This window comes from Caretta caretta, chromosome 14, assembly GCF_965140235.1.
Source record: "Caretta caretta isolate rCarCar2 chromosome 14, rCarCar1.hap1, whole genome shotgun sequence".
Taxonomy (NCBI): domain Eukaryota; kingdom Metazoa; phylum Chordata; order Testudines; family Cheloniidae; genus Caretta; species Caretta caretta.
The window spans coordinates 31,442,173-31,513,716 of NC_134219.1; the positions used below are offsets into that span (position 1 = coordinate 31,442,173).

At 48.1% G+C, this 71,544-nt stretch overlaps 1 protein-coding gene and 1 pseudogene across 3 annotated transcripts; both read right to left on the reverse strand.

Annotated features, from left to right (window-relative positions):
* Positions 1-12,950: 12,950 nt before the first annotated feature.
* LOC125629150 (uncharacterized) lies at positions 12,951-25,829 on the reverse strand. Of its 3 annotated transcripts, none has more exons than XM_048834453.2 (4): positions 25,546-25,829; positions 21,635-21,761; positions 18,632-18,745; positions 12,951-18,302 (listed from the first exon to the last, which is right to left on the reverse strand). In XM_048834453.2, exons 2-4 carry the CDS (start codon positions 21,759-21,761, stop codon positions 16,588-16,590), a joined length of 1,956 nt encoding a protein of 651 aa, XP_048690410.1. In that variant the 5' UTR covers positions 25,546-25,829; the 3' UTR covers positions 12,951-16,587. The 3 variants fall into 3 exon arrangements, with proteins under 3 accessions (XP_048690410.1, XP_048690409.1, XP_048690408.1); XM_048834452.2 differs by lacking the exon at positions 25,546-25,829 and adding an exon at positions 22,710-23,724 and having other exon boundaries at positions 12,951-18,299; XM_048834451.2 differs by lacking the exon at positions 25,546-25,829 and adding an exon at positions 22,710-23,724.
* A 28,290-nt stretch (positions 25,830-54,119) lies between these two features.
* On the reverse strand, positions 54,120-59,073 carry LOC125629163 (uncharacterized; annotated as a pseudogene).
* Between the last annotated feature and the right edge of the window lie 12,471 nt (positions 59,074-71,544).

Sequence of the window (71,544 nt, forward strand, 5' to 3'; positions counted from 1 at the left end):
AGTAATGACAACACCAACTCTTTAACTTGATGTTCTCCAGCCTGAAGGCAACAGTCTCACATAGACAGGCCTACAAGTACTGTGTTTTAAACCTCACTAATCATTTAACAGCATCTGTTTCATAGATTGTTCCCTTAATTCACCAGAGGGAACTGGGTTTGAAAAGGATTCAGCTTCTCAGGTAAAAGTTTCCCAAATTAGAAATCTCTCAAGTCTTCATTGTTTGTGTTTCCTGCCACCCAGCCATCTAATTTACTGCAATGAAGGCCTTACAGAGCTGAATGATGCAGTCACCCCTATGACAGGCAACTTGCACCTATCATAAAAATCCAAAGCTGTTACTCATTGAACTTGACAGCAATTCCCTACCTTGTACTCCTGGGCAACCTCCTCTATGGGAGCCACAGTGTGAGCTCAGTGAGTCCGGGACATGTTGCAAACCACACAGATGGGGGGTCAGTCCTCTTCAGAAGACAGTGTCAGAGCCTCCTGGTGTTCCATACACACCTTCTCCCCTCCTGATCCCTTTGCTGCCTGGAAACTCAGCCATTTGATTATTTCTAGGACATTCGCCAGCTGCCTGTTTGGCCTGAGGTTTCTCTGTTGCACAGCTTGTCTGCACTGAGGGCAGGTGATGCCTGTGTCTGATTCTCCCCAGCACTGGGTGGTGCAGGCTCTGCAGAAATTGTGCCCACGCTCCAGAGTGACAGGTTCTGTGAAATACTCCAGACAGATGGGACAAGTAGCTTCATCCTGGAGACTTTCCACAGAGCTCCCTGCAGCCATGGCTCCCTCTGGACAGTGTAACAGGGTACGGTTCACTTTCCCGAGCTCAGAAACAAGCCCCACCTGTAGCAGCACTGGGCGTTTCCCTTCCTGGAACTGACCTGTGCTGTTTGCTGAGCTGGAACGAGCCCCCTGGTAACATTACAGCCCTGGAGGCTCTTGTGAAAACAATAGCACTAGGCTGGGTTCTGGTCCTGCAACCAGCTCCCTCCCCCCGGCAGCCAGGCCCAGGCAGGGATCAGAGGGGGTGGGCTGCTGCCTCCCCAGCGGGGCTCTCTACATAAAGGCAGCGACCCAGAGTGGCCACCCTCACCTGTGAAAGGCTTCTCTGTCTTGTCCACTCCACTCCACATTTGGGCCCGGCTGCTAGGAAGAGAGGCTAAGCAAGCCAGGAACATGCCAGGGGTAGGCACAGCAGGAGAAGGACAGCCCCCCCCTGCAGGTAACTTTGTCAAGGAGAGCACAGCAGCCCTGGGCTGGGTGCAGGGTAGCCGGGGAAGGTGCCCGGAGAAGGTTCCCTCTGCTCAGCCTGAGTTAGGGTCATTGCCAAACACTGTAGCTTTTAATTTCACAAAGGGGAACTACACAAAAATGAGGAGGTTAGTTAAACAGAAATTAAAAGGTACGGTGCAAAAAGTGAAATCCCTGCAAGCTGCATGGAAACTTTTTAAAGACACCATAATAGAGGCTCAACTTAAATTTATACCCCAAATTAAAAAAAACATAGTAAGAGGACCAAAAAAGTGCCACCGTGGCTAAGTAGTAAGTAAAGTAAAAGAAGCAGTGAGAGGCAAAAGGCATCCTTTAAAAAGTAGAAGTTAAAGTCTAGTGAGGAAAATAGAAAGGAGTATAAACTCTGGCAAATGAAGTGTAAAAATATAATTAGGAAGGCCAAAAAAGAATTTGAAGAACAGCTAGCTGAAGACTCAACAAGTGATAGCAAATTTTTTTTTAAGTACATCAGAAGCAGAAAGCCTGCTAAATAACCAGTGGGGCCACTGGACGATCGAGATGCTAAAGGAGCACTCAAGGACCATAAGGCCATTGCAGAGAAACTAAATGCATTCTTTGCATCTGTCTTCACGGCTGAGGATGTGAGGGAGATTCCCAAACCTGAGCCATTCTTTTTAGGTGACAAATCTGAGGAATTGTCCCAAATTGAGGTGTCATTAGAGGATGTCTTGGAACAAATTGATAAACTAAACAGTAATAAGTCACCAGGATCAGATGGTATTCACACAAGAGTTATAAAGGAACTCAAATGTGAAATTTGCAGAACTACTAACAGTAGTCTGTTACCTATCATTTAAATCAGCTTCTGTACCAAATGACTGGAGGATAGCTAATGTGATGCCAATTTTTAAAAAGAGCTCCAGAGGTGATCCTGGCAATTACAGGCTGGTAAGCCTGACTTCAATACCAGGCAAATTGGTTGAAACTATAGTAAAGAACAAAATTGTCAGACACATAGGATGAACATAAATTGTTGAGGAAGAGTCAACATGTTTTTTGTAAAGGGAAATTATGCCTCACCAATCTACTATAATTCTTTTAGGGGGTCAACAAGTATGTAGACAAGGGGGATCCAGTGAATATAATGTACTTAGATTTTCAGAAAGCCTTTGACAGGTCCCTCACCAAAGGCTCTTAAGCAAAGTAAGCTGTCATGGGATAAGAGGGAAGGTCCTCTCATGGATTGGTAACTGGTTAAAAGATAGGAAACAAAGGGTAGGAATAAATGGTCAGTTTTCAGAATGGAGAGAGGTAAATAGTGGTGTTCCCCAGGAGTCAGTACTGGGACCGGTCCTATTCAACATATTCATAAATGATCTGGAAAAAGGGGTAAACAGTGAGGTGGCAAAATTTGCAGATGATACAAAACTACTAAAGATAGTTGAAACCCAGGCAGACTGTGAAGAGCTACAAAAGGGTCTCTCAAAACTGGGTGACTGGGCAACAAAATGGCAGATGAAATTCAATGTTGCTAAATGCAAAGTAATGCAGAGTGGAAAACATAATACCAACTATACATATAAAATGATGGGGTCTAAATTAGCTGTTACCACTGAAGTAAGAGATCTTGGAGTCACTGTGGATAGTTCTCTGAAACCATACACTCAATGTGCAGCGGAAGTCAAAAAAGCAAATGGAATGTTGAGAATCATTAAGAAAGGGATAGATAAGACAGAAAATATCATATTGCCTCTATACAAATCCATGGTACGCCCACATCTTGAATACTTTATGCAGATGTGTTCACCCCATCTCAAAAAAGATATATTAGAATTGGAAAAGGTTCAGAAAAGAGCAACAAAAATGACTAGGGGTATGGAACAGCTTCTTTATGAGGAGAGATTAATAAGACTGAGACTTTTCATCTTGGAAAAGAGATTATTAAAATGGGATATGATTGAGGTCTATAAAATAATACTGGTATGGAGAAAGTAAATAAGGAAGTGTTATTTACTCTTTCTCATAACACAAGAACTAGGGGGTCACCAAATGAAATTAATAAGCAGCAGGTTTAAAACAAACAAAAGCAAGTATTTCTTCACAAAACACACAATCAATCTGTGGAACTCTTTGCCAGAGGATGTTGTGAAGGCCAAGACTATAACAGGATTCAGAAAAGAACTAGATAAATTTATGGAGGATCATCGAATCATAGAATATCAGGGTTGGAAGGGACCTCAGGAGGTCATCTAGTCCAACCCCCTGCTCAAAGCAGGACAAATCCTCAACTAAATCATCCCAGCCAGCGCTTTGTCAAGCCTGACCTTAAAAATTTCTAAGGAAGGAGATTCTACCACCTCCCTAGGTAATGCATTCCAGTGTTTCACAACCCTCCTAGTGAAAAAGTTTTTCCTAATATCCAACCTAAACCCCACTGCAACTTGAGACCATTACTCCTCGCTCTGTCATCTGCTACCACTGAGAACAGTCTAGATCCATCCTCTTTGGAACCCCCTTTCAGGTAGTTGAAAGCAGCTATCAAATCCCCCCTCATTCTTCTCTTCCGTAGACTAAACAATCCCAGTTCCCTCAGCCTCTCCTCATAAGTCATGTGTTCCAGTCCACTAATCATTTTTGTTGCCCTCCGCTGGACGTTTTCCAATTTTTCCATATCCTTCTTCTAGTGTGGGGCCCAAAACTGGACACAGTACTCCAGACAAGGCCTCACCAATGTCAAATAGAGGGGAACGATCTCGTCCCTCGATCTGCTGGTATCAAGGTTCCTCCCCCACTCTGAACTCTAGGGTACAGATGTGGGGACCTGCATGAAAAAACCTCCTAAGCTTATCTTTACCAGCTTAGGTCAAAACTTCCCCAAGGTACAAAATATTCCCCCCGTTGTCCTTGGACTGGCCGCTACCACCACCAAACTAATACTGGTTACTGGGGAAGAGCTGTTTGGATGCGTCTTTCCCCCCAAAATACTTCCCAAAACCCTGCACCCCACTTCCTGGACAAGGTTTGGTAAAAAGCCTCACCAATTTGCCTAGGTGACTACAGACCCAGACCCTTGGATCTTAAGAACAATGAACAATCCTCCCAACACTTGCACCCCCCCTTTCCTGGGAAATGTTGGATAAAAAGCCTCACCAATTTGCATAGGTGACCACAGACCCAAACCCTTGGATCTGAGAACAATGAAAAAGCATTCAGTTTTTTACAAGAAGACTTTTAATAAAAAATAGAAGTAAATAGAAATAAAGAAATCCCCCCTGTAAAATCAGGATGGTAGATATCTTACAGGGTAATTAGATTCAAAAACATAGAGAACCCCTCTAGGCAAAACCTTAAGTTACAAAAAAGATACACAGACAGAAATAGTTATTCTATTCAGCACAATGCTTTTCTCAGCCATTTAAAGAAATCATAATCTAACACATACCTAGCTAGATTACTTACTAAAAGTTCTAAGACTCCATTCCTGGTCTATCCCCGGCCAAGACAACTACAGACAGACACAGACCCTTTGTTTCTCTCCCTCCTCCCAGCTTTTCAAAGTATCTTGTCTCCTCATTGGTCATTTTGGTCAGGTGCCAACGAGGTTACCTTTAGCTTCTTAACCCTTTACAGGTGAGAGGAGCTTTCCCCTGGCCAGGAGGGATTTCAAAGGGGTTTACCCTTCCCTTTATATTTATGATAGCTGGCAATGCCCCTACTTTTATATCCCATAATGCCATTGGCCTTCTTGGCAACAAGAGCACACTGTTGACTCGTATCCAGCTTCTCTTCCACTGTAACCCCTAGGTCCTTTTCTGCAGAACTGCGGCCTAGCCATTTGGTTCTCTAGTCTGTAGCAGTGCATGGGATTCTTCTGTCCTAAGTGCAGGATTCTGCACTTGTCCTTGTTGAACCTCATCAGATTTTTTTTGGCCCAATCCTCTAATTTGTCTAGGTCCCTCTGTATCCTATCCCTACCCTCCAGCATGTCTACCTCTCCTCCCAGTTTAGTGTCACCTGCAAACTTGCTGAGGGTGCAATCCACACCATCCTCCAGATCATTAATGAAGATATTGAACAAAACCGGCCCGAGGACCGACCCTTGGGGCACTCCACTTGATACCGGCTGCAGACTAGACATGGAGCCATTGATCACTACCTGTTGAGCCCAACAATTTAGCCAGCTTTCTATCCACCTTATAGTCCATTCATCCAGCCCATACTTCTTTAACTTATTGATCCATCAATGGGTATTAGCCAGGATGGGCAGGGATGGTGTTCCTAGCCTGTTTGGCAGAAGCTGAGAATGGGAGACAGGGCATAGATCACTTGATGATTACCTGTTGTGTTCATTCACCTGGCATTGGCCACTGTTGGAAGACAGGATACTAGGCCAGATGGACTTTGTTGGTTGAGTTCAGGATCCTGACGCAGGGAAGAAAGGTAAGCAGCAGGATACGAAACCTGGACTTCAGGAAAGCAGACTTCGACTCCCTCAGGGAACGGATGGCCAGGATCCCCTGGGGGACTAACTTGAAGGGGAAAGGAGTCCAGGAGAGCTGGCTGTATTTCAAGGAATCCCTGTTGAGGTTACAGGGACAAACCATCCCAATGAGTCGAAAGAATAGTAAATATGGCAGGCTTAATGGTGAAATCCTAGCGGATCTTAAACATAAAAAAGAGGCTTAAAAGAAGTGGAAGGTTGGACATATGACCAGGGAAGAGTATAAAAATATTGCTCGGGCATGTAGGAATGATATCAGGAGGGCCAAATCGCACCTAGAGCTGCAGCTAGCCAGAGATGTCAAGAGTAACAAGAAGGGTTTCTTCAGGTATGTTGGCAACAAGAAGAAAGCCAAGGAAAGTGTGGGCCCCTTACTGAATGAGGGAGGCAACCTAGTGACAGAGGATGTGGAAAAAGCTAATGTACTCAATGCTTTTTTTGCCTCTGTTTTCACTAACAAGGTCAGCTCCCAGACTGCTGCGCTGGGCATCACAAAATGGGGAAGAGATGGCCAGCCCTCTGTGGAGATAGAGGTGGTTAGGGACTATTTAGAAAAGCTGGACGTGCACAAGTCCATGGGGCCGGACGAGTTGCATCCGAGAGTGCTGAAGGAATTGGCGGCTGTGATTGCAGAGCCATTGGCCATTATCTTTGAAAACTCGTGGCGAACCGGGGAAGTCCCGGATGACTGAAAAAAGGCTAATGTAGTGCCAATCTTTAAAAAAGGGAAGAAGGAGGATCCTGGGAACTACAGGCCAGTCAGCCTCACCTCAGTCCCTGGAAAAATCATGGAGCAGGTCCTCAAAGAATCAATCCTGAAGCACTTGCATGAGAGGAAAGTGATCAGGAACAGCCAGCATGGATTCACCAAGGGAAGGTCATGCCTGACTAATCTAATCGCCTTTTATGATGAGATTACTGGTTCTGTGGATGAAGGGAAAGCAATGGATGTATTGTTTCTTGACTTTAGCAAAGCTTTTGACACGGTCTCCCACAGTATTCTTGTCAGCAAGTTAAGGAAGTATGGGCTGGATGAATGCACTATAAGGTGGGTAGAAAGCTGGCTAGATTGTCGGGCTCAACAGGTAGTGATCAATGGCTCCATATCTAGTTGGCAGCCGGTATCAAGTGGAGTGCCCCAAGGGTCGGTCCTGGGGCCGGTTTTGTTCAATATCTTCATAAATGATCTGGAGGATGGTGTGGATTGCACTCTCAGCAAATTTGAGGATGATACTAAACTGGGAGGAGTGGTAGATACGCTGGAGGGGAGGGATAGGATACAGAAGGACCTAGACAAATTAGAGGATTGGGCCAAAAGAAATCTGATGAGGTTCAACAAGGACAAGTGCAGGGTCCTGCACTTAGGACAGAAGAACCCAATGCACAGCTACAGACCAGGGACCGAATGGCTAGGCAGCAGTTCTGCAGAAAAGGACCTAGGGGTGACAGTGGACGAGAAGCTGGATATGAGTCAGCAGTGTGCCCTTGTTGCCAAGAAGGCCAATGGCATTTTGGGATGTATAAGTAGGGGCATAGCGAGCAGATCGAGGGACGTGATCGTTCCCCTCTATTCGACATTGGTGAGGCCTCATCTGGAGTACTGTGTCCAGTTTTGGGCCCCACACTTCAAGAAGGATGTGGATAAATTGGAGAGAGTCCAGCGAAGGGCAACAAAAATGATTAGGGGTCTGGAACACATGAATTATGAGGAGAGGCTGAGGGAGCTGGGATTGTTTAGCCTGCAGAAGAGAAGAATGAGGGGGGATTTGATAGCTGCTTTCAACTACCTGAAAGGGGGTTCCAAAGAGGATGGCTCTAGACTGTTCTCAATGGTAGCAGATGACAGAACGAGGAGTAATGGTCTCAAGTTGCAGTGTGGGAGGTTTAGATTGGATATTAGGAAAAACTTTTTCACTAAGAGGGTGGTGAAACACTGGAATGCATTACCTAGGGAGGTGGTAGAATCTCCTTCCTTAGAGGTTTTTAAGGTCAGGCTTGACAAAGCCCTGGCTGGGATGATTTAACTGGGAATTGGTCCTGCTTCGAGCAGGGGGTTGGACTAGATGACCTTCTGGGGTCCCTTCCAACCCTTATATTCTATGATTCTATGACCTTTGGTCTGACCCAGTACGGCCATTCTTATGTTCTTATAAAACAAGTTTATTAACTACAGAAAGATTTTAAGTGATTATAAGTGATAGCAAACAGATCAAAGCAGATTACCTAGCAAATAAACAAAACTGCAAACTAAGCCGAAATTACCAGATAGATAGGATTTGAATTAGCAATATCTCACCCTGACTGATGATACAAGCAGGCTTGCAGATTCTTAAGGCACAAGCTGCATCTGCCTTGCAGCTTGGGTTCCCCTTCCCCGATCCCAGTCCTTTGTCTTCCAGAGCTTCTTTCAGGTGTTGAGTTGTGGGGGAGTGAAGACAAATCATGATGTCACTCCCCACTTTATATAGTCTCTCCATATGGAGGGAACCCTTTGTTTCAAGCTAAGTTCCAGGCCCTGTTCGTGGAAAAATGCAGGTACCAAAATGGAACTTAGTGTCATGTAGTCTGCTCACATGCCCTTGCATGTCTTGCTGAGTCATAGCAGCCATTACTCATAGGCTGGTTAAAATGTTCCCCGGTGAGGGCAAACCTTTTCCATGGTCCATTGTCTTTGCTGATGAGCTATTAGCACTGTCTAGCTTTTTCACTGTTGTACCCGAAAGGCTAGTTGTGGGTGTTATCCAGAGTAAGCACATTTGAAATACAGACACTGATCAACATCCTCTACAGCAAACAGGGAAAGATTAAGAATGAGCTCTCAAAAATGGATACTCTCATAAAAAACCAACCTTCCACACAAACTTCCTCGTGGCTGGATTTTACTAAAACTAGACAAGCCATTTACAACGCACACTTTGCTTCTCTACAAAAGAAAAAGGACACTAAACTTCCTAAACTACTACATGCTACAAGGGGCCACAGCAATGGTTCCCTCAACCCACCTAGCAATATTGTTAACCTATCCAACTATACTCTCAGCCCAGCAGAAGCAGCTGTTCTATCTCGGGGCCTCTCCTTCTGCCCCTCCACCCCCACGAACATGATACAGTTCTGTGGTGACCTAGAATCCTATTTTCGACGTCTCCGACTCAAGGAATATTTCCAAAATACCTCTGAACAGCATACTAATCCACAGAGGTCTCCCTACCAACACCACAGAAAGAGGGATTCTAGGTGGACTCCTCCTGAAGGTCGAAACAGCAGACTGGACTTCTACATAGAGTGCTTCCGCCGACGTGCATGGGCTGAAATTGTGGAAAAGCAGCATCACTTGCCCCATAACCTCAGCCATGCAGAACGCAATGCCATCCACAGCCTCAGAAACAACTCTGACATCATAATCAAAAAGGCTGACAAAGGAGGTGCTGTTGTCATCATGAATAGGTCGGAATATGAACAAGAGGCTGCTCGGCAGCTCTCCAACACGAGTTTCTATAAGCCATTACCCTATGATCCCACTGAGAGTTACCAAAAGCAACTACAGCATTTGCTCAAGAAGCTTCCTGAAAAAGCACAAGATCAAATCCGCACAGACACACCCCTGGAACCCCGACCTGGGATATTCTATCTACTACCCAAGATCCATAAACCTGGAAATCCTGGGTGCCCCATCATCTCAGGCATTGGCACCCTGACAGCAGGATTGTCTGGCTATGTAGACTCCCTCCTCAGGCCCTACGCTACCAGCACTCCCAGCTACCTTCGAGACACCACTGACTTCCTGAGGAAACTTCAATCCATCGGTGATCTTCCTGATAACATCATCCTGGCCACTATGGATGTAGAAGCCCTCTACACCAACATTCCACACAAAGATGGACTACAAGCCGTCAAGAACACTATCCCCGATAATGTCACGGCTAACCTGGTGGCTGAACTTTGTGACTTTGTCCTTACCCATAACTATTTCACATTTGGGGACAATGTATACCTTCAGATCAGCGGCACTGCTATGGGTACCCGCATGGCCCCACAGTATGCCAACATTTTTATGGCTGATTTAGAACAACGCTTCCTCAGCTCTCGTCCCCTAAAGCCCCTACTCTACTTGCGCTATATTGATGACATCTTCATCATCTGGACCCATGGAAAAGAAGCCCTTGAGGAATTCCACCATGATTTCAACAATTTCCATCCCACCACCAACCTCAGCCTGGTCCAGTCCACACAAGAGATCCACTTCCTGGACACTACAGTGCTAATAAACAATGGTCACATAAACACCACCCTATACCGGAAACCTACTGACCGCTATTCCTACCTGCATGCCTCCAGCTTTCACCCTGACCACACCACACGATCCATCGTCTACAGCCAAGCTCTGCGATACAACCGCATTTGCTCCAACCCCTCAGACAGAGACAAACACCTACAAGATCTCTCTCAAGCTTTCTTACAACTACAATACCCACCTGCAGAAGTAAAGAAACAGATTGATAGAGCCAGAAGAGTTCCCAGAAGTCACCTACTACAGGACAGGCCTAACAAAGAAAATAACAGAACGCCACTAGCCATCACCTTCAGCCCCCAACTAAAACCCCTCCAACGCATTATTAAGGATCTACAACCTATCCTAAAGGATGACCCAACACTCTCACAAATCTTGGGAGACAGGCCAGTCCTTGCCTACAGACAGCCCCGCAACCTGAAGCAAATACTCACCAACAACCACATACCACACAACAGAACCACTAACCCAGGAACTTATCCTTGCAACAAAGCCCGTTGCCAATTGTGCCCACATATCTATTCAGGGGACACCATCACAGGGCCTAATAACATCAGCCACACTATCAGAGGCTCGTTCACCTGCACATCCACCAATGTGATATATGCCATCATGTGCCAGCAATGCCCCTCTGCCATGTACATTGGTCAAACTGGACAGTCTCTACGTAAAAGAATAAATGGACACAAATCAGATGTCAAGAATTATAACATTCATAAACCAGTCGGAGAACACTTCAATCTCTCTGGTCACGCAATCACAGACATGAAGGTCGCTATCTTAAAACAAAAAAACTTCAAATCCAGACTCCAGCGAGAAACTGCTGAATTGGAATTCATTTGCAAATTGGATACTATTAATTTAGGCTTAAATAGAGACTGGGAGTGGCTAAGTCATTATGCAAGGTAGCCTGTTTCCTCTTGTTTTTTCCTACCCCCCCCCCCAGATGTTCTGGTTTAACTTGGATTTAAACTTGGAGAGTGGTCAGTTTGGATGAGCTATTACCAGCAGGAGAGTGAGTTTGTGTGTGTATGTGGGTGGGGGGCATGTGAGAAAACCTGGATTTGTGCAGGAAATAGCCCAACTTCATTATCATGCACATTGAGTAAAGAGTTGTCACTTTGGATGGGCTATCACCAGCAGGAGAGTGAATTTGTGTGGGGGGGTGGAGGGTGAGAAAACCTGGATTTGTGCTGGAAATGGCCCACCTGATGATCACTTTCGATAAGCTATTACCAGCAGGACAGTGGGGTGGGAGGAGGTATTATTTCATATTCTCTGTGTATATATAAAGTCTGCTGCAGTTTCCACGGTATGCATCCGATGAAGTGAGCTGTAGCTCACGAAAGCTCATGCTCAAATAAATTGGTTAGTCTCTAAGGTGCCACAAGTACTCCTTTTCTTTTTGCGAATACAGACTAACACGGCTGTTACTCTGAAACCAGACACATAGTTAATATTAATAACTTCAGATACAAAATAGTAAGTGCAGACAAACAGAATAATTGTATTCAGCAAATCATAACGTTTCCATAGACACCTCACGACACATTTTGTACAAGATGCATCATGTCATAATCATATCCTAATGATACCACTATGATGAATATGGGGTACTGTGTCACACCTGTATCCCATGCCTCCCCTGCTGAGGCGACCATGAGTGCTGAAGAGCTTCAGGGAGAAACTGTGTTGTTGTGAGCCCCCGCCAGCATGGAGGCAAGTGCTTCCCAGCCCACAGGAGCCAGCTGGCTTGGATGCCCTGGCCCAGGGAGGTGGGGTTGGAACATTCCTCCCGGAGGCAATACGTGGGGTGGTCACGTGCCCTCCCACTTTACATTGTGCCCCCATGCCCCAGATTCAGCAGGTTTGTTGTCTCTGCAGGAGACTGTGTAAATGTGATTCCTCCAGGGTCATAGAGATGAACCAAGAGACTGTATAGAGAGGAGTCCTCCAAGCTCTCTCATACACAGATAACTGAAGCTAGGGAAGCCCATTTTCCTCATTCCCAGTGGCTAAGTGTAAGTGCTATAATTTGGGTGAAGAAAAATCTTTTTTTCACATATATCGGAAACCTGCTTTAAATGCATGGCCTTAATCATGGAGTTGCTCCTGACAGCTACAGAATCATTACTTTGTCTGTTTTGTATATTTAGATTTGAAGCTCTTTCCCTTAGGAGCTGTCTCTCATGATGTGTATGTAGAATACAATATCAAGCACAATAGGGCCTTACTCTTGGGTGTAGCCTCTAGCTGCTACTGTATTAAAAATAATCTTGGTATCAATAGGTCCAATTACTGTGTAGTCAGACAAGAATGAAATGGGGAAAGTTGTGGTATGAGAAATAGGCCAAGTATCAGCAGAGAGAAACTCCCCAGCCTAGGGATCTAAATTACCAATCCTGCAACATTTTACACGTATTTCACAGTACTACTGCCAAAGGCCCCATTGATTTCAATGGGCTTGAGCTAGAATGAGGCAGAGGGTAAGGTTATGACAACAGGGATCTTGAGCTGAAATCCGTTCCAGAGATCAGACTCTCTCTCTCTCTGTATATTTCCTGCTAACACGCTTAGAGGCCAGTGGTCTGACTCTCCTCTCATAACAACTTCACACTGTTGTAGACAGTTTAAGGGGTTCCAATGGGATTACTTCTGGTTTACACCAGAATGAGGGAGAGAATGACCCTGTGAATCCAGTCATACTACTACTGATTTGTGCTGGGGTCAGGGAGAGGGGGACAAGATTTCAGCTAGTTTTAGCTCAAAGGGAAGTTTGACTAGCCTATGACAGGGCAGGGATGAGGTTGTATGAGTGACCTCACTGTGCATTTCTATCCCACACCATGTTTGTATTGTTTTTAACTTTAACCTAACTCTGGAGTTGGTAGCCATTTAATGCAAAACAAAGGACACTGAGAGTGGGAGAAATAAAATTCTACTTTATTATTTCAAAGGAGGAACAAAGACAGACTCCCTTCCCCACCCGCAGCCCAGCTCAGCACATTTCAGTCCCAGCCCAGCACACTGCTGCACCCAACTCCCTCATGCACCAGCAACAGCAACATTTACAAACTGGTAGAAAAGTGCAAAGAAGCCATGAGAGATGCGGGGACCCAGTCACAAAAGCAAACAATCCAAAAGCAGGAAACCCAAAAAGCTGAGGTTGGAGGGATGCAGGGTGGGGTGAGTGGGGCAGAGACAGCCTCTCTTGTCCCGACACAGGACACTGCAGTAGATTCAGTGGGGAGGGATGATGTTAGGGACTTATTCCTTCACCCACTCACTTCCCTGGTCCTGCTCACATGAACAGAGAGCAACAATACCCGAAGTCCAAAGGTGCAAACAATTTGATGTTTATTGGGGTGACCTTCCAGCAAGCAATGATTCCAATTTCCGTCCTTAGTGTCCCCCTTCCCAGCTCTGACACCACAGAACCTTGCCTGTGTCCCTGTTCCCATTCTCCCCCTTAGCAAAACATTATTCCAATTTCCCCACCCCCATTTTGTTCCCATTCCCCCCCCCCCTTACTTCCTGATTGACTGCAGACTATATAGTAAAACTTGAGTTCTGCTTCGCTATACCTTAACCAATCATTTTACTGAAATTTAACTAACCAATCCTAACATACTGTAACATGATTATTTAACCAATTATATCCTACCACCTTAATTAGTTTACACCCAGCAAAATTAATTATACAGCAGACAGAAACAATTACAGAAGCAGACAGAGACCATGCAAATAAACAATAGCAAAGTGGGAACTATAATGACAAAACAATACAGAAGTGAGGATTTCACAACTACATCTATAAAGACATAAGGGTTTCCCAGCTGTGTCTATTGTGAAGTGAGTTCTTAACTAACAGAAAACTATCAAACTGAACTTCCTTTTACATCCTCTAGGCTCTTCCTTTTCTCTGGAGGTGATAGATCAGATCACCTTTCTAATAGCCCCAGATTGCCTTATTTCAGTGTGACTAATCTGGAATGTGAGGAGGTGACCGTTCGCTTCCTAGCTTATGGCTGCCTCTGCTGCTTAGCCAAAGGCCTTAGCCTAAGAACAGGGCCTCAGACTGTCACTGTGAGAGAAGGCCCTCACACCAGGAGACAGTGATTTTGATTCTTTCTTTTATACCTCTGTAACTAGCTAAGTGATAAGAATACACCTAAATTCTTAGAGTATAGGCCTTTACAGACAGGCCTGAATATCGACATCCTAACAGATGACCAGCCAGGTTTAGGGCTCCTCATATCCCTCTGGCCTCAATGATTGGGGTCAGCCTGGCTTCAAGGCTGGCCAGGTCTGTTGACATCTCCAGCTCACTTCTTGCCTGCACCCAACTTCATCATTTCAGCAATCGAGAGAGACTGTCCCCCTGCCCCCATCATTCTTTGTGCGGTGTCATTCATGACCCTTTAGAGTTCAGGGGCAGCTTCACACGACACTCATAGACCTATTCTTGTCTCTCTCTGGCTCTGATGCAGGGAGTTCACAGTTCTCAGCCTCAGTTGTCTGGCTCTGAAGAGCAAACCCAGCAGCTTCCTAGCTCTGATCCCCCCACCTTCTCCCCCTCCTGACTGTTTCTCACATCACTGCAGGGATAAGGCAAATAACTTCTTTCCCTGTTTCAGTCTGTGAATCTTGCTCTCACCTTCAGTGTTTGTGCTGAGAGATATTGATCATTGTCATTGTTCCAACACACAAAAGATCTCATGACAAAGGGTTAGACAGGTTAAAATAATATTTTTTTTAAAAAGGCTTTTTTGGCAATGATAATTTGTCTCATGAAGTCTTCAACAAATCTGAGCTACATCATGTCAAATTAAACTAATATTTAAGTATGTGACCAAACGGCCTTCACAAAGAAAGAAAAATCCACAATACATGTTGGGCTATAAAACACTTTCACATTCATAAACTGAAATCTCAGAGAATCTTTTAAGACTCAAAATCAGGAAAATAAATGTACCCATGTTCTTCTGAAGTGGCTAAACCTGCTTTACTTCTTGCCTCATTATTTGGGTGTATTAGTTACAAAAGTTATAGCATCATTATGCTAAAAGAAAGACAAAAAAAAAACCCACCCAAACTTCCCATCTACAAATGATCTGGATTAGCCTAGAAAAAGCCCAGAAGCAATTTTATCAATAGATGGAAACAGGGCTATAAGACTGGACAGGTCAAACTGTGCTTTGAGGGTCACTGGGATTTCCCTGCCCACTCCCAGGTCTGTGACACTTTCTTCTCCAGCCTTCAGGAGTCTGATTTAGGATCATAGAAATCAAACTGTGATTCCTAAGCATGGAGAGCCAAGGCCACTGTGGTAAGTGACCCTTTGGGAGATGGAGGGGTAGAATGGGGAGAGGATAAAACTCTCTATTGCTTGGACAGAGTTACTGTGCCAAAGGTGGAGTGTGATAGTGATGAGGGAAGGAGGGAATCCCTGCAACTCACCCCATCACCCTCGAATAGCACAGAAGCTAGAACAACATTTACTGTCACTGCTCCAATTTTTTAACATCTAGTTAATTCTGGTCCATAAGGTAGAAAATGTACAAACAATAAATGGTTTTCACCTCGGCCTGAACTAATGTGAGAATTTCCCAGAATGAGACAATCTGGCCCAAAAGGGGAACTCAGGGACTGGCCATCACTCTGCTAACAGGGGGATAAGATGCTCAGGGTCAATTTATACTAGGAATCTGATGGAGGGTCACAGAGATGCGCTGGCTAATCCCGACCACATTTCCTACCATAAAGAGAACCTCAGAGGCTGATGCTATGGAGGCAGAGGTGGGATCTCTGGGCCTCCTACAAAAAGCCCTGTGGAAATCCATCCCCTGTGCTCTCCCTCTCTCCTTAACCCATGATCCTCAAACATTCAATAGCCCCAGCACCCAGCTTGCTCTGCTTCCTAGTTCCAGAAGCTTCAAACATTTAATCCCCAGTTCCTTGCACAAAACGATCCTCCTGGTCCCTCAATATCCCACAGATCCCAGTGCCTTGGGGGATTTGGGGAGGGAAGGAGTTACCAGCCTTTCTGGACACCCCCGTTCCAGGGAACAGCTCAAGGTAATTGGAGTAGCCCAGCCCAGGGGCTGGTGGAAGATGCGGGGGTGGGAAAGGTGTCTAGACAGAAGGTAGGGCCAAGCCCAAGTGTCCTTCTCTTAATCTCCATGGAAGGGGGATCCCATCTGGAAAGGATGGGAGAGGGGGAAACTTCAGCCAGGCCGAGGGAGCAGCTGGGGAAGTTTTTCTCTCTTCCTTCCCCCACCTGTGGCCCATTCGCTCAGCAACCAAGACTGCAGCAGGGAGATGGGACTGATTGGGGCTTCCCATCCTCTGCCTTGGGTTTGCTTAGACCAGTCTAATATGGTGTTATCTACACGTGGAGCATTTTCCACCCTGGGAACGTCTCAGAGGTTTCTTCCCTGTGTGGATTTGCTGATGCCTGATACTATGGGAGCAACCAATAGAAGCTTCCCCCACTTTCAAGGTCTCTCTGTTGTGTGGTTCACTGATGCATGAACTCAGATTGAATCTTTTCCCACAGTCAAGCTATTTCTAGGGTCTCATGCTTGTGGATTCTCTGATGTTTAGTAAGCTCTGAGCTCATATTGAAGCTTTTCCCGCAGTCAAGGCATTTATGAAGGTTATAGCCTGTGTGGATTCTTTGATGTATAATAAGGTTTGATCGCTGATTGAAACTTTTCCCACACTCCAAGCATTTATGGGGGCTCTCTCCTGTGTGGATTGCCTGATGTCTAATAAGGTTTGTTCTCTCAGTGAAACGTTTCCCACAGTGGAGGCATTTATCAGGTTTATCTCCAGTATGAATTTTCTGGTGTCTAATAAGATGTGAGCTCTGAATGAAGCTTTTCCCACACTCAAGGCATTTATAGGGTCTCTCCTCTGTGTGGGTCCTCCAATGTCTAGTGAGGTATGAGCTGTGGCTAAAGTTTTTCCCACAGACCAAGCACTTATGGGGTCTCTCTCCAGTGTGGGTTGTCTGATGTATAACAAGGCTTGATTTCTGAATGAAACATTTCCCACAGTCCAGGCATTTATATGGCCTTTCTCCCATGTGGATTCTCTGATGTTTAGTAAGATTTGATTTGTGACTGAAACTTTTTCCACAGTCCAAACATTTATAGGGCTTCTCTGCTGTGTGGATTCTCTGATGCACAATAAGACCTGAATTGTAAGCAAAACTTTTCCCACAATCCAAGCATTTATGTGGTTTCTCTCCTGTGTGTATTGTCTGATGTGAAATAAGGTTTGTTCTCTGAATGAAACTTTTCCCACAGTCCAAACACTTATGAGGTCTCTCTCCTGTGTGGATTGCTTGATGTGTAACAAGAGCTGATCTCTGTGTGAAACTTTTCCCACACTCCAAGCACCTATGGGGGCTCTCTCCTGTGTGGATTACCTGATGTCTAATAAGGTTTGGTCTCTCAATGAAACTTTTCCTACAGTGGAGGCATTGATGAAGTTTATCTCCAGTATGAATTCTCTGATGTCTACTAAGGTGCGAGCTCCGAATGAAACTTTTCCCACACTCGAGACATTTATAGGGTCTCTCTCCCAGGTGGGTCCCCCAATGTCTAATGAGGTATGAGCTGTGGCTAAAGCTTTTCCCACAGTCTAAGCACCTATGGGGTCTTTCTCCAGTGTGGGTTGTCTGATGTGTAACAAGGCTTGACTTCTGAACGAAACATTTCCCACAGTCTGGGCATTTATATGGTCTTTCTCCTGTGTGGATTCTCCGATGTTTAGTGAGGTTTGAGCTGTTACTGAAACTTTTCCCACAGTCCAAGCATATATAGGGTCTCTCTCCAGTGTGGGTCCTCCAATGTGCAGTGAGGTATGAGCTGTGGCTAAAGCTCTTCCCACACTCAAAGCATTTATGGGGTTTCCCTCCCATATGGATTGTCTGATGTGTAAGAAGGTGTGATCTCAGAATGAATTGTTTCCCACATTTGAGGCACTGATTGGATCTCTCTTTCTTGTGATTTGTCTGCTGGGCTGTGGTTTCCTCAGGATCCTTGCATCCTCCCACGTATTTAATAGATTCAGCCACTTTCTTGGTAGGCTGTTTTCTGAATAGCCTCTCTGACCAGTTCTGATTTCCAGAGGCTTTTCTTTGTTCCAAGCACTGCGAGAAATTCCCTTCAGCTCTTCTCCCAAAGGTCCCCTGTGGTTCCACTTTCCCAGGAAATTCCTGATGTTGAGTCTCCTCCTCTTTCTCACTCTCTTGCTCATCACCTGCTGGGAGAAAGAGAGACAATCTGGGCAGGAGTCATTGTCTATGGTGGGGAGAAAGAGGTATAGCAGAAAGGGAAAATCCAACACAATAAATTTTCAAAGACTGAACAATTGGATTCTGCCTCCACATCCCATCCAAACACTCACAGGGAAGGAAATGCCTGCCGCTAGCAGGACGGGTGGAAAGCCATGAATGATATATATTGAGTACAGCCCTGACCTGGATGAGATGAGGCAGAACTGATGTGTTCGCTGACACCACATTTTTGGGATTCTCAATGTTTTTCCTCAATCGCCAGATGGTTTCTGTGTCAGTTTCACCAACTCCTTACCTATGTGGGTATCTCTCAGAATCTCCCTTTCCTGGCAGGTCTGGAGATCGGGTACCCACGGCTCTTCCCATCGTTCCAGCCGGGTGATCAGGTCAGGTTTGGGAATGGGAAATCCTGCTCAGGGGGTGAAAAGAGACAAGATCAGGGTGCATGGAGAATAGGGAGAGTATTTATCACGAAGGACATTCCTGGAGTTGAACCTGTGCCTGTGCTGCGCTGGGGGAACATGGAATCCAAGAGGACAGGAACATCGTCATTGAACCCCCTTGGGAGAGGCAAATGTCTGGGGAGGTGAGAGGAATTGTTACACCCACAATAGGAGTTTGCAGGATCTGTGCACTCTGCGGGCCTTGCTGACACACACACAGGTCTAGAGTTAACCCCCTGTCTATTTCTAAACCTGCAGCGCCCAGACCCCTCCTCATGGCTGGAGCTAGTCCCAAGAAAGGAGGTGAAAAGGGTGTGACACTGCACCGCATATTCTTCATAGTGATATTATTATGATATAATTATAGCGTAATTAATATTCTTTTTTTGCAGGATGGGTCATGTAAGATGTCATTGGAAAAGTTATGATTTGCTGAGTATGAATATCCAATTTGTATGCATGTATCATTTTTGTATCTGAAGTATTGATTATTGACTAGGAATCTGTAATTCAAATGGGCTTGCTCTGGAAAACACCCACAGCCAGCCTTTCAGGTACAACAATGAAAAAGCCATGCGAGGCTGATGGTCCATCAGCAAAGACAATGGACCATGGAATAGCTTAACCTTCCTGTGGGCATTTTGGCCAGCCAGTAAGCAATGGCTGCTATAACTCTACAAGGACATGTGACCAGACCACATGTCTCTGTACTCCATCTTGGGATGTCAGTATTTGTCCACAAACCAGTCTGGGAACCAAGTTTTGAAACAAAGGGTTTCCACCGTATGCTAAAGCTATATAAGGCAGGGAGTGAATTCATCTGTTCTGCACTCCCCATACAAGAAGTCTCCTGGAAACACCTGAGGAACAAAGATTGAACTGGGGGAAGTGCTGGATCCAGGCTAAAGGGATTTCTAGCTTGTGTATGAAGACCTGAGAAACACAAGCTGTACAGCTAATGCAGCTTGTGCCTTAAGAATCTACAAGTCTGCCTGTACCATCATTTAGGGTGAGAATCTGCTAATTCATATCCATAGGTAACGAGTTATATGGGCTCGCTGTGCCCATGCTCCATCAATATTCGTGATGGTGGGCCCGGCTCCACCAATGTTTGGGCCCCAGGCCTTGTCCTTTGGGGGTCCCCTCACCATGGGTCAGCAACACGGGGCACTCTCACCTCACTTTCCCCTGCCTCCCCACAAGCAGCTCCCCCCGTCCCCTGTGCGGAGAGTCTCAGCAGAGGCAGGGCAGCTCCACATGCTGCCTCCGTCCCTCCTCCTCCCTCAGCGCTGACCCGGCCAACAGGAGCTGCTGGGGGCGGCGCCAGAGCTGCCTGGCCGCACCTCCACAGCAGGGAGGGGGAGGGAGCCACAGACAGTGGCTCTTAGCCCCGGGCAGAGAGAGAGCAGCAGGAGTCTGTCACTGTCAGACAGACACAGCTGGGGGGTTGTGGGGAGAGACAGATAGAGCTGGGGGCGGGGGAAAGGAGCAGCAATGGGCACCCCGGAGCTGGCATAAAATACAGAGTACAGAGGGGGTTTCCTGGCAGGGCTATAGCAACCCCACCCCTGCAGAGCAGACACAGGCTGCAGTGGCTCCGTCCATCACTCCTCCCCACCCCACAGAGACCCACACAACCCTTTGCTCCCCCTAAAGACCCATGCCCCCGTCACCCCTCTCCAGAGAGCCCCCCCTTTGTGCCAGACAGCTCCCCTCCCCCACTGCCTCCCCTGCTCCCTACAACCTCCTCCTTTGCCTTCCTCCTCCCCCGCAACGGCCAATGGGAGCTGCACCTGAGGCAGGGTGCCTGCTTGCAGATGCAGACCTGCCTGGCCGTGCTCGTTGCTGCTGGTGCCAGGCTCCCCGCTAGCTCCCCAGGCTGCCCTGGACCCTGCGTCCCCCCGAAGTACGGGGCCTCCCAAAGCACAGGACGCGGGGCAATTGCCCCGGTCCGTCCTGTGGACGGGACGGCTCTGCTTGGGCACCACCAAAAATTATACAAACCTGGCACCCATGTTCATATCCAACATATTTAGTATATTAAGCTTAGTTTGTGTTTTGTTTATTTGCTAGGTAATCTGCTTTGATCTGTTTGCTATCACGTATAATCCCTTAAAATCTATCTTTTGTAGTTAATAAACTTGTTTTACGTTTTAATCTAAATCCAGTGTGCCTTTAAGTGAAGTGTCTTGGGAAAAAAATCTCAGCTTGATTTAACACAAGTTTGTTGCATTTCCTCCCCACACTGAGGGGGGAGGCGAACTCTGTGACCTTATGTTGTACAATTCCCTGTGCAGCACAATATGGTATAATTTTGGGTTCATAGTCCAGAGGGGTGCATGTCTGGGGAGCTGGGAGTTATCCTGGTTGTAGCATTTCTGTTGTTGGTTCATGCAGGGGTTGGACAGAGAGCCTGCATGTAACTGCAGCGGGGTGTGTCCCTGCCTGCGTGGATGCTGGTGGAAGTGTGGGACCAGGAGTGGGTCTACAACTTCTCACAGTAGCACAGTGTGAGAGGGAGCCCAGGCCTTGTGGGTCAGAGGGCTCAGTGGTACCCCAGTTCCAGGTAGCACCCCAGGAGGAACCAGTCACACAGGGATTCTGTGTGTGTCTGAGAAATAATACAGACAAAACAATATATGACTTCTGCCCCCTTGAAAGCTGGAGGGGTAGGGATGAGATAGAATGTCCATTAGGTTTTGACATCCCTATCTCATTGAAAGTCTCTCTCACATAGCAGCTGTGGATTATAGGGTTCGTTCACCTCCAGTCTATCTCACCAAAGATGTACCTGACAGATTTGGAAATGCAAGACCCCATGGCTTCTAATAACAGAGAGGCCAGGAAAGCCTTACCCAGTGAGGTCACATTCTCGTAATTCTCCTCCATGACTTCCCTGTACAGGGCTCTCTGACTGGGGTCCAGCAGGGCCCCCTGCCCCTTGGTGAAATACACAGCCACATCCTCGAAAGTCACCGGCATCTGAAACAACAAATGTTCCCTACTCAGCATCTGCTGCCACAGTCACAATCCCACTATTCATGGGAAGGAAGGAAGAAAGCAAGCTAGCTCACTGGGGGGGAGGAGGAACAGATTGAGCAGGATGGGGGTGAGATTCTGCTAAAGCAGCCAGAAAGCTTCAGGGGTTGGCAAGAAAGTGAGAGCTCCGTGTCCCTCCCAGCAGACAGAGGAGGGCAGAGTCTTCTAATTTACCACAAACCTATGAGGCACAGGCTGATGTGGGAAGCAGAGCTTTGGGTAGGGGACAGGGACAGGAATCCCAGCACCTTTCCTTTGTATTCCCCCGCAGTCTCTGCCTAGACTCTTGGTGGGGAACTCTAGTCTGTTTTCCCAGCCCTGTCTGGTGGGAGGGAGGGATGTTCCTGTTTTAGAAATGGGGGAATGTTCACCTCCCAATGGGCCTGTTCATAAATCAGGCCTTAGCCTGAGCAAGTCCCAGTGGGTTTTTCAGACCTTTCCTCCTCTCTACCTGACCCTATATTTGGCCTTTTTTGGCCTTCCTAATTATATTTTTACACTTCATTTGCCAGAATTCATACTCCTTTCTATTTTCCTCAATAGGATTTAACTTCCACTTTTTAAAGGATGTCTTTTTGCCTCTCACTTCTTCTTTTACTTTGTTGTTTAGCCATTGTGGCACTTTTTATTGTGTCTTTTAAATTTGGGGTGCATTTAAGTTGAGCCTCTATTATGGTGTTTTTTAAAGGGTTTCAATGCAGCTTTCAGAGATTTGACTTGTGGCACGTATCTTTTATTTCTGTTTAACTAACTTCCTCATTTTTTGTATAGTTCCCCTTTTTGAAATTAAATGCTATCATGTTGGGCTGCTTGTGGTGTTTTCCCCCGCACAGAGATGTTAAATTTAATTATATTATGGTCACTATTACTAAGAGGTCCAGCTATATTCACCTCTTGGACCTGCTCCACTGACGACTGCATCAAGAATTGCCTCTCCTCTTGTGGGTTCCAGGACTAGCTGCTCCAAGAATTAGTTATTTAAGGTGTCAAGAAACTTTATCTCTGAATCCCGTCCTGAGGTGACATGTACCCAGTCAATATGGGGATAGTTGAAATCCCCCATTATTATTGCATCCGATGAAGTGAGCTGTAGCTCACGAAAGCTTATGCTCAAATAAATTTGTTCGTCTCTAAGTCTCAAGTACTCCTTTTCTTTTTGCGAATACACACTAACACGGCTGCTACTCTGAAACCTGTCATTATTATTGAGTTTTTTATGTTTATAACCTCTCTTATCTCCCTGAGCATTTCACAGTCACTATCGCCATCCTGGTCAGGTGGTCCCTACTGCTGTATTCTTGTTGTTCAAGCATGGAATTACTCGATTCTATGGTATAGTTTGGTTCATTTAAGATTTTTACTTCATTTGATTCTACACTTTCTTTCACATATAATGCCACTGCCCCACTAGCACAACCTGTTCTGATATTCTGATATATTTTGTACCCTGGTATTACTGTGTCCCATTGATTATCCTCATTCCACCAAGTTTCTGTGATACCTACTGTATCAATATCCTCATTTAATACCAGACACTCAAGTTCACCCATCTTATTATTGAGACTTCTAGCGTTTGCATATAAACAAAATAATTGTCACTTTCTAGCTGTCTGCCATGATGTGGTGTAATTGAATGGGACTTTTTTTTCATTTGACTGTTTCTCATCTGATCCTTCCCATATTGTATCATCTTCCATCCTCTCCTCCTTACTAGGACATAGGGAATTTCCATTTATAGATCCTCCCCTAAGTGATGTCTCTGTCTGAACCACATGCTCCTCTGCACCTGACAGCTTTCCCCTAGCTCTTGGTTTAAAAACTGCTCTATGACCTTTTTAATTGTAAGTGCCAGCAATCTGGTTCCATTTTGGTTTAGGTGGAGCCCATCCTTCCTGTATAGGTTCCCCCTTTCCCAAAAGGTCCCCCACTTCCTAATAAATCTAAACCCCTCCTCCCTACACCATTGTCTCATCCACGTATTGAGACCCTGCAGTTCTACCTGTCTAACTGGCCCTGTGCATGGAACTGGAAGCATTTCAGAGAACACTACTATGGAAGTCCTGGACTTCAATCTCTTACCTAGCAGCCTGAATTTGGCATCCAGGACCTTTTTCCTATCCTTCCCTATGTAATTGGTACCTACATGTACCACCACCACCGGCTCCTCCCCAGAACTACACATAAGTCTGTCTAGATGTCTTGAGAGAGACAAGGTGGGCAAGGTAATATATTTACTGGACCAACTTCTGCTGGGGAAAGAGATACTCATTTGAGCTACACAGAGCTCTTCTTCAGGTCTGGGAAATGTACTCAGAGTGTCATAGCTAAATACAAAATGGAACAGATTGTTTAGCATTAGTAGATAACACATATTTCAAGAGACCATTCAAGGTGAAATTGGTCCAATAAAAGATATTATCTGACCCACCTTGTATCTGGGACTTGTATCCTGGGACTGACACAGCTTCAGTAACACTGTATTAAATATGAAATGGCAGAACTACTAACTGTGGTATGTAATAGTTTGCTAAAATCAGCATCTGTACCAGAAGACTGGACGATACCTAAGGTAATCTCCAGAGGCAATCCTGGCAATTACAGGCCAGTAAGACTAAATTCAGTTGAATTGGTTGAATCTATAGTAAAGAACAGAAATATCAGAAACATAAATAAACATTATATGCTGGAGAACAGTCAACATAGCTTCTTCAGGCCAGAGAGAGGCAGACACTAGCCTCTCCTCCCCCTGGTGGCAGCAGCTGAAGACTGAGTACCCCACTCTCCTCCAGCAGTCCCAGGCTGATCTCATTAGCTCACGCGGATCTACCCCTGCTGTTCTGGCGGTGACTCTGAGCCATAAATCCTGCTCAGAAATCCAAGAGGGGCCCTGGTCCATCCTGCCACCCCAGACGGTCCCAGTCAGGAGCCAGAGACCAGAAATCGTGAGTTTGGCTTAAGAAAATAGTGAAAGAGTGTGTCTGTTGGGGGCCAGTTCTGTGGGGCTATTTGCCTTGTAACTTTGGAGCCCTTAGGGGTTAGTCCCCTGCTCCCCCGCCAGCGTGACCATTTCCTCTGAAAACAAAATCCCCAGCTGGCTGATGGGTAGGGCAGCCCCCCCGCAAGATGCGGTGAGGGAGCTGCCATTGTATCTCTCACGATCGCTCTCCTTTATCACTAGCCTCTCTCCCCATTCCCCAGCCAGTCTCCGCTTGCACCGCCATTCTCCCTCCAGCCCCCCAAGTCTCACCCCCCCACACTTTCTCCCCTTCTCACTGCCCCCATCCGCACCATTTTCCTTCTATCCCACCCCTGTTCCCACCCGCTCCAGGATCCTCCTCCCGCCCCCTGACTCTCCGGCATTGCCTCATCCTCCCTGCAACGCAACCACTGCCCCCTACTCCCATCCCGCCCCCTGCATCCCTGTTCAGCCCCCTCCTACCCCTCACACATCCCATTTCATGCCTCAATCCCCCCCTGCCCCACTTCAGCCCCCTTCCGGCTCCCACCCCCCTTTATCCTCCCACGTGTCGCTGTCCCAGCCCTCCCCACGGCGCGCGCTGGCTTCACCCGCCCCGCAAACACCGGGAGCTGGCGGCAGCTTTCCCGGGCCCAGGGCAGGGAATCGCAGCCAGCCTCGCTGGGAGCAGCCTGGGGCCAAACCCTCCCCTGCAGCCAGGATGGCACCGGGGGGCACCTCTCCCTGGGGGGATGGGCAGGTCTCTCTTACCTTCCCTCCAAGCGGTGCCCTCCCCGGGAGCAGGGGCTGGGGCCCGGGAAGGGGGGTCCTGGCCAGGCTGGGGTCTCTGCACCGGGGGAGGCTCCTGGGGAGCAGCGGGAACGTTACTGCTGGAAATTCCCCTCTCCCGGCTGCAGCCGGGGCTCCGGGGTCCTCAGCAGCAGCTGCCGGGGCTCGGGGATCTTGCAATGAGCGCGGGCTCCTCACAACGCCCCAGAGTCACTGCAGCGAGAGCGATTCACTTCCTGCTGCCCAGACTGAGTGACCCTAGCGATCGCTCCCAGAGCCACATCCCAGCTGCTCCTGGGTCCTAGCGATCAAGGGATTGCACTGCAGCCCCCTGCCCCAGACACTGCCTCTGGGGGCCCCAGTTCCCCTGGGCACAGGCAGCTTCTCTCAGCATTAAGGGGGGATCAGGTACAGAAGCCACTGTATCAATGGGCAGAAAGGAGACGTGCAGATCCCAGGATGGGGGGAGAAGGGGCATTTCTATGAAGACTGGGCGTTGTTCCACAGAGTCCCCAGTATTAACAGGGATACACATGGGTCCTGGTCCTTGACAGGCTGCCCAGAACCGGGATCAGCAGGAGACACGTTTCTCGGTGACACTGACTCTGTGTGTGAGTCACTCTGATCACAGACTGGCACAAGGAGCAGTTTGTCAGAGACGGTCTCTTGTCTCCATACCAGGCTCACTGGCTACTAGCCCTGGGCCGGAGCTACAAGCTCTGCTCCCCTAACTCGGGCCATGTAGCTGTCAGTGCTTTGCAGGTTCCTCTGGTTATTCGCAGGGCTGGATTAACCCGTCACTGGGCACTAGGCAACACCCGGCCATTTCTGCCCCCTGCCAGTCCCCCTCTGCCCCTCTCCTGGCTGGCTTCCCCTGTGGGCACTGACAGCAGCTCCCCATGCTTCACCTGGATGCTGGTGGTGAAGCAGCAGCTGGTCTGGTTCCAGGGCTGCTGCTCTACGCACTCTGGATAGGCCCGAATGTCCCACATTGGTTGCAAGAGAGGGAGGCAGGGGAGCATCTGGGGTCAAAATTGAGCCACTGGCATTGTGTCATGGAGTTAAAACACCAAATTTAGCCTCCCCTCCCCCCACCTGAAATGGGACATGGGCCTGAGACAAAGCAGAGTGGGCAGGGGGGCAGCCACATGAGAGGCAGGCCAGGGAAACCATAGTGTGAGGCACGTGCTGGTGCTTAGGTATGAAATAGGGATCTGTGTGCCTAGCCTGAGCCAGTGGGAGCATGCCCAGCACCAGATTTGTAGGCATTTGGATGATTTAAATGACCGAAATTTAGGTGCATAGGATCTTTAGACACCATCAGAGTTAGGCAACAGCTGAGTGACTGGGGGGGTTGGGGGGCGGTTGAGGATCGATGTCACCTAAATGTCAGATTCAGGTACCTAAAGTGAAAGTAGCAGCTGGGGACCTAAATCTTTTTATGCATCTAGCCCCTGGTGCCTAACCTGCTTTGGTAACCCCACTCAGCCCCTATCTGCATCCTCAGGTGCCTAAAACCTTAAAAAATATAACCCTAAGTCATTTTGGGAAAGATGCTTTTGAAAAACTTATCCAAAAGCTAATGGGCTTTAAAAATCAGTTTAATATAATAGGGGCCCATAAGCACTAAAATACCTTAATCGGAATAATATGGAGCTTTGAATGGTATCACTACAAGGCAGGGTCTGACTGTCGATGCTAAATGTCTGAACAGGCCCAATGTTAATGATTATTGCTAAAGCCAGTAACAGATTGACTTTGCTCAGAAAATGTGTTCTGCACTCTAGGGGTAAGCGCTGTAATTCTGGGGGAGAACAATCTTTGTTTCTTACACATAATAGAAAGTGAATGAAGTGCAGAGCCTCCTTCTCTCAGCAATCAGAAGATGCTGCCCCCTCTCCTCATCATTCCTATTGGGATGTCACTCATAGCCCTTTAGATTTCAGGGTTGCTCCTGAAATTTACGAAATCATTACATAGGCTGATCTGCATGTTTAGACTGTAAACTCTTTCCCTAAGGAGCTGTCTGTCTCCCATGATGTGTATATACAGTACCTAGCACAATACGGCTGTAGTCTTCTGTGGAGCCTCTGCCTGCTGGTGTATTACAAATAATCATGATATTAACTGAGATACAATTATGTTGCAACCAGACAAGAATGAATTTGGATGAAAGTGTGATATGAGGAACAGGCCAAGTATAAACAGAGAGAGACTCCCAAACCTACCAATCTAAACTCCCAGTGTGGCAAGACCTTATTCACAGGTTTAATTTTACTACTACCTATAGCCCCAATGATTTAAATGGGTCTCAGCTAGAATTAAGCAGGTGGTAAAGTTTAGAGAGTGGGGATCTTGGACTGAAACACAGCTCAGAGACCAGAATCACTTTAGCCATATTATACATATATAAATTTGTGAGTATAGTGGCTGCAGTTGAGGCTATGATAGGGCAGAGTTGAGATTGTATGGGTGGCCTCACTGTGCATTTCCGTACCAGACCATGTTAGCATTGCTTTTACCGTTAATCTCCACTCTGAATCTGCTGGGTATTTAATGCAAGACAAACTACACTTGGGAGTGTGAGAAACTAAATTCTACTTTATTATTCCAAAGGACGAACAAAGACTCCTTTCCCCACTCCCAGCCCAGCTCAGCTTGGTACTTTACATCCGCAACCCAGCACATTGCTGCGCCCAAATCCCACATACACCAGCAACAGTTACAAACTGGTAGAAAAGTGCAGAAAATCCAGGAGAGATGCTGGGACCCAGTCATAAAGCAAACACTCTGAGAGCAGGGAAACCAAGGAGCTCAGATTAGAGTGTGGGCAGACTGTTTGTCATCTCCACACAGGACACTGGTAGATGGGGAGGGGGTGACCAGCTGGGCTATCAGGCTCCTCATCTCCCTCTGGCCTCTATGGTGGAGATCAGCCTGGCTTCAAGGCTGGCTCAGAATTGTTGGCTTCCCCAACTTCCTTCTTGTCTCTGCCCAGCCTCATCCTCTCAGCAATCGGGAGACGCTGTCCCCTCCCCTCATATTTCATCTAGGGACATAATCTGTAGCCTCTAGATGTCAGGGATGGCTTCACCCAGCACTCACAGGGCAATTCCTGTGTCTCTCTGGCATTGGCACAGCAAGTTCACAGTTCTCGGCATCAGCTCTCTGGTTCTCAAGAGAAAAGTCTGCAGTTTCCCAGCTCTGTTTCCCCACTCTCTCCCGCTCCTGACTACATCTCACATCTCTGCAGGGGTCAGAAAGTAACTCCATGCCCTCTTCAGTCTCAGCCTCTCGGAGTGTGAATCTAGCACTCACCCTCGGTATTCATTATGAGAGATATTGATAATTTTCATTGTTCAAACACACAAAAATCTCATGACAAAGGGTAAAGAAAGGTTAAAATAAAATAAAAAAGACTCTTCTGGCAAATGATCGTTTGTCTCGTAAAGTCTTCAATAAAACTGTTCTACATCCTGTCAAACTAAACTAAAATCAAACTATGTGACCAAGCAGCCTTCAGGAAGAGAGAAAAACCAACACTACAAGATGGGCTACAAAACACTTTCAGGTTCATAAAGTGAAATCCCACAGAATCGTAACTCTCAAAAAACGGAAAACAAATGTATCCATTTTCCTCTGAACTGGCTAAACCTGCAGTAATCAGCACCTCCTCATTATTTGGTTGTGTCATTTACAAAAGTTTTAGCATTGTCCTAATGCAAAAAAAGAAACAAAAACAAACCAAAGCTAAAATCTATCCAACTACAAATGTTCTGGCCTTGGCTGGAAAAAGCCAGAAGACACTTTACCAATAGATGGAAACAGGGATTTAAGCTCAGAAAGCTGAAACAGAGTTTTCAGGTTCATTTGAATTCCCCCTCCAAGTCCGGGACCCTTTCATCTCTAGCTGTCAGGAATCTGAGTCAGGATCAAAAAAATCAAAGTGTGATTCCTAAGCATGGAGAATAAAGAACATTGTGGCAAGTGCCGTGCTGGGAGGTGGAAGGTAGAATGGGGAGAGGATAAAGTATCCAAGGCTGAAACAGGCTGCTGTGTTGGGATGGAGCGTGACGGTGAAGGGGGGAAGAGAGAATCCCTCCAACTCATCCCATCATCCTCAAATAACACAGAATCCAAACACCACTTTTTCCTATCCCTGCTCCAGCAATTTTAGAATCTATTTAATTCTGGTCTCAAAGGGAGTCAATGTACAAAAAATAAATGTTTTTGGCATAACCTGGAGCAATGTGAGACTATGTGGAAATGAGACAATCTCTCCCCAAAGGGGCAACTCAGTGACTTTAACAATCACTCTGCTAATGGGGGGATCAGACTATATAAAATGGTTGGGGTCAGTCTGACTAAGAAAAGTGGAGGAGGGTCGGGGGAGATTTGCTAGCTAATCCCAACCAATTTTCCCACCACAGAGAGATCCTCAGAAGCTGGTGCTGTGTAGGCAGAGGTGGGATCCTGAATCCTTTACACCTCCCACAAAAGACCGTGTGGAAATCAGTCCCTCTCAGTGGTGCTTTCTGAATGCAGAGGGGGCAGAGAAAAGGGGCAGAGGGGATGAGTGATAAGAGGCAGCACCTCTCTTCCCTGTACTCTCCTCTCTTACCCCATGATTCCCTAATACTTGATTTCCTCAGCACCCTCTGTATCCCACATCCACCAGACCCAACCATTCAATCCCCCAGTTTCTTCCCCCAAACCCATCCCTCCTGGTCCATTCACATTTGATCCCCTGTAACCCAGCACCTCAGGGGATTTAGGGAGGGAAAGTTTTGCTAGCCCCCAGGGACACTCACCCTACTGGGACCAGCTCCAGGTAAGTGGGGGAGCCCAGTCCAGGGGTTCCTGAAAAATGGGGGGTGGGGCAGGTGTCCCAAGTGAATAAGGACTTGGCCCAAGTATCCTTCTCCTAGTCTCCACGGAAGGGGCATCATGTCTTGGAAGGGAAGGGAGGGGGGAACTTCATCCAGGCCGAAGGAGCTTCTGGAGGAGTTTCACTCTCCCTTCCCCCACAGGTTAGCAGGAGGCAGGAAGGCCCATCAGTTCAGCAGCCAGGCCTGCAGCAGCGAGGACAGCAGTTTGCTTAGACCAGGCTAACCGGAGGCTCACTGATCATCTCCGGGTCAGCTGCTGCTGGAACCTGCCCCCAGAGATCGGCAGCTGGATACGTGAGAGCCAAATGCCACTACTGTGTGTGGGAATTAGGAAATGCAGTTTTCACTATGGCTAGCCCTAGTCAGGCACTGAGAGAATTTCTCTCCTGTGTGGAGGAGTGTCTGATGTCCAGTGTGTTGTTAGCTCCAAGGAAAGCATTTTCCATGCTAAGGACATCTGAGAGGGGTCTTCTCCATGTGGATCTGCCGATGCTTGATGCTGTGCGAGCAACAAATGAAGCTTCCCCCACATTCAAGCTCTTTCTTGTGTGAATTGTCAGATGGGGAGTAATGTGTGAGCTCAGACTATCTGTTTCTGCAGTTATTAAAGCTTTTGCCACAATCCAAATATTTATGGATTCTCCCTTGTGCTGATGTGAAACAAAGTTTGATCTTTGAATGAAACTTTTTCTACTGTCATGCTAAGTTCAGTGTAAGCTGCGCGAACATGCAGCCGCCTACTTAACACTGTGATGGTGCTCAGGGAACCCTCCCGGCCAGGGGAAGGGCAGCCCAAACGCAGCCCCAGCTGGACCTGCTGCAGCTAGGGGAGGGGTGGCCCGAATGCAGCCCCCGCCTGACCTGCCGTGGTCGGGGAGAGACACCTCTCCCCCTCAGCCCAGATGCTGCTGTGGGGAGAGGGAGCTAGGAGAGTCCTCTCTCCCCGCCGTAGCCCCAGAGCATCCTCCTGTACACCAAACTCCTGACACCTGGCCCTACCCCAGAGCCCTCACCCCCTGCACCCTAACGCTCTTCCCCAGCCCTTAGCCCCTCATCCCCAGCCACACCCCAGAGCCCAAACCCCCAGCCGGAGCCCTCACCCCCCCCACACCTCAACCCTCAGTCCTAGCCCTGAGCCCCCTCCCACACTCCAAACCCCTCAATCCCACCCCGCTACATGACTTTTGTTTTGTTCACCAATATGAAGGTGTAGTGGGGCGGCTGCCCCACTCCGGTCAGTAGGGGGTTAAAAGCAGCCCTGGAGGTGGCTGTGGTTGGGAAAAGCAGTGAGAGCACCTGAGTGACTAGCTGACCACAGGTGTGGCCAGCTCAATCAGGCCCCAGCTGGCCCTCCTAAGAGGGCTGTGAGCCAGAAGGTAGGGAGTCTCTCTCTAGCCTTAGAGGGAGAAGGGCTAGCTGCCTGAGAGCAAGGTACCTGAAGCAGAGCTGTGCTGGGGAAAGGCAAAGGGAGCTCTAGCATAGCAAATCCCCAGGCCGTGGGCCTTGCTAAATGCTAAAACATGTAGTGAGGTTGCAGAGGTGCAGCTCGGGGTTAGGCAGAGGCAGCTGGTCTGACCCCCCTTGCTCGTGATGAGTGGTTTACAGACTGCAGTCCACCCCGGTGAGCAGGGGCTAGATGATGACTGGTAGTAGCCACTGAGACAAGGTGGGTTTAGAGGGTTGGGGGTTCCCCTGGGAGGGGAGACCCAGAGCATGGGGGTACTGCTGGGGCAGAACCCCAAGGTAAAGGACACCAGGGTCCAGGAGGGAGATGGGGTCAGTGGCAGGTGCATTGCAGAGGGGGGTCTGGAACAGGTGAAGAGCTAATTCCCAAGATGACCAGCAGGAGGCACCACACCAGTGAGTCATCAGGCTTGGAAGGGACCTCAGGACGTCATCTAGTCCAACCCCCTGCTCAAAGCAGGATCAATCCCCAATTTTTGCCCCAGATCCCTAAATGGCCCCCTCTAGGATTGAACTCACAAGCCTGGGTTTAGCAGGCCAGCTCTCAAACCACTGAGCTACCCCTCCCCTGTCACACAACACCTCCATATTGGTGCACAAAACAAAATTCATTCTGCACATGTGTGGGAAAAATTAGAGGGAAAGAGCTGTCAAGGCATTTATAGATTCTGTTCCATGTGGATTCTGGGATGTATTGGAAGGTATGAGCTGGAACTGAAGCTTTTCCCATCATCCAAGCATTTATGCGGTTTCTTTCCTGTGTGGGTTCTCAGATGTGTAATGAGTTGTGATCTGTCACTGAAGCTTTTCTGACAGGTTTCAGAGTAGCAGCCGTGTTAGTCTGTATCCGCAAAAAGAACAGAAGTACTTGTGGCACCTTAGAGACTAACCAATTTATTAGAGCATAAGCTTTTGTGAGCTACAGCTCACTTCATTGGATGCATAGAATGGAACATATAGTGTATATATAGAGATGTAAGCAGAGTCAGGATGGGCTCCACCCTGACATCTGGTGGTGAGGTGTGGCAAGTTGTGGAAAAGAACTTCAGGGGCTGATCTCATTTGCATAGGCACACCCACCCCGCCTAGAATGAGGCCATAACTGCCCAAATGGTCACTTTGGCTGTTGTGGGAACCCCAGTGTCTCTGTTATTGGGGCGGGAAGAATAAATTGTTATTACCCTGATTATGGGAACTGTGCTTGGAACTGTACTTGGCCTTTTGTTATGATGGAGGGACTCACCATCAACTGAGTAGCACTCGCTAGGCAAGGGACTTGGGTTCCAAAACTCTGTGAATGGGGAGAGACTTGAGACAGGTATTAGTACCTGGTGGCATGGGTCCCTTTGTGAGAGCTTGAAACACCCATTGCACCTCTGTCTCTCTCCACTGTGGAACCTCAGAGCTAATTTTGGGTCTATTAAGAGTCTTGCTACAGGTACTGTACTGCATTCACTTTGGCCTTATGGTGCACCAGCACTAAGGCTCCTACTACTATGAGCTGAAATCACTGAGCACTGTGTCAAGTAGTGGGGAGCTGGAAGATCTAAAGTGCAGTGGTGCTGTTCGTGGATAGACTGGTGGAGTGTTTGTGAGACAGCGAGCTGTGCAGAGCGGAGCCGGTCGTGGTGGAGCGGAGCTGTTCATGAGACAGCGGTGTGTTCATGAGATGGCGAGCTGAGCAGAGCAGAGCCGGTCGTGGTGGAGCAGAGCTGTTCGTGAGACAGCGTAGCAGAGCAGAGCCCTGTGGGGCAGTCAGCTTCAGGACACGTAAGGTGCCCCTTACCTCTTTCCCCCACACACAGGCACATTTTAGCCAGACTGGGGAGTAACACTCTGCAGATGAACTTTTGAACTCTGGGGTTGGACTTTTTTGGACTTTGGGTGATTTGTGGATTGCTGGACTCAAGAGACGTTTGGGTTCTGGGACTCAAGAACCCGAGGGAAAGGATGTGGCCCAATTTTCTGGGGTGGGTCTTTGCTCATGGTTTGGTTAATGAACACTAGTTGTGGTGTTTCCCCAATTTAATGCTGATGTTGTTTACCTCATGTTATTAAAGATTCTCTACTACACCGAGACTCTGTGCTTGCGAGAGGGGAAGTATTGCCTCTTTGAGGCGCCCAGGGGGTGTGTAAGATTTTCCCAGGTCACTGGGTGGGGGCTCGAGCCAGTTTTGCACTTGCTTTGATGAGAGGGAGCCCCTGTGTACTGAACCCGGCCCTTGCTGCTATCAACTCGGCCTGGCAGAAGGGTTACATATATATATATTCTGCAGCCTGTCAGGGTGAGAAGGACAATTGGGGAGGTTTCTGAATTACCGTTAGTCCACTTCACACCCCAATTCCCCCCAGGCTCTTTCCCTGCAGACAGACACTCTAGACTCTGCCATGCTGAGAAAACCCTCAGTTACGTTATTACAACACGGACCTGACCTCTCCCACCTGGACTAAACCCACAAGACACTTTAAACCCCATAAGAACACAATCTCTGAGCCAAATGCTAGAAAAGAGCAGAATTGAAGGAGTCACTTTGGTGGATCCCCCTGACACTGTCGCCAGGGCAGCACATTCCCCCCAGCAGCATGGGGAATAAGCAGAGGCAGGAACTCACTTTTCCACTCTCTGCTCCTCACCTTTTTCCCAAGTAAGTCAATCTGCCCTGGGGTGCTGCAGGAAATGGAGTTGGGCAGGGCTGAGAGCCAGGAACCTTCCATCCAACTTCTTGCTTCTGCTGCCTCATTTAGTCTCTCCTGTCTCCTTTCTGCATGGAAGAGCTGGTTACTGTCCTCCCATTCCTGTAGCCTGTGGGCGTTTCCTCTCCCATAACTACTGCCACTGCTAACAGGAGTGTGAGCCTGAGTGTGTCAAGGGCAGCAGCTCTGGGACTCAAAAACAGCTAGGAGCAGAGATGGAGTGAGGAGGGGCCGTTTGAGTAGTTACTTTCCTGTCCATCCCCAGCACTTTCTCCAAATTCTCTATCATCACCTGGAGTCTTCAGCTCAGGAGCTGGTCACAGCAGAACCTGGGGCAGACCTAGAGCACTGATTCCAGTCACAGGAGAAAGTACCCCCCTCTGCTGGGCATAAAGGGAGCGTTAGTGATGGTCTATCCCAGCACAGACCCCACTGGGCAGCAGCCGCCTCTCAGCCCAGGCTCCCAGATCACAATGGAGGCAGCAGCGTCTACCCCAGGAAGCCCAGCTAGCTCTAGGGTTGCAGTATCCTGAGCACAGAGAGACTGACACCAGCCTCCTCTGCCTTAGCAATTACCAGAGCCCTCTGCTGGGGGCAGCTAATGACTGAGTCTCCCTGTGCTGCCCCTGCAGCCAGCCAGGGACAGCCAGACTGCTGCTGATCTCATTTGCCCACCTGGATTCACACTGGAACCAGAGAACCAGTTCAAACCAGGATTTCGTCCTTAAACTGGAACCGAACCTGAACCCTAATTTTGTTTTACTGACTGAACCTGAACATAGGAAGAAAAAAAAAGTTTCAGTTGGACTTCTTAACTGCTGTTGCTCTCAGTGACTCTGGTTTGACACAGAATCCTGCACAGAAATCAGAGCAGGGCCCTCTTCAGTTCTGTCAGCCACAAGCATTTAACATTCAGGAGTCAGACCCCCAAATAATTAGATTGTCTTGAGAAAATCAAAAACTAAATTGTGAAGGGTGTGTGTGTGGTGGGGGAGGGGGAGTATTTGCCTTGTATATGCTGAGCCCTTAGGGGGAAGTCCCCTGCCCACTCCCAATGCTTGTTTGACCATTTTTAAGGACAAAGATTCACCACTAGCTGCTAGGCGGGCAGCCCCCTCCCCCTCTCCTACCCCATGGTCTGGGGGAGCTGCCACTGTATCTCTCACCATCCCTCTCCCTTCCCCTACCTCTGGATGTCCCTTCCCCAGCCGGTCTCTGCTTGCTCTCATATTCTCCCTCCAGCCTCCCCACAACCCTTCTCCTCACATCCCCCCTTTCCTTCCCTTTATCCCCCCCCCATTTCCCTCTATTCCAGCTCTGTTCCCCTGAGCCCCAGAAACCTCCCCCTGATTCCTGAGTATTCCCTCAGCCCCCCTTCTCCTCCCCTCGTTCACCCCCTCAATGCCCTCTGGCTCTCAGAGCCCCCTGCCTCTCTTCATCCCCCTTCCGACTCCCAACCCCCTCTGGCTCCTCTGACCATTTCGTTCCAAGAACGCGTTTTAGAAATCGTGGAAAGGCTGAGAGGAAACATGGACTCCTTCTCCACCCCCGTGAGAACTTTGGACTTTGTTTTAGCTCCAACGTCCTTCGACCACCTGTGGAGGAAGTGCTACATCAGTGACAGTTCCGAGGAGGAGGGAGCACCATGGGGAGCCCTTTAGCTCAGCCGTTGATGGATATGCTGGAACCTGACCTCGAAACCCAACCACTAGTGAGAAAGACCACCCCTATGGAGGAAAGTGACCACGGCTCATGGGAGTCACCGGTGGACAAGGTGAATGGAAAAGATGTCGCTCAGGTAAATGAACGATTAAGAAGTGACGATCAAGGATGGGCTGTAATGGGGTTAGGAACTGACCCATAGCTGCGTAAATCTAAAAACAAGCAGTGTGGGCTTATAGTTGTTTCTTTTCTGAAAATGTTTCGACAGCTCAACGATGCCTTTCTGGAGGACCCAGAGGCCCTGGACAGCATTGCATCAGATAACGAAGATGAACTGGGCCCATCTTGTTTTTGCTCAATGCCGGAACAAATCGTTGACGAGGACGCAAAGGATGATGGTTATATGGATTTAAGGAGGAGGCTTGGCATGGAACTGAGACAGTGCCACATTGTGAGTGTTTAAAAAGTCATGTGTTCTATTGTACGTGTTGCTGTTTATGCTGTCCTTAATCACTGCCTTAGGGAAAAGCTTTTTGAAGATTGTGAGGGCTGTGTCATAGACGGGCCATCCCAACGGCACTCTGACTGTGTGAGTTGGACTTCAGAGGATATAAACTGCAAGCTTCAGGACCTATGCACTGACCTGTGTTTGGAAAGCTTATTAAACACTGTTATTGCCATAGGTTATGCTTTCCAATGTCTGTGCCTAACCCAAGAAAATTTAGCACAAGAGGTGACCTTGGTAAATGCTGTGCAATTTGGTCGAGACCCTGACAGTGTTTTAAAGGAAATGACCAAATTGGAATCCTTGTTCAGTTACAGGGACAAACCATCCCGATGTGTAGAAAGAATACTAAATATGGCAGGCGACCAGCTTGGCTTAAGAGTCAAATCCTTGCTGATCTTGAACACAAAAAAGAAGCTTACAAGAAGTGGAAGTTTGGACAAATGACTAAGGAGGAGTATAAAAATATTGCTCAGGCATGCAGGAGTGAAATCAGGAAGGCCAAATCACGCTTGGAGTTGCAGCTAGCAAGAGATGTTAAGAGTAACAAGAAGGGTTTCTACAGGTATGTTAGCAACAAGAAGAAGGTCAAGGAAAGTGTGGGCCTCTTACTGAATGAGGGAGGCAACCTAGTGACAGGGGATGTGGAAAAAGCTAATGTACTCAATGCTTTCTTTGCCTCTGTCTTCACGAACAAGGTCATCTCCCAGACTACTGCACTCGGCAGCACAGCATGGGGAGGAGGTGACCAGCCCTCTGTGGAGAAAGAAGTGGTTCGGGACTATTTAGAAAAGTTGGATGAGCACAAGTCCATGGGGCCGGATGAGCTGCATCTGAGAGTGCTAAAGGAGTTGGCGGATGTGATTGCAGAGCCATTGGCCATTATCTTTGAAAACTCACGGTGATTGGGAGAGGTCCCAGATGACTGGAAAAAGGCTAATGTAGTGCCCATCTTTAAAAAAAGGGAAGAAGGAGGATCTGGGAAACTACAGGCCAGTCAGCCTCACCTCAGTCCCTGGAAAAATCATGGAGCAGGTCCTCAAGGAATCAATTCTGAAGCACTTAAAGGAGAGGAAAGTGATCAGGAACAGTCAGCATGGATTCACCAAGGGCAAGTCATGCCTGACTAATCTAATTGCCTTCTATGACGAGATAACTGGCTCTGTGGATGAGGGGAAAGCAGTGGATGTGTTGTTCCTTGACTTCAGCAAAGCTTTTGACACCATCTCCCACAGTATTCTTGCCAGCAAGTTAAAGAAGTATGGGTAGGACAAATGGACTATAAAGTGGATAGAAAGCTGGCTAGATTATTGGGCTCAACGAGTAGTGATCAATGGCTCCATGTCTAGCTGGTAGCCGGTATCAAGCAGAGTGCCCCAAGGGTCGGTCCTGGGGCTGGTTTTGTTCAATATAGAATCATAGAATATCAGGGTTGGAAGGGACCTCAGGAGGTCATCTAGTCCAACCCCCTGCTCAAAGCAGGACCAATCCCCAGCTAAATCATCCCAGCCAGGGCTTTGTCAAGCCTGACCTTAAAAATATGTAAGGAAGGAGATTCCACCACCTCCCTAGGTAACACATTCCCGTGTTTTACCACCCTTCTAGTGAAAAAGTTTTTTCTGATATCCAACCTAAACCTCCCTCACTGTAACTTGAGACCATTACTCCTTGTTCTGTCATCAGCTACCACTGAGAACAGTTTAGATCCATCCTCTTTGGAACCCCCTTTCAGGTAGTTGAAAGCAGCTATCAAATCCCCCCTCATTCTTCTCTTCTGCAGGCTAAACAATCCCAGTTCCCTCAACCTCTCCTCATAAGTCATGTGTTCCAGTCCCCTAATCATTTTTGTTGCTCTCCGCTGGACTCTTTCCAATTTTTCCAAATCCTTCTTGTAGTGTGGGGCCCAAAACTGGACACAGTACTCCAGATGAGGCCTCACCAATGTCGAATAGAGGGGAACGATCACGTCCCTCGATCTGCTCGCTATGCCCCTACTTATACATCCCAAAATGCCATTGGCCTTCTTGGCAACAAGGGCACACTGCTGACTCATATCCAGCTTCTCGTCCACTGTCACCCCTAGGTCCTTTTCCGCAGAACTGCTGCCTAGCCATTCGGTCCCTAGTCTGTAGCTGTGCATTGGGTTCTTCCGTCCTAAGTGCAGGACCCTGCACTTATCCTTATTGAACCTCATCAGATTTCTTTTGGCCCAATCCTCCAATTTGTCTAGGTCCTTCTGTATCCTATCCCTCCCCTCCAGCGTATCTACCACTCCTCTCAGTTTAGTATCATCCGCAAATTTGCTGAGAGTGCAATCCACACCATCCTCCAGATCATTTATGAAGATATTGAACAAAACCGGCCCCAGGACCGACCCTTGGGGCACTCCACTTGATACCGGCTGCCAACTAGACATGGAGCCATTGATCACTACCCATTGAGCCCAACAATCTAGCCAGCTTTCTACCCACCTTATAGTGCATTCTTCCAGCCCATACTTCCTTAACTTGCTGACAAGAATACTGTGGGAGACTGTGTCAAAAGCTTTGCTAAAGTCAAGAAACAATACATCCACTGCTTTCCCTTCATCCACAGAACCAGTAATCTCATCATAAAAGGCGATTAGATTAGTCAGGCATGACCTTCCCTTGGTGAATCCATGCTGGCTGTTCCTGATCACTTTCTTCTCATGCAAGTGCTTCAGGATTGATTCTTCGAGGACCTGCTCCATGATTTTTCCAGGGACTGAGGTGAGGCTGACTGGCCTGTAGTTCCCAGGATCCTCCTTCTTCCCTTTTTTAAAGATTGGCACTACATTAGCCTTTTTTCAGTCATCCGGGACTTCCCCGGTTCGCCACGAGTTTTCAAAGATAATGGCCAATGGCTCTGCAATCACAGACGCCAATTCCTTCAGCACTCTCGGATGCAACTCGTCCGGCCCCATGGACTTGTGCACGTCCAGCTTTTCTAAATAGTCCCTAACCACCTCTATCTCCACAGAGGGCTGGCCATCTCTTCCCCATTTTGTGATGCCCAGCGCAGCAGTCTGGGAGCTGACCTTGTTAGTGAAAACAGAGGCAAAAAAACCATTGAGTACATTTAGCTTTTTCCACATCCTCTGTCACTAGGTTGCCTCCCTCATTCAGTAAGGGGCCCACACTTTCCTTGGCTTTCTTCTTGTTGCCAACATACCTGAAGAAACCCTTCTTGTTACTCTTAACATCTCTGGCTAGCTGCAGCTCCAGGTGCGATTTGGCCCTCCTGATAACATTCCTACATGCCCGAGCAATATTTTTATACTCTTCCCTGGTCATATGTCCAACCTTCCACTTCTTGTAAGCTTCTTTTTTATGTTTAAGATCCGCTAGGATTTCACCATTAAGCCAAGCTGGTCGCCTGCCATATTTACTATTCTTTCGACTCATTGGGATGGTTTGTCCCTGTAACCTCAACAGGGATTCCTTGAAATACAGCCAGCTCTCCTGGACTCCTTTCCCCTTCAAGTTAGTCCCCCAGGGGATCCTGGCCATCCGTTCCCTGAGGGAGTCGAAGTCTGCTTTCCTGAAGTCCAGGGTCCGTATCCTGCTGCTTTCCTTTCTTCCGTGCGTCAGGATCCTGAACTCAACCAACTCATGGTCACTGCCTCCCAGATTCCCATCCACTTTTGCTTCCCCCACTAATTCTACCCGGTTTGTGAGCAAAGGTCAAGAAAAGCGCCCCCCCTAGTTGGCTCCTCTAGCACTTGCGCCAGGAAATTGTCCCCTACGCTTTCCAAAAACTTCCTGGATTGTCTATGCACCGCTGTATTGCTCTCCCAGCAGATATCAGGAAAATTAAAGTCACCCATTAGAATCAGGGCATGCGATCTAGTAGCTTCCGTGAGCTGCCGGAAGAAAGCCTCATCTACCTCATCCCCCTGGTCCGGTGGTCTATAGCAGACTCCCACCACTACATCACTCTTGTTGCACACACTTCTAAACTTAATCCAGAGACACTCAGGTTTTTCTGCAGTTTCGTACCGGAGCTCTGAGCAGTCATACTGCTCCCTTACATACAGTGCTACTCCCCCACCTTTTCTGCCCTGCCTGTCCTTCCTGAACAGTTTATATCCATCCATGACAGTACTCCAGTCATGTGAGTTATCCCACCAAGTCTCTGTTATTCCGATCACGTCATAGTTCCTTGACATCACCAGGACCTCCAGTTCTCCCTGCTTGTTTCCAAGGCTTTGTGCATTTGTATATAAGCACCTGTTGATCGCCCCTCATTCCCAGTATGAGGCAGGAGCCCTCCCCTCACAGACATTCCTGCCTGTGCTTCCTCCCGGTATCCCGCTTTCCCACTTACCTCAGGGCTTTGGTCTCCTTCCCCCGGTGAACCTAGTTTAAAGCCCTCCTCACTAGGTTAGCCAGCCTGCTGGCAAAGATGCTCTTCCCTCTCTTCGTAAGATGGAGCCCATCTCTGCCCAGCACTCCTCCTTCATGGAACACCATCCCATGGTCAAAGAATCCAAAGCCTTCTCTCCGACACCACCTGCGTAGCCATTCGTTGACTTCCACGATTCGACGGTCCCTACCCAGGCCTTTTCCTTCCACGGGGAGGATGGACAAGAACACCACTTGCGCCTCCAACTCCTTTATCCTTCTTCCTAGAGCCACATAGTCCGCAGAGATCCGCTCAAGGTCATTCTTGGCAGTATCATTGGTGCCCACGTGGAGAAGCAGGAAGGGGTAGCGATCCGAGGGCTTGATGAGTCTCGGCAGTCTCTCCATCCGGTACTTCCCCGGATCGCCTTGAGTTTTCAAAGATAATGGCCTATGGCTCTGCAATCACATCCGCCAACTCCTTTAGCACTCTTGGATGCAGCACATCCGGCACCATGGACTTGCGCTCGTCCAGCTTTTCTAAATAGTCCCGAACCACTTCTTTCTCCACAGAAGGCTGGTCACCTCCTCCCCATGCTGTGCTGCCGAGTGCAGCAGTCTGGGAACTGACCCTGTTCGTGAAGACAGAGGCAAAAAAAGCATTGAGTACATTAGCTTTTTCCACATTCTCTGTCACTAGGTTGCCTCCCTAATTCAGTAAGGGGCCCACACTTCCCTTGACTTTCTTCTTGTTGCTAACATACCTGAAAAAACCCTTCTTGTTACTCTTAACATCTCTTGTTAGCTGCAACTCCAGGTATGATTTGGCCTTCCTGATTTCACTCCTGCATCCCTGAGCAATATTTTTATACTCCTCCTTAGTCATTTGTCCAAACTTCCACTTCTTGTAAGCTTCTTTTTTGTGTTCAAGATCAGCAAGGATTTCACTGTTAAGCCAAGCTGGTCGCCTGCCATACTTACTATTCTTTCTACACATTGGGATGGTTTGTCCCTGTAACCTCAACAAGGATTCTTTAAAATACAGCCAGCTCTCCTGGACTCCTTTTCCCCCTCATGTTATTCTCCCAGGGGATCCTGCCCATCAGTTCTCTGAGGGAATCAATGTCTGCTTTTCTGAAGTCCAGGGTCCGTATTCTGCTGCTCTCCTTTCTTCCCTGTGTCAGGATCCTGAACTCGACCATCTCATGGTCACTGCCTCCCAGGTTCCCATCCACTTTAGCTTCCCCTACTAATTCTTCCCGGTTTGTGAGCAGCAGGTCAAGAAGAGCTCTGCCCCTAGTTGGTTCCTCCAGCACTTGCACCAGGAAATTGTTCCCTACACCTTCCATAATCTTCCTGGATTGTCTGTGCACCGCTGTATTGCTCTCCCAGCAGATATCAGGGTGATTGAAGTCTCCCATGAGAATCAGGGCCTGTGATCTAGTAACTTCCGTGAGTTGCCGGAAGAAAGCCTCGTCCACCTCATCCCCCTGGTCCGGTGGTCTATAGCAGACTCCCACCACTACATCACCCTTGTTGCTCACACTTCTAAACTTAATCCAGAGACTCTCAGGTTTTTCTGCAGTTTCATACTTGAGCTCTGAGCAGTCATACTGCTCCCTTACATACAGTGCAACTCCCCCATCTTTTCTGCCCTGCCTGTCGTTCCTGAACAGTTTATATCCATCCATGACACTACTCCAGTCATGTGAGTTATCCCACCAAGTCTCTGTTATTCCAATCACATCATAATTCCTTGACTGTGCCAGGACTTCCTGTTCTTCCTGATTGCTTCCCAGGCTTCTTGCATGTGTGTATAGGCACTTGAGATAACTCGCTGATCGTCCCTCTTTCGCAGTATGAGGCCAGACCCCTGCCCTCTAGCGCGCTCCTGCTCGTGCTTCCTCCCGGTATCTGACTTCCCCACTTACCTCAGGGCTTTGGTCTCCTTCTCCCGATGAACCTAGTTTCTTCATTAATATCTTCATTCATGATCTGGAGGATGGCGTGGATTGCATCCTCAGCAAGTTTGCAGATGACACTAAACTGGGAGGAGAGGTAGATATGCTGGAGGGTAGGGATAGGATACAGAGGGTCCTAGACAAATTAGAGGATTGGGCCAAAAGAAATCTGATGAGGTTCAACAAGGACAAGTGCAGAGTCCTGCACTTGGGACAGAAGAATCCCATGCACCGCTACAGACTAGGGACCGAATGGCTAGGCAGCAGTTCTGCAGAAAAGGACCTAGGGGTTACAGTGGACGAGAAGCTGAATATGAGTCAACAGTGTGTCCTTGTTGTCAAGAAGGCCAATGGCATTTTGGGCTGTATAAGTAGAGCATTGCTAGCAGATTGAGGGATATTGTTGCCGGCACCCAGGGCCGAGAGGCTGAACAACAGCTTGAGTGGTTCATTACCCGGTGTGCTACACCCAATAATCACAACGGGGTGGAGAAGCAGAAAAGTTTATTTGCAGCTGCAAAAAGGTACAGGGAGAATAAAATCTCAAATCCTGCACACAGAGCAGGAAGTTACACAGGCTTTTATACATCCTTTTCCCCAGCATACTTATCCAATAGCAAGCTGCCCTAAGTATCCATACAGACAGCCAATCCAGCTCCCAGCTAGTTCCCTGGTTCTCTGTATCATTTGTTAAACTATAATAAAGCTGCTTTATTCAGCATTATTCTTCCATATCTGCCCTGTTTGGCCTTGCTTAGTTTCAGGCAATCTGTCTCTGCAACATATTGTTGCAGATCCTCAGCATAACTGCTGTGTATGCCTCCAGGCGGGGAGGCCAAGGACACTTGGGCCTAGTATGAAGAGCTGCTGCGAGTGCCTCCAGGCGGAAGGGGGGGCCAAGGACACCTGGGCCTAGTGCGAGGGGTTTTCATCAACACTTGTGGTCTTCCATCCCCTCGAGTTACCTAGTGGCCATGCCCCAGTGTCCCCAACAATGTGATCGTTTCTCTCTATTCGGCATTGGTGAGGCCCCATCTGGAGTACTGTGTCCAGTTTTGGGCCCCACACTACAAGAAGGATGTGAAAAAATTGAAAGCGTCCAGCGGAGGGCAACAAAAATGATTAGAGGACTGGAACACATGACTTATGAGGAGAGGCTGAGGGAACTGGGATTGTTTAGTCTGCAGAAGAGAAGAATGAGGGGGGATTTGATAGCTGCTTTCAACTACCTGAAAGGGGGTTCCAAAGAGGATGGATCTAAACTGTTCTCAGTGGTAGCTGATGACAGAACAAGGAGTAATGGTCTCAAGTTGCAGTGGGGGAGGTTTAGGTTGGATATTAGGAAAAACTTTTTCACTAGGAGGGTGGTGAAGCACTGGAATGCGTTACCTAGGGAGGTGGTGGAATCTCCTTCCTTTGAGGTTTTTAAGGTCCGGCTTAACCAAGCCCTGGCTGGGATGATTTAGATTGGGATTGGTCCTCCTTTCAGCAGGGGGTTGGACTAGATGACCTCCTGAGGTCCGTTCCAACCCTGATATTCTATGGAAGATGCCTGCTTACAGCGTTATATTGACCATCTGGTCCGCAGAAAAAGTTACAGAACCCTGCTTAAGAAAAAGACTATTTGTAAGAAATCTAAAAGGATTAAGTTAGAGAATGGTGAGGGGACAAACATGCAATATAAAATTTGGTAGCTGTAAATAAAAATATCTATTGAAAAGGGCTTTGTGACTATCTGTGTTTCTGTTAGAAGGTCTGTGTGGCCCTTAAGTAACATAAAAGTTTTGATGGAGCATCTTGGTTTGTTTTCAAGGGGCTGTATGTCTTTTAAATAAAAAAAATAGTTCATGAAAAACTAGCTCTTGTGTCTTTGTCTAAAAGAGACCCATTTACAGCAAAAAAGCTGAAATGCCTGTAGTAGAATCTTGTGGGGAACCCTCCCCCCCGCAAAAATGTGTTTAAAATAAAAGCAAAAAAAAAAGGCTTCTATTAAAAACTGGGATGTTTGAGATGTGTTTGAATACAATGACAGGTTTCAGAGTAACAGCTGTGTTAGTCTGTATTCGCAAAAAGAAAAGGAGTACTTGTGGCACCTTAGAGACTAACCAATTTATTTGAGCATAAGCTTTCGTGAGCTACAGCTCACTTCATCGAATGCATACTGTGAAAAGTATAGAAGATCTTTTTATACACACAAAGCATGAAAAAATGGGTGTTTACCACTACAAAAGGTTTTCTCTCCCCCCACCCCACTCTCCTGCTGGTAATAGCTTATCTAAAGTGATCACTCTCCTTACAATGTGTATGATAATCAAGGTGGGCCATTTCCAGCACAAATCCAGGGTTTAACAAGAACGTCTGAGGGGGGCGGGGGGGTAGGAAAAAACAAGGGGAAATAGGTGCAAGCTAACCTATTTCCCCTTGTTTTTTCCTCCCCCCCAGACGTTCTTGTTAAACCCTGGATTTGTGCTGGAAATGGCCCACCTTGATTATCATACACATTGTAAGGACAGTGATCACTTTAGATAAGCTATTACCAGCAGGAGAGTGGGGTGGGGGGAGAGAAAACCTTTTGTAGTGGTAAACACCCATTTTTTCATGCTTTGTGTGTATAAAAAGATCTTCTATACTTTTTACAGTATGCATCCGATGAAGTGAGCTGTAGCTCACGAAAGCTTATGCTCAAATAAATTGGTTAGTCTCTAAGGTGCCACAAGTACTCCTTTTCTTTTTTTGAATACAATAGAGCTGACTTACCCTGCTGAGCTGATGGTTTAACAACTCCCCACCCCCCTCCCCGCCCACTGAATAGCCAAGGTGACTCTATTGAGTATAAAAAAAATGAGGAGTACTTGTGTCACCTTAGAGACTGACAAATTTATTGGGGCATAAGCTTTCGTGGGCTAAAACCCATTTCATCGGATACTGTATTTTCCACTGTATGTAGGAAGATTTTTCTACACAAAGAACATGAAAAAATGGGTATTGCCATACCAACTGTAAGGAGACTAATCAATTAAGGTGGGCTATTATCAGCAGGAGAAAAAAAAAACTTTTATAGTGATAATCAAAACCAAACATCGACATTGCAACGCCTATGTCCCAGGTCCCACACCCGTCTAGGGACATCCCTGCAGACAGAAAATGTAACTAATGCCACACATGTTTTGTCTGAGGGAGTCAGGGTGTTTTGCCCAGAGTAATTAAGACAGACCAGAAAGGGTAACGCAGAGGAGAAGGGAGAGTAGCCATTTAATCTAACCCCATTACTGCCACTGGGACAAGCCAAGGGGTGCTGCTCAATTCCACAGAGATGGTTCAGAGACATGTGTCTCCATCAGAGACTAGAAAGACTGAGGGTTCTTCTCCACTGCAAATAAACACCCACAACAACACATCTGAGAGACTAAGGCAATTAACTTGGCTTTGGGGCTAAATACGTAGCAATGTCGATGTTTGGCTTTGGGCTGGAGCCTGAGCTTTAAATCCTGGCAAGGGGGAAGGATCTCAGACCCCAGGCTCCAGCTAGAGCCTCTACATTGCTATTTTTAGCCCTGCAGCCTGAGCTCCTGCACCACCCTGAGTCAGCTGCTCCCAGGCTCTGAGACTCTGCTGCAGTGGTATTTGTTTCGGTTTGGGGCTGTTTTTTGGGGTTTTTTTTGCTGTGTCCACATACCCTGAAAGAGGCAGGACCTGTGTTAATGAGTGCTGCAGTGTGTGATCCTATGTCACAAAAGATTGTATAATTAGGCACAGACACAAGGGGGCTGAATTAACAAGGCCCAGACATCCTTGATTCTGACAATGCCTAACTGAGACTGCTTGACTTTGCACCCTTAAGAATGTTGGAGACCCCAGGGTATGGCCACTAGTTAAGTCGAGGGGATGGAAGGCCATAAGGGTCGAGGAAGTCTCCCTGCTGTAGGCCTAAGGGCTTCTTTTCAACCCCCCTTAATAGAACTCAGGCCTGGCTGGTTTGAGTAAGCTCTTTTGCCCTTAAAACAATGTTGCAGTTGTAGATAATGCCTCATAGTGTAAGGTTTGCTGATGCCAAGTTAAAGATAACAGGAGAGACAGCTACAAGGCCAGACAGAATTTGCTGGTTGTTTAAGTTGCTAGGAATGCTTGTTAGAGGTTGTAGGAAATAAACATTGTTGTAACCCATATAAGGAAGGCAGAGTATTTGTGCAAAGCTTTGATTGGCTGATGTGTAGTGCAGTAGCATTAAGGAATATAAAAGTGTGTGTAATGACCTGCTCTGGTGTGCAGGATTTGAGATTTCTCTCCCTGTACCTTTCTTTGGAATTCCAAATAAACTTTTCTGCTTCTCCACCCTGTTGTGTTTATTGGGTGACGCATACCGGGCAACGAACCCCTGCTGTTGTTTTGCCTCTGGGCACTGGGTGCCGGCAACAAGAACATGCTTTTATTGTAATTTTTTGAGGGTAAAGTTGTTATAAATCCCCTCCAATTTTCCTGCTCTACCATATAATTGTTTAATATGCAGATATTCTACCCTCCAATCTTGTCCCCTTTCTCTCCAATCATCAAATATTGCTGCACAGATTTCCCCCTTTCTTCACTTACTGAATTTTACTGCATCCCCCTCAGGGGCTGATCCCTTTCTCTCTGTAGATGGGTTACTAATATAATCTCTGCATAAAGATTGTGTGTTTTTGCTTTAAATACCCACTTGATATGAGACCTTTCAGATTTTGCTTTTTCCTGTCTGCTTAGCCAATTTGTGTAAATCCAGGGCCGTCCCTAGCCATTCGGGTGCCCAGGCCTCCCCGCCCCGCACCCCCAAGTCTGGGAGGCAGGAGCTGGGGGGGCACTTTTGGGGCCCTCAGAGGGTTAGCGGGGGCTGGGTGTGTCGCTCGGGGAAGGGGTTTGGGGGAAGGGATTCTTCCCCCAGACTGACCGGCGGCGGGAAGCGGAGCGACGCGGCCCCAGCCAGCTCTACTCCGCCAGCTCCCAGCCACGTTGCTCCGCTTCCCACCGCCAGTGAGTGTAGGGAGACTGGGGAAACGATGCCCCCCCGCACTCACAGGCGGCGGGAAGCAGAGTGATGCGCCCCCAGCCCGTTCTGCTTCCCTCGCCCCAGCCCCAGCCATATCGCTCGGGGCGGGGCGGGGAGTTTAAGGAAAGGTTTCCTCCCCAACTCACAGGTGGCGGGAAGCAGAGCGACGCGGGACCAACCAGCTCTACTCCGCCAGGTCCCAGCTGCGGGGTTCCGCTTCCTGCCGCCAGTGGGGTGGGGACCCTTTCCCTAACCCCCCGAGCGACACGGCCGGGGCTAGGGCAAGGGAAGTGGAGCGGGCTGGGGCCACGTCGCTCCGCTTCCCGCCGCCGGTGAGTGGCGGGGGCGTCCTTTCCCCAGCCTCCCCGCACTCACCGGTGGTGGGAAGCGGAGCAAGGCGGCTGGGAGCTAGCGGAGTAGAGCAGGCTAGGGCCAGGTTACTCCGCTTCCGCCGCTGAGTGTGGGTCGCTGGGGGAAGAGGTGGGCTGGGGGCGGAGCAAGAGGGAAGGGTAAGAGGTGGGATGGAGGGAGTTGTCCGGGGCCCCACACCCCCCTAGGGCTGGCCCTGGCCCTTGCGCCAAATTTCATGGTGCCCTACACAGCTGTGTATGCTCCGTATGCCTAAGGACGGCCCTGTGTAAATCTTCTCATATTTTTCCTCATTTCCCCTTATTTATCAAATGCTGCTGTAAAGTCTCCTCAAAGTTCACAGATTTGTTCCCTCTCTAATTACTGAACAATGTAAGATTCCCTCATTTTGGGACGAGAATTACTGAGTGGCTAAGTCATTATGCAAGGTAGCCTATTTCCCCTTGTTTTTTCCTACCCCCCCCCCAACGTTCTGGTTAAACTTGGATTTATGCTGGAAATGGCCCACCTTGATTATCATACACATTGTAAGGAGAGTGGTCACTTTGGATGAGCTATTACCAGCAGGAGAGTGAGTTTGTGTGTGTATGGGGGTGGGGGGCGGGTGAGAAAACCTGGATTTGTCCTGGAAATGGCCCACCTTGATTTTCATACACATTGTAAGGAGAGTGGTCACTTTGGATAAGCTATTACCAGCAGGAGAGTGAGTTTGTGTGTGTGGTTTTTGGAGAGGGGAGGGTGAGAAAACCTGGATTTGTGCTGGAAATGGCCCACCTTGATTATCATACACATTGTAAAGAGAGTGGTCACTTTGGATGGGCTATTACCAGCAGGAGAGTGAGTTTGTGTGTAGGGGGGTGGAGGGTGAGAAAACCTGGATTTGTGCTGGAAATGGCCCAACTTGATGATCACTTTAGATAAGCTATTACCAGCAGGAGAGTGGGGTGGGAGGAGGTATTGTTTCATGGTCTCTGTGTATATAATGTCTTCTGCAGTTTCCACAGTATGCATCCGATGAAGTGAGCTGTAGCTCACGAAAGCTTATGCTCAAATAAATTGGTTAGTCTCTAAGGTGCCACAAGTCCTCCTTTTCTTTTTGCCCTGAGTAATTACCACAGATGGGGTATAGTAGAGAGAGAGCCTGGAGCACTGGGCCTGGTGCAAGAGCTGAGGCCTGAACCAGAGGCTGTGAACCAAAGTCAGGCCGTGTATTAAAGCAGATGCTCACAAGTTCACTGCCCAGTACATGAACTTGGCAAAGTTGTTGCTAGTGTATTAGGCACTAGAGATTTATGTAAATATATTCCAGCTAGTACAGGTACATCCTAATGTAGTACAAGGTAGGATGGGTTGACAAAACAATGGATAGGGATGTTTTGTCCAAGAGCGCAGGAGGAAGGGGAGGTAATGAACAGCTGTCATGACACCCATAATGTGGGGCATAAATTGTGTATTCTAGTTGTTTGTTTCAGGCTACAAATGTCAGGGTACTTTGCCTTGAATCCTTGTTTGGCCGAGGGGGCAGTGGAAAGTCTGGTCACTGACTGAGACGTTCCTGGCTACTACGTAGTCATGTGTCAATGTACCTGTAATCACGGAGCCAGGGTGCTGGGACCGTGCCTAGGGGGCAACAAATCTGGCCCAGTGCCTTTGTCACTGAACCGGGCCTGTGGTCTTTCTTGATGAGTAACATCGAAGGCTGCTGAAAGAGCAGGGTGCCATACCTGCTGTTAATAATAACCAGGGGAAGAAACACTGGGCAGCCTAAGCAGCATTACAAAGCCAACGACGTTACAGCCTTCAGCACTTAGTGCTATCGATGTCTGCTGAACCAGCTATCTGTGCAGAGCTGGACAGCACACTGAAACAACACACACATGGGCAGCATTGGGGAGGTGTAGCCACCCCACAATTTGCCTTAGCCCCCCATAGCCATCCCTCCCAGTGCAAAGGTCAAAGCAGTCACCCCTTTCCGGCCACCCATCTTTGAAGGCAGAGGGGAGAGGGCGGTGGCTGCTGGCAGTGGGTATCTACAACCTACTTCAACCTCCTGCACAGAGGCTGAGGAATACCTGAGGATATGGCAAGGGATCCAGGACTCTCACACACATGGCACAGCCTAGCAAGGAGGGTAGCTCCTGGTCTGGCCTCTAATCACAGCACCAGTTGCTCTTTGCACGGGCCAATCAGCGACCAGCGGACGCACATTTAAACACCCTTCCTGGGAGGAAGCCACTCTGACTTGGATGGCTCAAGTGCAATAGGGGGAGGTGGGAAGTTCCCTTGCACACCAATCAGAGACTGGGGAGGTGCAATAGACAAGTGGGAGCACCAATCAGGCAGCGGAGGGAGGGTCAGTGCATCCCGTTGGAGCAGTTGGCTACACTGAGTCTCCTGCCAGGACGTCTTTGAGCCGTGTTTGGCTCCGCTCTCAGGGCCATGGCTAACCATACCTGCCCTGACAGGTGGGGGGAGAGTAAGTTATGGAGGGTCCAAGGGGTTGTGGAAGCTCTGTGAGTCAGTGGGGGGGGGGGATTGGATATGGGCAGGGTACATGCGTAGGGGCTGTAGTCTGGGTGCCTATGGAGGCCCAGGGTTCTGAGCTATATGATAGGCTGAGATGTGTGTCTAGGATGTATTGAGTTCTTTTAGGGGCAGAGGGGAGGGGACGGGGTGGATGGGTTGGCAGAGGGACATGGGGTACGAGGGGTGCTGGAGTGGAGGGGTATGAATGGAACCAGGATTCTCGTGGGGAATGGGGGCTACACAGAGGGTGAATGTGACTTGGGGTGGAGGGGGAGGTAATAGGTCTATTTAGAGCTATGGGTTCTGGTGGGTGTGAATTGGGAGTGTATAGGTGTGGGTGGATGTGCCGTGGGGGTGTATGGAGGAGCCATGGGTCCTGGTGGGTGGTAATGAGGTGCCATGGGTGGATGTTTTTGGATAGGCACAGTGTGATTGGATGGTTTGGGGGCATATTTTGGGGATCAGACCTGCTCCCTCAGCCCAGGCTGGCTTGTCCCCTCTACTGCTGCCCTGTCCTCCCCTGGGTGAAGCGTGTGCTCGGCAGCGGGGGTCTCTGCGCTCCTCCCCCATGTGGGGTATGCACTGGGCTGGGCCCCAAAGGGGCTGGGCTGCCTGGGCTTCCCTCGTTGCACTGAGACCTTTAAACATGGCGCAGTTGGCAGTGGCTCTATGGCTGCTGCTGGGGACTGAAGTGAGTGACTGCACTGGGCATGGCTCTGGCGACCCCATCCCCTGCTCTCCCCTAGGCAAGAACATGTCCAAGCACCTGGAAGGCAAAGCAGAGGAAGTGGTTCAGGAGATCACCAAGAGGAGGGGCCTCAGCCGCTGAATATTTAAGAAATTACAGTAAAACCTGCCAAGAGCGACCACTCATGGAAGTTGGCAAAAGTGGTCACTTGTAAGAGTTGTTCTCTCCTCAAAGGTATGGTATTAGCATCCTTACTTCTGCGCTGCAGCTGGTGGCAGGACTGCATGGGTTTCACGTGGATTTGGCATTTGGGAGCATTTGGCATGGGGGAGTGGGGTGGTTTCTGTGAAGACTTGGGCTTGTTTGAGACAGTCCCCAGTATCAGCTGGACATGGGGGCGATGGGTCCTAGTCCTAGATAAGTGACAGGGGACAAGTTTCTCAGTGACACTGATTCTGTGTGTGATTCACTCTGGTAACAGGCACAGGAAGCTGATGGTCTCTTGTCTCTACACCAGGCTCACTGGCTACAAGCTCTGTTCCCCTAACTCGGGCCATGTAGCTGTCAGTGCTTTGCCATCAGGTTCCTCTGGTTATTTGTAGGACTGGATTAACCCATCAATGGGCTGTAGGCAAAATCCCTCAAGTGCCCCCTGCCCCTCTCCTGGATGGCTCCCCCATGTAGGCACTGATAACAGCTTCCCATGCTGCACCTGGATGTTGGCAGTGAAGCACCAGCTAGTCTGGTTCTAGGGCTGGTGCTCTGCACACTCTGGATGGGCCTGAATGTCCCACCATGGTTATGACCGGGGGATGGAAGGGGAGGCTCTGGAGCCAAAACTGAGCCACTGGCATTGTGCCATGTGGGTTGCAACATCAAATTTGACACCCCCTCCACCCCCCCCCCAGAAATGGGGCACAGGCCTGGGACAAACCTGAGTGGGCAGTGGGGCAGCCACATGTGAGATAGGCCAGGGAAAACTTAGTATGAGGAGTGTGCTGGTGCTTAGGTATGAAATAGGGATCTGTGCGCCTAGCCTGAGGCAGCTGTGAGCATGCCCAGTATCAGATTTGTTGGCACTTGGGGAATTTAAATGACAGAAATTTAGGTGCACAGGATCTTTAGACACCTTCTGAGTTGGGCAACAGCTGAGTGGGGGGTGGTTGAGGATTGGTGGCATCTAAATGTCAGATTCAGGTACCTAAAGTGAAAGTAGTAGCTGAGCACTTAAATCTGTTTGTGCCTCTAGCCCCTGGTGCTAACCTGCTTTGAGAATCCCACTAGGCCCCTATCTGCATCCTCAGGTGCCTAATTCCTTTAAAAACCCAACCTTACGTCATTTGGAAAAGATACTTTTGAAAAACTTACCCAAAATCTAATGGGTAATCTAATTTAATGATTTAAAAATCAGTTGAATATAATCTGGGCCCAAAAGTATTAAAATACCGTAATCAGAACAGTATGGGGCTTTCAGTGGTATCACTACATGGCAGGCTCTGACATTCGGTGCTAACCGACCTACTGTTAATGACTATTGCTAAAGCCAGTAATAGATTGACTTTTCTCAGAAAAATGTGTTCTGCACTCTAGGAGTAAGTGCTTAATTCTGGGCAAGAACAATCTGTGTTTTTCACACATAACAGAAGGTGAATACTGTACCTGTTTGAAGTGCAGAGCCCTGTTCTCTCAGCATTCGGGAGGTGCTGCCCTCTCCCCTCATCATTCCTCTTGGGGCATCACTCATAGCCCTTCAGATTTCAGGATCACTCCTGCCATTTACAAAATAATTACGTTGGCTGTTCTGCATATTGAGACTGTAAGCTCTTTCCCTTAGGAGCTGTCTCTCATTATGTGTATATACAGTACCTAGCACAATAGGGCCTTGGTCTTCTGTGGAGCATCTGCCTGCTGCTGTATTACAAATAATCATGGTATTAACTGAGATACAATTATTTTGTAGCCAGACAAGAATGAATTTGGGGAAAGTTGTGGTAGGAGGAGCAGGCCAAGTATCAACGGAGAGAGACTCCCAAACCTACCAATCTAAACTCCCAGTCCTGCAAAACCTTATTTGCATGTTTAATTTTACTACTGTCCCCATTGATTTAAATGGGTCTGAGTTAGAATTAGGCAGGTGGAAAGGTTGACAGACTTGGGGTCTTGGGCTGAAACACAATTCCGAGATTAAAATCACTTTAGCCATATTATATAGATGAGTATACCAGCTGCAGTTGAGGCTATGACAAGGCAGAGGTGAGGTTCTATGTCTGACCTCACTGTGCATTTCCATACCAGACCATGTTAGCACTGCTTTTACTGTTAATTTCCACTCTGAATCTGCTGGATATTTAGTGCAAGACAAACTTCACTTGGGAGTGTGAGAAACTAAATTCTACTTTATTATTCCAAGGGACGAACAAAGACAGACTCCTTTCCCCACCCCCAGCCTAGCTCAGCACGGTACTTTACATCCCCAGTCCAGCACATTGCTGCACCCAAATCCTCCAAGCACAAACAACCGAGCAACGTTTACAAACTGGTAGAAAAGTGCAGAGAACCCAGGAGAGATGGTGGGACCCAGTCACAAAGCAAACACTCCGAGAGCAGGGAATCCAAGAAGCTGAGATTAGAGGGGTACAGTGTGGGGTGAGTGGGGCAGACAGTCTCTGTGGTCCCCATGCAGGACACTATTAGATGGGGAGGGGGTGACCAGCTGGGCTGTCAGGCTCCTCATCTCCCTCTGGCCTCTATGATGGGGGTCAGTCTGGCTTCAACGCTGGCTCAGACATGTTGGCTTCCCCAAATTCCTTCTTGTCTTTGTTCAGGCTCATCCTCTCAGCAATCAGGTGATGCTGTCCCCTCATCATTCCTCTTGGGGCATCATTTGTAGCCCTTTAGATTTCAGGGATGGCTTCACCCAGCACTCACAGGGCAATTCCTGTCTCTCTCTGTCATTGGCGCGGCAAGTTTACAGTTCTCAGCATCAGCTCTCTGGCTCTCGAGAAAAGTCTGCAGTTTCCCAGCACTGTTTCCCCACCCTCTCCCCCTCCTGACTGCATCTCATGTTTCTGCAGGGATCAGAAAGTAACTCCATGCCCCCTCGGCCTCTTCGAGTGTGAATCTAGCACTCGCCCTTAGTGTTTGTGCTGAGAGATAGTGATAATTTTCATTGTTCAAACACACAAAAATCTCCTGAGAAAGGGTAAAGAAAGGTTAAAATAAAATAAAAAAGGACCCTTCCGGCAAATGATCATTTGTCTCGTAAAGTCCTCAGTAAAACTGTGCTACATCCTGTCAAACTAAACTAATATCAAAGCATGTGACCAAACAGCCATCAGGAAGAGAGACAAGTCAACACTACAAGATGGGCTACAAAACACTTTCAGGTTCATAAAGTGAAATCCCACAGAATCATAACTCCCAAAAGAAGGAAAACAAATGTATCCATTTTCCTCTGAACTGGCTAAACCTGCAGTACTCAGCACCTCCTCATTATTTGGTTGTGTCATTTACAAAAGTTTCAGCATTGTCCTAATGCAAAAAAGAAAAAAAAGGAACAAAAACAAACCAAAGCTAAAATCTGCCCATCTCCAAATGTTCTGGGATTGGCTAGAAAAAGCCCAGAAGCCACTTTATTAATAGATGGAAACAGGGATTTAAGGTCAGAAAGCTCAAACAGAGCTTTGGGATTCATTTGAATATCACCTCCAGGTCTGGGACACTTTCATCTCTAGCCCGAACGAGTCTGAGTCAGGATCAAAAAAATCAAAGTGTGATTCCTAAGCATGGAGAGTAAAGAACACTGGTGGAAGTGCCGTGCTGGGAGGTGGACAGTAGAATGGGGAGAAGATAAACTATCCAAGGCTCGGACAGAGGCTGCTGTGTCAGGGTGGAGCATGACAATGAAGGGAGGAGGAGGGAATCCCTCCAACTCATCCCATTATCCTCAAATACCACAGAATCCAAACACCACATTTTCCTAACCCTGCTCCAGGACTTTTAGAATCTATTTAAATCTGGTCTCAAAGGGAGTCAGTGTACAAAAAATAAATGTTTTTGGCATAACCTGGAGCAATGTGAGACTTTGTGGAACTCAGTGACTCTAACAATCACTCTGCTAATGGGGGGATCAGAATATATAAAATGGTTGGGGTCCGTCTAGACTAGGAAAAGTGCGGGAGGGTCGGGGGAGATTTGCTAGCTAATCCCAACCACGTTTCCCATCACAGAGAGACCCTCAGAAGCTGATGCTGTGCAGGCAGAGGTGGGATCCTGAAGCCTTTACGCCTCCCACAAAAGACAATGTGGAAATCAGTCCCTCTCAGTGGTGCTTTCTGAATGTAGAGGGGGCAGGGAAAAGGGGCAGAGGGGGTGAGTGATAAGAGGCAGCACCTCTCTTCCCTGTACTCTCCTCTCTTATCCCGTGATCCCTAACACTTGATTTCCCCAGCACCCTCTGCATCCCACATCCACCAGACCCAACCATTCAATCCCCCAGTTTCCTCCCCATAACCCATCCCTCCTGGTCCCTTCACATTTGATCTCCAGTAACCCAGCACCTCAGAGGATTTAGGGACATTTATAGATTCTGTCCCGTGTGGATTCTCCACTGTTTAGGAAGGTATGAGCTGGAACTGAAACTTTTCCCATCATCCAAGCATTTATGCGGTTTCTCTCCTGTGTGGATTCTCTGATGTGTAATGAGTTTTGATTTGTCACTGAAGCTTTTCCAACATTCACGGCATTTATACGGTCTCTCTTCTGTGTGCACTCTCTGATGTTTAATAAGATGGGAGCTATGATTGAAGCTTTTTCCACACTCAAAGCATTTATATGGTCTCTCTCCCGTGTGCATTCTCTGATGAGTAATAAGATGTGAGCTCTGACTGAAGCTTTTCCCACAGTCCAAGCATTTATAGGGTCTCTCCCCAGCGTGGATTCTCCCATGATTAATAAGGACTGACTGCTGACTGAAGCTTTTCCCACAGTTGAAGCATTTATATGGTCTCTCTCCTGTGTGCAGTCTCTGATGTGTAATAAGATGTGAGCTCCGACTGAAGCTTTTCCCACACTCAAGGCATTTATACGGTCTCTCTCCTGTGCGTACCCGCTGATGGGTAATAAGATGTGAGCTAACACTGAAGCTTTTCCCACAGTCCAAGCATTTATAGGGTCTCTCCCCCGTATGGATTCTCCCATGGGTAATAAGGGCTGAGCGCTGACTGTAGCTTTTCCCACACTCAAGGCATTTATAAAGTCTGTCTCCTGTGTGGATTATCTCGTGGTTAATAAGGACTGAGGGGTAACTGAAGCTTTTCCCACAGTCCAAGCATTTATAGGGCTTCTTTTCCTTGTGACTTGTCTGCTGGGCTGTGGTTTCTTTGGAATCCTTTCCTCCTCTTCCACATTCAATTGATTCATCCACTTTCTTCCTTCGACCGTTTCCCAGCTTCCTTTCTGACCTGTGCCAATTATTCCTGCCTTTTCTCTGTTCCAAGCACTGGGAAAAATTCCCTTCAGCTCTTCTCAAAAAGGTCCCCTGCAGTTCCACTTGCTCAGGATCTTCCTGCTGTGGATTCCCCTCCTCGTTCTCACTCATTGTCTCATCACCTACTGGAAGAGAGAGAGAATCCAGGCAGGAGTCATTGCCTGGGCTGGCAGAAAGGACAGAAAGGGGAATTCAAAAAAGGAAAAACTCAACACAATAACCATTGGAAGAATGAGAGACTGGATTTTGCCTCCACATCCCATCCAAACACTCGCAGGGAAGCGAAGATGAGGAGAAAACTCCTGACAACCAACAGGGTGGGTGTGAAGCCATGAGCAACATCTGCCATGATGACATGACACCTGCTGACCACAGCCTGACCTGGGTGAGATGAGGCAGAATTGAGGGGGCTCACACCACATTTTGTGGATTTTAAACTTTTTCCTTCATTTGCTATATAGTTTCTGTGTCAGTGTCACTGACTCCTCACCTGTGCATCTCCCTCTTGGGATCTTCCTTTCCTTGGAGGCTTGGAGATCCGGGACCCATGGCTCTTCTCCTCCTTCCAGCCGGGCAATCAGGTCAGGTTTGGTAATGTGGAGTCCTGCTCAGAGGGTGAAATAAGGCATGATCAGAGTGCACTGAGGACTGGGGCAGTATTTCTCACAATAGGTTAAACTCTTGAGGTTAAACTCAACCCATGACTTTCCTGGAGGTTATGGGATGGGAACATAGTCACTGAGCCCCCTTAGGAGAGGCCAATATCTTGGTGAGCGGGGGGAGTTTTCAGGATCTCTGTGCTCTGAGGGACTTTCTGAGGCACATACAGCTCTGGTGTTAAACCGCTGCCTATGACTGAACCCACAGAGAACAGAGCCCTCCCCACACAGAGAGTTTGTCGCATGAAGAGAGGTGCACAGAGATCCTGTGTGTGAGTGAGCATTAATGCAGATAGCATAATACACTGCTTCTGCCCCCCCCCCCCCGGCAGCTGGAGGGATGGGAATGAATTAGCATGTCCATTAGGTTCATGACTTCCCTATCCTGTTGGAGGGGGTATGGAGGTGATGGCTTTCTCACACTTGGACTATGTGACCCGTTCCCCTCTAATCTCACAGACCAGGGAAGAACCTGACCAGATTCAGAAATACAGAGCCCCTGGGCTTCAAATAGCTGAGGGGAAAGAAATCCCTACCCAGCGAGGTCACAGTCTCATAATTCTCCTGCATGACGTCCCTGTAGAGGGCTCTCTGACTGGGGTCCAGCAGAGCCCCCTGTCCCTCGGTGAAATACACAGCCACCTCCTCGAAGGTCACCGGCATCTGAAACAACAAATGTTACTTTCTCAGCACCTGCTGCCTCAACTACAATCCCACTATTCATGGGGGAAGAAGCATAAAAATAGGACAGCTCTGGGAAGGCCAGAGGAGCAGAATCCCACCCCCACCCTGCTCAGAGTGGCCAGGAGGCTCCAGGGAACAGAGACAATGTAAGAGCTCTTTGTTCCTCCCAGCAGACAGAGGAGGGCAGGTTCTTTTCATTTACACCCCCCTCCCAGCACAAATGGGCCTTTTCATAAATCAGCCTCTAGGCTGAGCATGTCCCAGCATGTTTAACACAGCCTGTCTCTGTCCCTGGCTCACTCTATGTATTTCCTGCCCTTCCCTGCTCTACAAGAACCTTCCCCAGCAGCTCCCCCAAACATCCCCTACCTGAGCTGAATCCACCACAGCCATTTCCATTCCCTGGCCCCTAGGAAGATGGGATGATCTGGAGGAAAACGTGGTTGTTATTCTGCAGCCTGTCAGGGTGAGAAAGGCAATTGTGGAGGTTTTTGAATTAGTGTTAGTCCATTTCACACCCCAATTCCCCCCAGGCTCTTTCCCTGCAGACAGACACTCTAGACTCTGCCATGCTGGGAAAACCCTCAGTTATGTTATTACAACACAGACCTGATCGCTCCCACCGGGACTGAACCCACAAGACACTTTTAAACCCTCGCAGTAACAGAGTCTCTGAGCCAAACTCTAGAAAAGAGCAGAATCAAATGAGCCACTTTGGGGGATCCCCCCTAACACTGTCCCTAGGACAGGACATTTCCCCAGCAGCACAGGGACTAGGCACAGGCAGGAAATGGCTTTTCCTCTCTCTGCTCCTCAAATTGTCCCAGGAAAGTCAATCTGCCCTAGGGTTCTGCAGGAAGTAGAGCTGGGCGGGGCTGGGAGCTGGGAACCTTCCCCCCCATTTATTGCTCCTGCTGCCCCATTCAGCCTCTCCTGTCTCCCTTCTGCATGGAAGAACCAGTTACTGTCCTGCCATTCCTGTGGGCATTTCCTCTCCAATACCTACTGCCACTGCTAACAAGGGTGTTAGCCTGGGTGTGCCTGGGGCAGCTGCTCTGGGACTCACAGACACATGGGGAGTAGAGATGGAGTGAGGAGGGGCCATTTGTGCAGAGTCACTTTCCTGCCATCCCCAGCACTTTCTCCAAGTTCTCCCTCATCACCTGGAGTCTCCAGCTCAGGAGCTGTTGGTGGCACAGCCCGGGGCTGACCTAGAGCACTGATGACAGTCACAGGAGAAAGTTCCCCCCTCGGCTGGGCATAGAGGGGATGTTAGTGATGGTCTATCCCAGCACAGACCCCGCTGGGCAGCAGCATGTTCCCAGATCACAATGGAGGCAGCAGCATCTACCCCAGGAAGCCCAGCTAGTCCTAGGGCTCCAGTAACCTGAGCACAAAGACTGACACCAGCCTCCTCTGCCTTAGCAATTACCAGATCCCTCTGGTGGGGGCAGCTAATGACTGAGCCTCCCTGTGCTGCCCCTGCAGCCCCCAGGGACAGCCAGGCTGCTGCTGATCTCATTTGCCCACCTGGACTCACACTGGAATCACAAACCCAGTTCAAAACCGTATTTTGTACTTGTACTGGAACCGAACCTGAACCATAATTTTGTTTTACTGACTGAACCTGAACTGAAAAGAAAAAGAAAACAAAGTAAATATAAGTTGGACTCCTTGCCTGCTGTTGCTCTCAGTGACTCTGGTTTGACACAGAATCTTGCACAGAAATCAGAGCAGGGCCCTGTTCAGTTCTGTCAACCCCAAACATTTAACATTCAGGAGTCAGACCCCCAAAATTATGAGATTGTCTTAAGTAATATATTGTGAGGAGGGTGTGTGGGGAGGGGGATATTTGCCTTGTAAATTCTGAGCCCTTAGGGGTAAGTCCCAGGCTCACCCACACCCAGTGCTTGTTTGACTATTTCTAGGGGAAAAGATTCCTATCTCTCACCATCCCCCTCCCTTCTCCTACCCTCTGGCTCTCCCTTCCCCAGTCAGTCTCCACTTGCTCTCATATTCTCCCTCCAGCCACCCCACAGCCCCTCTCCCCACATCCCCCCTTTCCTTCCCTTTATCCCCCCTCAGTTTCCCTCTATTCCAGCTCTGTTCCCCAGAATTCTCCCGCTGTCCCCAATTTCTCCTCAGCCTTCCTTCAGTGGCCCCACATCCCCATGACCCCATCCCGCCTCCTGCATCCCTGTTCACCCACCTCCTGTCCCCTCACACACCCCTGTTCACGGTCCTCAATGCCTTTTGGCTCTCAGAGCCCCCTTCCGGCTCCCACAGCCCTCTGGCTCCCCAGATGTTGCTATCCTAGCCCCAGTCCCTCACACACCCTGCAAACCATGGGAGCTGGCAGCCAGCTTTCCTCTGTCCAGTGAGGGAATCGCAGGCAGCCCAGCTGGGAGCAGCCTGGGGCATCCCCCTGCCTCTGCAGTCAGGCTGCAACCTGGATCATCGCTCCCTGGGGAGGGGAAGAGGGGCAGGTCTCACCTTCTGTACACAGGGGGCACTGCCTGGGAGCAGGGCTCTGGGTCCCAGTAGGGGGGTCGGGACAGGCTGGGGTCTGTACTGGGAGAGTCTCTCGGGGAGCAGCAGGAATGTGCCTCCCTTGATAGGAAACCTCCCCCGCCTGCAGCCAGGGCTCTGGGGTCTTGCAAGGAAGGTGGGTTGCACCGTATCAGAGTCACTGCAGAGACTGCAATTCGCTTCCTGCGGCCAGGCTGCGTGACCCCGGGGATCGCCCTGCTCGGCGCCTCCTGGGCCCTAGCGAGATGGCGGGCACTGGGTCTCCTTTCTCTACAGCAGGCTCTCGAGTGTCTGCGAGTCTTGTCCTGAGCTGCGAGGGTTGCTCCCTTAGTTCGGGCCATGGGGTTCTCAGTGCTGTGCCACCAGGTTCCTCTGGTTATTTGTAAGGTCAAATTAAGCCATCACTGGGCTGTAGGAAAAACCCTCCAGTTCTCCCCTCTTCCCACACAGGGCAACCTGCTGCTCCTCACTCTGCCGGTGTAACTTTGCCTTCACTGTTTGCTAGTAGCTCCTGGTAGGTACTATTAACATATTTCTCCCTTTTGCTGCCCTGTCACAATTTGCTGCCTCTGCGTTTCCCCATCCTACAGTCCCAGGGCAGTAAATTGTGATGGATGGAGGCATTCCCACCACAATTTGGTACCTCTCACTTTTCCCCACTTTCTGGTCCAGGAATAACAAACTGTGATGGATGAGGACATTCCCAACACAATTTTCTACCTCTCACCTTTCTCCATCCTCTACCTTTCCCTATCGCCTAGTCCAGGGGAAGAAAGTTGTGATGGCTATGGGTTATGCCTGTCACAATCTGCTACCTCTACCTTTGCCCATCCCCTTCAGGGGTGCTGGAACAGAGGGGCCAAAGGGCCATGGCCTTCCCACTTTTGAAAGGGGATGGGCTTTGCCTGTCCACTTTTCACCACGGACCTGGCCTAAGTTCCCTGTAAGCTGCTCGGGCACGCAGCCATGCAGCAACCTATTTAGCACTGTGCAGGTGCTCAAGGAACCTACCCAGTCCAGGGGAGGGGCGCCCCTCCCCTGGCCTCAACTCTGCTGTGGCACAGCCCGGGCCAGTCCCAAGCGTGGCTGGAGCGGCCCAGACCCAGCTGCAGACAGGTCACCCAGACCTGCTGGGTTGATGCAGCCAGATTGGCCCCAGCCACGACGGCCCTCCCCCAGCCCAGACCTGCTGGGGCCAGAGGAAGGACATCTATCCTGCAGCCCCAACCCCAGAGCTGCCACAGTGAGGAGAGGCACCTTTCCCCTCACAGTCCAGGTGCTGGGAGGAGTCCTCTCTCCCCACCGTAGCCCCCGAGCACCCTCCTGCACCCCAAACTCCTCATCCCGGCCCCACCCCAGAGCCCTCAACCCCTGCACCCCAACCCTCTGCCCCAGCCCTGAGCCCCTCATCTCCAGCCCCATCCCAGAGCCCGCACCCACAGCGGGAGCCCTCACACCTCTGTACTCCAGCCCTCTTCCCCAGCCCTGAACCCCCTCACACAGTCCGAACTCTTCGGTACCACCCCCACCACATGAATTAAGGAGCAGGGTCTTGTGGTCTCCCCACTTTAGGAAGAATCCCTCACCCCGTCCGTGGTCCAGACCTTTCTTTATCCTCTGATTCAGATGTAGCTTGTTGTGATGAATCGGGGTATGCCTATCACAGTTTGGTTCTTTTACCTTTCTCCATTCCTGGTGCAGGGGTAACAAATTGTGATGGCTGGCGGTACACCTGTCACTGTTTTCCTATCTCTGCCTTTCCTACTCTTCAGGGGAGAGAGTAAATTCTGATGGATGGGGAAGTCTCATCACAATTTGCTACCTCTTCCCTTTTCCCTATCCTTTATCTTTCCCAATTCCTGGCCCAGAGGTCACAAGTTGTGATGGAGAGAGCTATCCCTGTCACAGTCTGCTGCCTCTACCTTTCCCCATCCTCTGGTCCAGATGTAGCAAGTTGTGATGAATGGGGAAACACCTGTCACAATTTGCTCCCCCACTCTTCCCCATCCTTTAGGCTACATGTAGCAAATTCACTCTCACAATTTTCTGCCATTGTGAAATCTCTATTTTAAACTTGGACACAAAGGAAGATATTTTTATTATTTGGAAAGGCATTCTACAGTGTTAAACTGCAGGGCTATTGTATATAACCTCCTGAATGAAGGTGTTGTTATTTCTTTATTAGTCTCTTTCCATTGTAAATTAGGCTGTCAAGAGCAGCTCAGGAACATGAGTACTGACCTCAGGGCTGACTGTTACAAACCAGGGCACAAACCCCAAACTGGTTGTATGTTCTACAATTTGATTTCATCAACCATCAAGTGTGAACTCCTCAAGCAGTATAACAGCTTTACTATGGAGTTATAGACAGTCTCCTAAGTCTGTCTTGCCACCCAGACAAGCCTACCTTTGTGATAGATGGTCCCTTGTGTCAAAAATCACAACAATGAGCTGTAGCTCATGAAAGCTCATGCTCAAATAAATTGGTTAGTCTCTAAGGTGCCACAAGTACTCCTTTTCTTTTTGCGAATACAGACTAACACGGCTGTTCCTCTGAAACCTAACAATATTCTGGTTTCTCCCAATCCCAAAGGACCAGTTATTTACCCCAGGTCAATTGCACGTCAGATCTCAAACCAAAGACAACATTTGTAGCCAATCCTATAATAAATTAACTAAGGAATTATTGGCTAAGAGAAGGAAATATGAGTTATTTCAAAAGTTAAAGCAGGCAAAAGTACATACACAAACGAGTTACAATCATAAGTTTCAAAAGGTAATAGAAGCTTCTATGATAAGCAAGCTCTGTACTGTGTGTCCTTTAGGACTAGCCCAAGCTGTGGCTCTCTCACTTTGCGTCTAAACCATTCCCCCTCTCCCCCCTCCCCCCCGCTAAGCAGCAGAGAGAGAAAGTTTTGACCAGGAATTGTTATTCCCTTCCCCCAGAGTTCAAACTGATGGGATGAGTGTTTGGGCTCCAACTCCTCTTCATGGGTGTGAGGGCAAGTAATCAATAGAGGCTTTCATCCATAATGGCTTGTCTGATATCTGTAGACCTTCTTGTGTTGGGCAGAAGATGACACCTCCTGTAATATACTAGTATTTCACACTTGGCATTGCTTCTCTCCTGACTGTGGGATGTTTCCGGTTTCACAACAAACACTTTTAAAGGTTTCAGAGTAGCAGCCATGTTAGTCTGTATTTGCAAAAAGAAAAGGAGTACTTGTGGCACCTTAGAGAGTAACAAATTTATTTGAGCATAAGCTTTCGTGAGCTACAGCTCACTTCATCGGATGCATGTGCCTCTCCCCCCACCACTTGGCTAACAGCGGGGATGATTTTTTTTCAGCCACAGGCAAACAGTCCAGCAGGAATGGCCACCTCTGAATGTCCCCTTAATAAAATTCCCCTATTTCAACCAGGGCACCATGAATGATATCACTCTTCTGAGGATAACACAGAGAGATAAAGAACGGATGTTGCTTGAATGCCAGCAAACACTGGGACCATACGCTGCCATACTTTGTTATGCAATGATTCCAGACTATGTGCTTCTGGCCTGGAGTGGTAAAGTGTCCTACCATGGAGGACGCAATAAGGCTGCCCTCCCCAGAAACCCTTTGCAAAGGCTTTGGGAGTACCTCCAGGAGAGCTTCATGGAGATGTCTCTGGAGGATTTCCACTCCATCCCCAGACACGTTAACAGACTTTTCCAGTAGCTGTACTGGCCGTGAATGCATCCCAAGTCTTCAGGGCAAATTAATCATTAAACACGCTTGCTTTTAAACCATGTATTATATTTACAAAGGTACATTCACCAGAGGTGCCTTCTCCAGCTTCACGGTCCGGGACCCTGCCTTGGGAGGGTTGGGAGGGTATTGGCTCCAGGGTGATAAACAGTTCCTGGCTGTCGGGGAGAATGATTTCCTCCTCCTCCTCCTCATCATCATCTTGCTCGTCCCCCAAATCCTCATCCCTGTCACGTGAGACTCCCCCCTTGCAAGAGTCCACGAACAGGGGTGGGGTAGTGGAAGAGGCACCCCCTAGAATTGCATGCTGCTCATCATAGAAGCGGAATGTCTGTGGGTCTGAACCGGAGTGGCTGTTTGCCTCTTTGTTTTTTTTGGTAGGTTTGTCTGAGCTCCTTAATTTTCACCCGGCACTGCTGCAGGTCCCTGTTGTAACCTCTGTCCATCATGCTCTTGGAGATTTTTTCAAATATTTGGCATTTCATCTTTTGGAATGGAGTTCTGATAGCACGGATTCATCTCCCCAGACAGTGATTAGATCCAGTACCTCCCGTTCAGTCCATGCTGGAGCTCTTTTGCAATTCTGGGACTCCATGGTCATCTCTGCTGATGAGCTCTGCATGGTCACGCCACAGTGGCCAAATAGGAAATGAAATTCAAAAGTTTGTGGGGCTTTTCCTGAGTACCTGGCCAGTGCATCCGAGTTGAGAGTGCTGTCCAAAGCGGTCGCAATGGAGCACTGTGATATTTCTCCCGGAGGCCAATACCGTCGAATTGCGTCCACACTAACCCAAATTTGACCCAGCAATGTCGATTTCAGCACTAATCCCCTCATCGGATGATATGATGGGATAACATGGTTTTGATAATTAAATATTCATGGTAAATAGGCCCAATGGCCTGTGATGGGTTATTAGATGGGGTAAGATCTGAGTTACCCAGGAAAAAATTTTCTGTAGTATCTGGCTGATGAATCTTGCCCATATGCTCAGGGTTTAGCTGATCGCCATATTTGGGGTCGGGAAGGAATTTTCCTCCAGGGCAGATTGGAAGGCCCTGGAGGTTTTTCGCCTTCCTCTGTAGCATGGGGCACGGCTCACTTGCTGGAGGATTCTCTGCTCCTTGAAGTCTTTAAACTATGATTTGAGGACTTCAATAGCACAGATATAGGTGTGAGGTTTTTTTTTGTAGGAGTGGTGGGTGAAATTCTGTGGCCTGCGTTGTGCAGGAGGTCAGACTAGATGATCATAATGGTCCCTTCTGACCTAAATATCTATGAATCTATGAGTACATAAATAGATTTTAAGAGCCCATTAGGTCGACAAAAATGGCTTCATTGTGTGGACGGGTGCAGGGTTAAATTGATCTAACATTGCTAACTTCGACCTAAACTCGTAGTATAGACCAGGGCTCATTGTTTAGTCTGTGTTCACACTAGGAGAAAGGGTGGGATTTCTACAATGTGACAGTGAACACGAGCGAGTGATCTCACTGTGCAATCCTTGTGGAGATGAGGGAAGGCGTAGCTTCCCCTCAGGGTTGCTCATTGTGGTGACCACAAACACTCCCTTCCCAAACCTCATCCCATATAATTCCTTTGAACAAGTTACACTGAGGTGAAATGGCCACTTGCCTTGTCTACACAAGAATTTTACAGTAAGAGAGAACATACCTCCTAGTGTGGACAACCCCGCAGAGACTGTTCCTTGGAACAGGTTCCTTCCAACACCACCGTGGTGACCAGAGCAATTGCCAGGCTGCAGAAGAAATGTAAATAACATATTTCACATATTTTTAGCCACCTGTAAGTATGATTTAATGAATCTAGAAACAAAGAGGAGAGTTGGCACCAGGTGACCAGTCACCTCTCTACAGAGCACAGCTGAGGAGTTCCTGATTTGCATCTGAAGAAGTGAGGTTTTTACTCTTGAAAGCTTATGCTCAAATATATCTGTTAGTCTTTAAGGTGCCACCAGACTCCTTGTGGTTTTCCTGATTTACATAGAATCCTAGAAATGTAGGGATGGAAGAGACCTCGAGAGGTCATATAGTCCATCCCCCTGTGCTGAGACAGGACCAAGTACAACCTCCTAGACCATCCCTGACAGGGATTTGACTTAAATGTTCTCAAAAACCTCTAATGACAGGGATTCCACAGCCTCCCTAGGTAACCTGTTCCCGTGTTTTACTATCCCTACAGTTAGGAAGATTTTTTCTAACCTAAATCTCCCTTGCTAATCTGATTGCCTCTTCTCTTGCCTTTAGTGGACATGACAAACAATAGATCACCATCCTTTTTATATTGAAAAACTGTTATCAGGTGCCCCGTAGGCCTCAGGGGTGGCTCCAGCCTCTTCCCAGTGGGGGGGCTAAGGTGGGCTAGACAGGAAATTGGGCAGGGACTGCGCTATACCTTTTGTGGGCACAACTACTGACTTTTGTAAAACAATATGCACTTAAATGTGTGCTTCATCTTGTTAAGGAAAAGTTAGCACATGTGATTCCATTTTGGTTTGGGCAATTGTCTAAATGCCAGCACATCATACACCAGGAGGAGTGATCATTAGATACTGAATCCCTGTGAAAATCCTCCTCCTTGTCTCCAGCCTGCCTTGACTCCCAGTATCTGGTTTTTGTCAGTCTCTAACTCCCTGTCTCTTGGCCTTGATGTGAGGACTCCCATCCTGATAATAAAGGTTACTGATGCATGGCTTTAGGACCATGCTGTGTAATTAACATACTGGTATAGCACGAGGAATGCACCAAGCAGGGATAGGTGGTAGATAAGACAAGGGTTTGTTTATTGGCTAAGGTTTCTGATGCACGAGGGCAACATGCTTTGCTAAAAAGTATATAACCTTTGTATAATCGGTATTCAGGGTCCCCTCCTGGCTAGCAGGGGGGCACCACGCTCGAGCGTAATAAACTTAGTGTCTTTGGGAACTCTGCAGTTGTGGACTTTGTTTATGTGCCTCAGCCTAGATTCGAACTGTGCGTGACCTATCAGGTATAACTCGCAGCATTGGTGTGCGTGTCCTACCAGGTGTAATTCGTAGCATTTGTGTGCGTGTCCTACAAGGTATAATTCTCAGCAGTTGTGTGCGTGTCCTCTCAGGTGTAATTCGTAACAATCTCTGTTATCCTCAAAAGGAGAATAAAAATCTATACAGACAGATCGGTTTTAAACTTCATCTATGGCAGCTCACTGGTGCAACATTTATTCACAGGAACTCAAGAGGGAAAAAAACCAAGCTAATAAATAAACTAGTAATATGATTAATATTAACGATAATAACAATAAACAAGTGCAAACTTCTAGAGAAAATACTGGTTAAATACTAATAGCTAAATACTTTATATTGGGGGATGGACTGTATTATATTTTAAATTTAGCCATTTGCACATGCAAACAAAATGAAACAACAGCAGATACACACTACTATTTAAAGGAAAATAAACAGCTGACCAAAACTGAGTACACCATTTTCCCTAGCCAATCAAGCTCCTATTTACATCCCAGTCCAATCAAAACCCAATCAAATAAATACAATTAAAATATTGGAAACATTTTTAAAGCATTTTTTGGGCGAAGAAGGGCGGGTCACTCTTCCTGTGACTGTTGTGCATCTGAGTGAGCCACAGTCTTTGTTAAAATAACAAAAGCAATTTGGCTCTTAACTAAACAAACTGCCAATTAACACAAAATCAAAAAAAGCACAAAGTTAATAAAGCACTTCCAATAAAGCACAAAACCAGCATTTGACAGGCAGCAAAAATCAAGATTAAATCCAAGTACAGTAAAAGCTCCAGGGCCCCTCGCAGCCCGTGTCCCTCTGCCAAACCATACATTCCCTGTCCCCCCCCGCTCTGCCCCTAAAAGAACCCCGCACATCCTAGACACACATCCCAACCCATCAGATAGCTCAGAACCCTGGGCCCTAATAGACACCCAGCCTACAGCCCCTACATATGTACCCGCCCTGTATTCACACACCCCGACTCACACAGCTTCCACAGCCTTTTGGACCCTGGGATATATTTATGTATATCTCTAGTGCCTGGTACACTAGCAACTACTTTGTCAAGTTCACATACTAGGCAGTGAACTTGTGAACATCTGGTTTAATCACAGAATCATAGAATATCAGGGTTGGAAGGGACCTCAGGAGGTCATCTAGTCCAACCCCCTGCTCAAGGCAGGACCAATCCCCAAATAAATCATCCCAGCCAGGGCTTTATCAAGCCAGACCTTAAAAACCTCAAAGGAAGGAGATTCCACCACTTCCCTAGGTAACCCATTCCAGTGCTTCACCACACCTCCTAGTGAAAAAGTTTTTCCTAATATCCAACCTAAATCTCCCCCACTGAAACTTGAGACCATTACTCCTTGTTCTATCATTTGCTACCACTGAGAACAGTCTAGATCCATCCTCTTTGGAGCCCCCTTTCAGGTAGTTGAAAGCAGCTATCAAATCCCTCCTCATTCTTCTTTTCTGCAGACTAAACAATCCCAGTTCCCTCAGCCTCTCCTCATAAGTCATGTGCTCCAGCACCCTGATCATTTTTGTTGCCCTCCGCTGGACTCTTTCCAATTTTTCCACATCGTTCTTGTAGTGTGGGGCCCAAAACTGGACACGGTACTCCAGATGGGGCCTCACCAATGCTGAATAGTGGGGAACAATCACATCCCTCAATCTGATGGCAATGCTCCTGCTTATACAGCCGAAAATGCCGTTAGCCTTCTTGGCAACAAGGACACACTGCTGACTCATATCCAGCTTCTCGTCCACTGGGTCCTTTTCTGCAGAACTGCTGCCTAGCCACTCAGTCCCAAGTCTGTAGTGGTGCATGGGATTCTTCCATCCTAAGTGCAGGACTCTGCACTTGTCCTTGTTGAACCTCATCAGATTTCTTTTGGCCCAATCCTCTAATTTGTCTAGGGCCCTCTGTATCCTATCCCTGCCCTCCAGCATGTCTACTACTCCTCCCAGTTTAGTGTCAACTGCAAACTTGCTGAGGGTGCAATCCACACCATCCTCCAGATCATTTATGAAGATACTGAACAAAACCGGCCCCAGGACCCACCCTTGGGGCACTCCACTTGATATGGACTGCCAACTAGACATGGAATCATTGATCACTACCCATTGAGCCCAACGATCTAGCCAGCTTTCTATCCACCTTATAGTCCATTCATCCAGCCCATACTTCTTTAACTTGCTGGCAAGAATACTGTGGGAGACGGTATCAAAAGCTTTGCTAAAGTCTAGGAATAACACATCCACTGCTTTCCCCTCATCCACAAAGCCAGTTATCTCATCACAGAAGGCAATTAGGTTAGTCAGGCATGACTTGCCCTTGGTGAATCCATGCTGACTGTTCCTGATCACTTTCCTCTCCTTTAAGTGCTTCAAAATTGATTCCTTGAGGACCTTGAGGATGATTTTTCCAGGGACGGAGGTGAGGCTGACTGGCCTGTAGTTCCCCAGATCATCCTTCTTCCCTTTTTTAAAGATGGGCACTACAATAGCCTTTTTCCAGTCGTCCGGGACTTCCCCGGATCACCATGAGTTTTCAAAGATAGTGACCAACGGCTCTGCAATCACATCCGCCAACTCCTTTAGCACCCTCGGATGCAGAACATCTGGCCCCATTGACTTGTGCTTGTCCAGCTTTTCTAAATAGTCCTGAACCACTTCTTTCTCCACAGAAGGCTAGTCACCTCCTCCCCATACTGTGCTTCCCAGTGCAGTAGTCTGTTCGTGAAGACAGAGGCAAAAAAAGCATTAAGTACATCGTTTTTTCCACATCCTCTGTCACTAGGTTGCCTCCCTCATTCAGTAAGGGCCCCACACTTTCCTTGACCTTCTTCTTGTTGCTAACATACCTGTAGAAACCCTGCTTGTTACTCTTAACATCTCTTGCTAGCTGCAACTCCAAGTGTGATTTGGCCTTCCTGATTTCACTCCTGCATGCCCGAGCAATATTTTTATATTCTTCCCTGGTCATTTGTCCAATCATCCACTTCTTATAAGCTTCTTTTTTGTGTTTAAGATTAGCAAGGATTTCACAGTTAAGCCAAGCTGGTCGCCTGCCATATTTACTATTCTTTCTACACATCATGTTATTCTCCCAGGAGATCCTGCCCATCAGTTCCCTGAGGGAGTCAAAGGCTGCTTGTCTGAAGTCCAGAGTCCGTATTCCATAACACATGGCCTGACTTTGGTTCACAGCCTCTGGTTCAGGCCTCAGATCTTGCACCAGGCCCAGTGCTCCAGACTTTTTCTCTCTTCTATACCTCATCTATGGTAATTACTCAGTGTAGTAGTTCTCCTCCCAAATGGAAGGAATTTTACATTATTCAGGGTATGTCTACACTGCAAAAAAACACCACCACCACCACAAACAAAACAATACAATGAGTCTCAGGGCATGTGGCAGCTGACTCCAGGTCATGGGGGAGGCTGGGGTGCAGGGCTAAAAATAGCAACGTAAATGCTGGGGCTGAAGCATGGGGTCTGAGCTCCTCCCCCCTTGCCAGGATTTAGAGCCCGGGGTCCAACCTAAACCAAACTATCTACATTTCTATTTTAGCTTCCACCCCAGGTCAATTGTCCTGTGCTATCAGATTCCCTGCCGCAAGACTTTATTTACAGTGTACACATACCCTCAGTCTTTTTAGACTCTGGGGTCTCTGATGGAGCAAACCTGTCCCTGACCCATCTCTGTG

Bases quoted from the DNA above. Each gene is read 5' to 3' on its own strand.
- LOC125629150 (XM_048834451.2), bottom strand. From the start codon at position 22,739: ATGCAGTCGTCAGTGGAGCAGGTCCAAGAG. The intron at 21,762-22,709 runs GTGAATATAGCT...TTGTTGTTTCAG, and splicing joins CAGTGGAGCAGGTCCAAGAG to ATGCCGGTGACTTTCGAGGA. The intron at 18,746-21,634 runs GTAAGGCTTTCC...CCCCCTGAGCAG, and splicing joins CGAGAATGTGACCTCACTGG to GATTTCCCATTCCCAAACCT.